Raw genomic sequence first — 72,089 nt, forward strand, 5'->3', positions numbered from 1 at the left:
CTACTACGGCGCTACAGCTAACTGTTAGTAGTAGCGCGGTCCGCACCCGCGCTACTACTGTTGACTATATCAACAACGCTTTTCTAGAATGCGCTACTATTAGTTAGCTGTAGCAATTTCCTAGCCCCTCGCTACTGCTATATCTTTCATCATTTTCCCCCGCTTCCTACCCCGTTTCGGTTTCAATAAACTGCAATTTCCAGATACTAGGTACTACTAGATATCAATTTCATAAAGCATATTATTGGTACACGACGAGTAATTTGGAACGAAGGGAGTACTAGATAACAATTTCATGTATAGTCAACATGCATCCTCAAGCAGTACAAGGTCATATCGACGACGATCATCATATGTAGTTCTAGATGATATCGACGACGATCATCATATGTAGTTCTAGATGATATCGACGGCGATCATCATATGTAGTTCTAGATGATATAGCCACACACACATATGTAGTTCTAGATGATATCGAAGACGATCATCATCCTCAAGCCTGGGCGGTGGGTGTTCCTGATAGTAATTAGGATGGCCTGTCCAACACGAAGATTCTTGCCATCGAGGAATCTCTTCCACCCAACCGAGTTTAAGTGTGTGCGACCGTCCGTGTCCACGCGGTAAGTACAGGTTGTGACGGAGCCCCTTGCGGTAAGGCGTAGTCCAGCTGAGCCTTCTTCATCAGGCTCGATACCATAACTCACAGATAGGCTCTTTGCCAATTTCTGAATAAGAAAAACATATCAATTAATAAATAGCCTCGCACATACTCTTGCAAATAGGTATATATGGATTATCTACACTATTAATAGTTCCTTAGATTCTACACTAATAAGCATGTGATCGAACTCTACACTAAAGCATATCATCGACTAGATTCCACACAACATATCATTGGACTCTACACTAAGCATATCGTTGGATAATTTGCATTTGTAAGTATAACATACCATATCATGTCGATCGACCATGGTACTTGTCAGGCAGGTCACGAATGGCACCCCGACAAAGTCAGCATGTGGCGGAATTATGTCCCTAGGTTGCACACCTCCTCCTCGCTCAGCCACATTCTTTGAGCTACGATGGCTTCATGAAGTGGGTCCTCATCATCTTCATCGAGTGGGTCCTCATTATCTTCATCATCTTCGTCATCTTCATCATCTTCCACCAGGTTGATATAAATGATAGCCAGCTTGGGTCTTTCTGCTCTGAAGGAGAAGCTGATCAACTCACCACCAGTAAGACGCATGCGGGCAAGGAAACGGGCCCATCCATCTCCTCCAATCTGCGAAATATTGCATCCTTTCTCGACCTCCATAGTGTACGGCCCCCCAGGAGCCTCAAATGTCACAGTGTCTCCTGTCAGCTTGTTGAATTTCAACCTCACATTGCATGGGACGATCTGTGTAAAAAAAGCAAAATGACACAATGCAGTAATGCCAACACTAAAAATAAAATAGTTGTTACATTTCATATAATTTCTTACCGCCGCATGATGAAAACTCGGCTGGAAGTAGATGCCGAACAGCTTGCCAGTTGCAAGGCTGCTGGCGCATCTTGACTTGCACAATCGACATGGTGGTGGTGGTGGTGGCGCCATTTTCCTAAAGCAATATGAGCAAATGATTAATGATCCACTTCACAGGAAAGAAAAATAGTTGTTAAATCAAAATGTTCTATAAATCAACTAGCCTATTAAATCAACTTGCCTACTAAATCAACTAAAAATGTTCTATAAATCAACTAAATCAACTAGCCTATTAAATCAACTTGCCTACTAAATCAACTAAATCAAAATGTTCTATAAATCAACTAAATCAACTAGCCTACTAAATCAACTTGCGTACTAAATCAACTAAATCAAAATGTTCTAAATCAACTAGCCTACTGAATCAACTAAATCATATGAACTAATTAAATCAAAATGTTGCATATGAACTAGCCTACTAAATCAAAATGTAGCAGGGAGGAGGGGTTGTGGATGGAGGAGGGAGGAGGGAGAAGGAGGGGCGACTGGAGGAGGGAGGAGAGAGTAGGACGGAGGAAGAAGGGCGGAGCGAGGAGGGGCCGGCCGGCGGCGAGTCGAGGGAGGACGGAGGAGGAGGGCGGTACCAAGTCCAACGAGGAGGAGGAGGTGACGGCGGCGCGGTGGGAAGAAGGGTAGGCGACGGCGGCTGGCGAGGGCGACGGCGGCCGGCGGGGGAGGACCGCGCGGGGGGGTTGAGGGGGAGATGGAGTGAGTGTGAGTGTGAGTGTGGATCGGATAGAGGAGAGCGTGGGTGGTGGGAGATAGCTAGTTTAGCAGTAGCGCGCTATAGGTAAAGGCGCTGCTGCTAAGCTATCTAGCACTAGCGCACTTCGACTTAACGTGCTGCTGCTATAACTAGCTTCACGTCAGGTTCGTGGGAATTATAGCAGTATCGCGGCTTAGAGGAGGCGCGCTACTGCTACTTTTATTTTAGCAGCGAGTTCTGCTGGAGCGCACTATTGATATATTGCAGCAGCGCCTTATTTTAGATCGCGCTGCTGGTAATATCATGTGTATAGGCTTTTTCCTAGTAGTGTAAAACTGGATAATTTCAAAAGGTTAATAGATTTATTTAAAAAATCATGTATATGAGATTAAAAATCACTAATTTAAAAACTTTCATATATAAAAACATTATATTCATGTGTTACCTTCTTTTGTAATTTTGGATGAATCAAAAGGAAAGAATATAAAACAAAATATAAAAGTGAATGGAGGAAATAGAAAAATAACTAAAAGGAAAAAAAATCATTTGAAATCCGAAAGAAACCAAAAAGACCGACAAGAAACCGGCGTTAGGCGCAGAATAGGATTTACCGAGGAGGGAAATGTTTAGTATTTGGGCCAGAAGTGGGCCTCCTTTTCTTTGAAAGATCCAGCAATTGCTGGCATTTTCATTGATCATAGCAGAAAGCAGTGGGAAAACAACAATGGTGGTGAAGATCCAAGGACCAGAGCATAGGGTTTGCCACACACGATAGAACCCTAGATCAAAAAGGGCTTATGTTTCATGGAGGTTCCCCGAAGGGGCTCTCAATGCACGTCGCTCCTGTTATCCTCCAGAGCTCGATGATGTCCCTGATGCGCCTGATGACGCTTCTCACGCACGGCATGTGCTGCCGGAAGGTGCAGTGGTTTCGCTCTTGCCAGATTTCCCAGCAAGCCAGCAGCAGGATTGTTCGCGCCCCCTTTTTCGCCATTGAGGGGCGGTTTGCTCCAATATGCTCTGGATGATTGTGGTGGTACTTTCTTGGTGCCAGCTATCCTTTGGGGAGAGCGCGGAGCAGCCGTGCCATCGCCCGATCTCGGCCCAAACCCTCGCAGACTCCGGGAAGCTCCAGAACAGGTGGCGCGAGGACTCCAGGTTCCTGATGCACAGGTGGCAGAAGTAGGCGTTTGACCAGCCTCATCGCTGCAGTGTGTCGTTGCACCAAAACCGATCTTGAAGTAGCAGCCAGGCAAAGATCTTGATCTTCCCGAGCGCCCAAGCTTTCCAGACCAGGTGGTCGAAGCCGGTCGCCGTCCTGCCCTGAAACTGTACCTGGTAGACAGACCTGGCCGAGTATGCTCCAGAGCTCGCTCCGTTCCAGGTGAGCGTGTCCGGCACGCCCGGCCGCAGGTGCGCGGTCGTCCCCTGCAGCTTTCGGTTGCAGGGCCAGGACGTCCGCGAGGAGGTGCTGGTGGCTTCCGTGGGCGAGGTCGCGCATCTAAGTATCTTCATTGAGAGACTCTTGAACTGATCTGTTCTTCCGACGTGAGTGTTTGGAGAGCACCGGGAATTGCTGCGAAAGGCTGCCATGTCCAAGCCAGGGAGATAGCTAGAAGGAGGCCCTGGGCCCGTCCCCGATCACTATGTTTGTAGAGGCTGTGAAGAGGGCTTTGTCAGTATCGTCACACGGCAGCTCGGTGCCCACCCATGGATACTCCGGGTGGTGCCAGGCAATCCAAAGCCAGCGCAGCAGGAGCGCCCTGCCGAAATGTTGGAGGTCGGGGATGCCCAGGCCCCCCTGCTCCGTCGGAGCGCATACCGCGGGCCAGTTGACCTTGCAGCTGGCTCCAGAAATTTCCTCATCTTGGCGCCATAGAAAACGCCATCTGCACTTATCGATTTCCTTGAGCAGCTTCTTTGGGATCCGGAGGACTGTGAGCGCGAAAGTGCGCTCAGCACGCAGCGGACGAGCACCCGGTGTCCCACCAGCGGCAACAACTTGCCCTTCCAGCCTGCCAGCCTCGCCTTGATTCTATCAATGATGAACTGGAGGTGGACTAGGCCAAGGCGGCCCGTAGAAATCGGCAGGCCTAGGTATCTAATGGGGAAGGGGGCGATAGAGCCGGCAAAACCCTGCAGCGCCTCTGAGATGTTGACATCTTCGCACCGGATCAGCGAGACCGAAGACTTGGCTGGGTTGATGCAAAGCCCTGTCGCTCTGCCAAAGTCGCCTAGGATGCTCATCAGGGAGTCGACCTCCTGTCGATCAGGGTTTATGAAGATGACGACGTCATTGGCGTAGAGGCTTACTCGGAGCGCCAGGTCATGCCCTGGGAGGTGCTGCAGTAGCTGCTACTCAACCGCTGCCGCGATGAGGTGATGCAGCGGGTCGATGGCTAGGATGAAGAGGAAAGGGGACAGTGGGTCGCCCTGCGGTAGCCCGCGATGGTGGAGGATACTAGGGCCCGCCGTGCCGTTGAGGCAGACCGATGAGGATGCTGTGGCCAGAAGGCGAGCCACCCAGTCGCGCCATCGTGCACTAAACCCTAGCTTCTGGAGCAGCTCGAGGAGGTATTCCCAAGAGACGGTGTCGAACGCTTTAGCTATATCAAGCTTCATTAGGAGGCACAACATCCTGCAATGATGAAGGGCACGGACGGAGTTCTGCACAAAGAGGAAGCTGTCGTGGATGCATTTTGTCTTCAGGAAGGCCGTTTGTGCTGGTAAGATGATGGAGCTGATGACGGATGCTAGCCTAATGGATAGGACCTTGGAGATGAGCTTTGCGATCAAGTGGATTAAACTAATGGGCCTGTAGTCTGTGATCTCTACCGCCCGCCCTTCTTTGGTAGAAGGATGATTGCCGCGTTGTTGGTCGCCGACATGTCTCTTCAAGCAAGGGGATAGAACTGGTGAAAAGCCTCCATGATGTCCGCTTTGATGATGGGCCAGCACGAGCGGAAGAAAGTGCCATTGAAGCCGTCCGGCCCTGGAGATTTCTCCTGTGGGGATTTGCAAATCGCCGCCCAAACCTCTTCCACGATGAACGGGTTGTCGAGGTTGGCCGCAGGCAGGGTCGGCAGGTGGATGGTGTCCCAGTCGATGGTGCAGCTACGAGACGCCCTCGTCCCCAGGGAGGAGCTGAAGTGCTCGTGGATGATCCGCTCCTTATCATCGTGGGAGGTGGCGACGGTGTCTCGGGTGTAGAGGACATGGATGAAGTTCTTTTGGGGCCTAGAGTTGATCTTTGCCTGGAAGAAAGCTGTCTTTGCGTCGCCCGCGCGGAGCCAGGTAACGCGTGATGCCTGCCGCTTCCGAGCTCTCTCGATCGCGGCGAGGGCGAGGACACGCAGCTTGAGTTGCTTCTGGAGCTGGAACTCACCGTGCGACAGCTGCCTGGCCTCCTGAGCGATGTCGAGTCGCAAGATAATATCGTTCGCAATGTGCATCTGGAGCCTAGTCTCGCTGAAGAAACCTTTTGCCAGATCTTCAGGTCTCTAGCTACCCTAGCTAACTTTATGTTGAGACACTGGAAAGCCTCCTTTTAATAGAGTACCAGACCAAAGCATTAACACATAGTGAATACATGATCTCCTCAAACTATGGTCATCACCGAGAAGTATCCCGATTATTGTCACTTCGGGGTTGTCGGATCATAACAAATAATAGGTGACTATAGACTTGCAAGATAGGATCAAGAACTCACATATATTCATGAAAACATAATAGGTTCAGATCTGAAATCATGGCACTCGGGCCCTAGTGACAAGCATTAAGCATAGCAAAGTCATAGCAACATCAATCTCAGAACATAGTGGATACTAGGGATCAAACCCTAACAAAACTAACTTGATTACATAGTAAATCTCATCCAACCCATCACCGTCCAGCAAGCCTACGATGGAATTACTCACGCACGGCGGTAAGCATCATGAAATTGGTGATGGAGGATGGTCGATGATGACGACGACGACGAATCCCCCTCTCCAGAGCCCCGAACGGACTCCAGATCAGCCCTCCCGAGAGAGATTAGGGCTTGGCGGCGGCTCCGTATCGTAAAACGCGATGAAACTTTCTCCCGGATTTTTTTCTCCACGAAAGCAAATATATGGAGTTGGAGTTGAGGTCGGTGGACGTCTAGGGGGCCCACGAGGCAGGGGGCGCGCCCCCACCCTCGTGGACAGGGTGTGGGCCCCCTGACGCTATTTCTTTCGCCAGTGTTTTTATTAATTCTGAAAAGTTGCTCCGTGGATTTTCAGGTCATTCCAGAACTTCTATTTCTGCACAAAAATAACACCATGGCAGTTCTGCTGAAAACAGCGTCAGTCCGGGTTAGTTCCATTCAAATCATGCAAGTTAGAGTCCAAAACAAGGGCAAAAGTGTTTGGAAAAGTAGATACGACGGAGACGTATCAGTGGGGCGCGGCTGCCTCCGACAGCAGCAGAGGGCAGTGGTCTGAGCACGACGTGGACACTGCATGGAGGAGGAAGGACGGGAACATGGAGTCCCAAGCAATAGTGCAAAAGAACTTGTCTATGCTAACTAGGGTTGGGGACGTGCGCTCATTGCTCCACGTGAATCTTCTATTCTTGCATTTGATCTCCTTGAGCCCCGCCATGTCGATCGTAGTTTGAAACTTGCCCATGATCCTACGGTTTATGTTGCTATTGTTCTTGTCTCGCGCTTCGTAGATCAGGTTGAAATCACCATTGATGAACCAAGGGTCACTTGGGGCCGGTGTTGCTCGCGCAATCTCAGCAAGGAACTCGTCCTTTCTCCCGTCGTCGACAGGCCCCTACACTGTTGTCATCGAGAATGATGTTGTTGTTGCTATGATGGTGATCTTGGCTGTGATGGAAAAGCGCCATATGGCGTGAGATTGCATGTCCACGCGGCTCCTGTCCCAGAAGATTGCCGCGCCTCCCCTAGTGCCCGTGGTCGGGAGGACAACGCAGTCAGCTAGCCTGGCTCCGCCTACTTCCCTGACTAGTGATCTGCTCCATTCGTCGATCTTTGTCTCTTGGAGGCAGAGGAGAGCGAGCTTATGTGTTTCCGCTGTTTCATTCACTACTGCTCGTCGGGTAGGCGAGTTGAGCCCTCGTATGTTCCAGCTCATAATTGGGCAGTTTGTGTCAATCATGAGGAAACAAGGGATTGCTCCGGCAAATTCTACTTGAAGGGAAACACAGGAACACCACCATCGGTGCGGGGGGTCACCGGCGGCCTCCAATAGGCGCCAAATTCCGCCGGCGATCATCTACGCCTCTACTGCAAGAAATGCCTAGACTGTTACAACACATTGACGATCCTAACTCTACCCAGCCGATCGCTGAGGGTCGCCGGAGACTACAGCTACTAGGGAGCCACTACTAGGGAAAAGGCTAGCAGTAGCACCGGTTTTAGGTACATCAGTAGTGCGGTGTGGCGCGCTACTGATACGGCGCTAGAGCTAAAGTTTATCAGTAGCGTGTGATTGCTTGCGCTACTGCTATACGTACTTAGCAGTAGCGCTTTTGGTGCACAGCGCTACTGGTAGTTACTAGTAGCGCGCCTCCCTACCCGCGCTACTACTATTGTTGGGTATTTCTTTTTTGTTTTATTTTGTATTCATACGTCATTATACAAGTTTTCATACAGTAGCAATTTAGAGATTGTTTTTACATCAAAATGAGTTACTACATCATTGGGTGAAAGAACCATGGATTAGTTTCAAGTGCATGGATCCAAAGTGACCATTGGTCACTTTGGATCCATGCACTTGAAACTAAACCGCAGTTCTTTCACCCAATGACATAATATCTCATCATGATATCATTAACAACTTAGCATCATAATACATCGTTGTCATATAACACCTCCTCATGATCATCATTTTTATGAATGAGACATCATATAGTAAGTTGGTCAGTAGTCATAATCACAACTCCTCATCATCATCAACTCTAACATGTTGTACCACATAATAACACATTGTACCTAGGACCTACTTCTCTCTCATAGGACCTACTAGGTTCTCTTAGGTAAAATAGCATAAAACAAGATTGGCCCTGACTCTCCATTATGGAGAATGGAGATTATCCTGTCTCCAATTCTTGTCCTTCGCCTAATGTTGCTTCCAAGTACCTCGCTACAAGTGATCATACATTTTTTCCAATCTTTGATTGTCATGTCTTCATTGGTTTTAGAAATCCGATATGAACAGGAGTGATTCGTAGGATGACCTGGTCGTATATTCAAAACATCAAGGCGCCTTTTTTGAAACATCAGATGAGGCACACACTCCTGCGGGATTATCTATTGAAAAACATAGTAATAACTTCATAGTTAGCAATGTAGTTCAGTTTTAGAAGAATTTATGCAAAAGATGCACAAATGTCGTAATACTAAAAATCTTACCATGACATCTCCACGGATGTTAGCATAGTTCAACCGTGCACTAGTGGCAAATATTGATCATAATGTGGAGGAATTTGATAATAGATATTGTAATTCTCAAGATCAGTACAAAATGCGACCAGATGATTTTTCTCCTGATAAGTTAACTCAGAGCCATCGGTGTAGTAGGTTCGGTCTACCATCTTCCGCACATTCTTTGAAGAATGAAAATAAGTTGTCGATGGAAATAAGTTGTCAACTATTTTGAAACAAACAATATAAATTACTTAATAACTATGTTTGAGAAACTCAAATAGGGGTAGAATTGGAAGCGTATCAACAAGGACCCAAATGTCCTAATTGTCTTTCTCGATGACAGGATCATCAAGATCCATGGTGACAAGCATACCCTCTTGAAATTCATACATCTTGCAAAGTGCTTCCCAATCCGGACAACCAAAATGAGATACGCTCTCATAATTGTATAGATTTACCTCAAAATCCATACCATGATGGGTCCTTCGGTGATTTTTTTTGTTTCCATACTCCCATGATCTTCAAAATCCATCCTCTCCAAGACATAGCATCTTGCATGGCATGGCATAAGCTAGTCGAATTGTAAAAGACGAAAATTACACGTTAAGGTGGTAGAACTCGAGCTTAATTACGAAAAAATTACTTTGCATCGTAGCATACCGTTTCAGCATCGAAGGACTCCTGGCGCTTGATGCTGAAGCGCCGACCTTCTACCAAGTGAGACCTGTCGCAGAAACCCCGGTTGTCACCGCACCAGGAGCACTCCGTGAGACTTTCGTCCGATGACATTTCCTATGTTCATAATTCAAAGATTAAACTTCTAAAATTCAATATATGTACTAAAAAAACTAAATTAGATCATTATTATTCAGCACGGGTTGATTATCGGCCCGTTGAGTCTTTTTTTTTTAAAACTCTCAGCTCACGAGGTGTATATATTCGACCGTTGGTGATGGTCGCTCCTCCCTTCGTCCCCGAGTGCATTAAATCAAAATGTCTAGCACACGGGGATGAAGGAGAAGCGACCCCCACGACAACAATCGGCATTCTTCTTCTCTCATATATGGTGGACACACTCCCTCACTGATTTTTCGACCGTCGGTGATGGTCGTTACTCCTCCTTCCCCTAGTGCCTAACAAAGGTCTAGCACAAGGAGAAGAAAGAGAAACGACCCCCACGACAACAGTTGGGTTTCTTCCTTTCCCATATATGGTGCAGACTTTCTCCCTCACTCATTTTTTGATTGTCATGTATGGAGCTTCGATAGACTTAAAGTCAACCCGAAATGTCGTTTAATTATCTTTCTAGAAAATCCAGGCCACTCGATATTTCCTACATATTCTAGCACAAGTCATGCCAAAATTCACGGAAAAATCCGGCATGACCTTTGCTAAAAAAGGACATATCGAGCGCCAGGAATTTGCCGAAACGGAAATTAATCAACACTCCGGCAAAACATAGGCCACTCGGAGGTGTTACCTGCAAACATAGCCACTTGGGCAAGCACATTTCCTATTTGCATCCAAACTTGATGGTCATTGTATTCAAACTTGATGGTCATTGCATTTCAATGGTTGAAAATATGAAAAAAAACATTTCAAAATATCTTATAGGACTCATATTGACATGAAGATTTGGCTAGTCTCACATCGAAGTCGGAGGGGGGCTGTAACGGGGATGACGGCAGCGATGACATGGAGATTTGGCTGCAAAAACAAAATAGTATTCAAAATAGTGCTCTCCAATTTGAGCATTCAAAATAGAAGTAGTTCTTCAATTTAAGCATTCAATAAGCAAAACTATTAGTACTACAGTGAAGCCGGCGGCACCACTGCAACAACTACGTGTCTTGCCCGCTACACACTCGCATGCATACCACGTCCTCCAGCTAGCACAGCACAGCTCCTCATTTTCCTCCCTCTCTCGCCGGAACTATCACCGCCGGTAGGCCATATATCTGCGACGGCTACCGTACGAGAAAATTTGCATGCGTACGGACGGATGCGGCGCTGATAAATACACTCAACTATGAAGCCGGCTAGGCTGTGAGGTGTGACGTGCGAGCATGTCTGTGAGTGTGAGTACGACGCCACGGCGTACAGTACGCACGACCCGCGACCTTCCTCCTATCCTAGCTTAAACATGATTATAATATGCACTAGTAGCGCCGAATTACTTGATCGGTTGGTGGAGTGACATGATCCGGGCAGTTCGTCCATGTTTTGTCTTTTGCAATTGAAAAACTTCTGCATCAAATTAACAATCTGTTTAGCAATTTTACATAGGACCAGATAAACTGGTGTGACCCTAAAAAAATAGATGTAACGAGTAAACAGCAGGTCCTGCTCCCGCTCTCCTATTCCCCCTCCCCTCCTCCCCCCTCCATCCCCTGTAGCGCTCCCATCACCCCCCGAGACGGCGGAACACCTCCCTCTGCCGCCTCGTCTCGTCCCGCTCTCCTCGTCCCTCCCCTTCGCCGCCGGCAGCAGAGGCCACCGACGTAGCCCGGGTGGCGCCGGCGGCGGCGGCCGTCCCTTTCCCGCTCGCTAGGAGGTGGAGTCGGGGCTCCCTCCTGCCTGGCGGCGGTGCAGCTCGGTGGGCATCGGTGTGGCTCGGTGGCGGATCCGGGGGCCTCGAGCGCCATTGATGCGGCCGCGTAGCCGTTGGCTGCGGAGCGGCGTGGAGTGCTGCTGGCCGGCGGCGCCCGCTTGGCCCAGATATGGGCCCTTTCGGGCCCATCTGGGCTGGGGCGTGTTGGGGATCGTAGCAGAATTTTAAAATTTCCTATGCATCATCAAGATCCATCTATGGAGTATACTAGCAACGAGGGGAAAGGAGTGCATCTACATACCCTTGTAGATCGCGAGCGGAAGCGTTCCAATGAACGGGGTTGATGGAGTCGTACTCGTCGTGATCCAAATCACCGATGACCGAGTGCCGAACGGACGGCACCTCCGCGTTCAACACACGTACGGAGCAGCGACGTCTCCTCCTTCTTGATCCAGCAAGGGGGGAGGAGAGGTTGATGGAGATCCAGCAGCACGACGGCGTGGTGGTGGATGTAGCGGGATCTCGGCAGGGCTTCGCCAAGCTTCTGCGAGAGGGAGAGGTGTTGCAGGGGAGGAGGGAGGCGCCAAGGGTTGTGTTCTTGCTGCCCTCCCTCCCCCCCTTTATATAGGCCCCCGGGAGGGGGGGCGCCGGCCAAGAACCCATCTATGGGGGGGGGCGGCGGCCATGGGGGGGAAACTCCCCCCCCCCACCCAAGTCAAGTGGGGCGCCCCCCAACCCTAGGGTTTCTAACCCTAGGCGCAGGGGGGAGGCCCATGGGGGGCGCCCCAGCCCACTAAAGGCTGGTTCCCTTCCCACTTCAGCCCATGGGGCCCTTCGGGATAGGTGGCCCCACCCGGTGGACCCCCGGGACCCTTCCGGTGGTCCCGGTACAATACCGATAACCCCCGAAACTTTCCCGGTGGCTGAAACTGGACTTCCTATATATAATTCTTCACCTCCGGACCATTCCGGAACTCCTCGTGACGTCCGGGATCTCATCCGGGACTCCGAAAAACTTTCGGGTTTCCGCATACTAATATCTCTACAACCCTAGCGTCACCAAACCTTAAGTATGTAGACCCTACGGGTTCGGGAGACATGCAGACATGACCGAGACGCCTCTCCGGTCAATAACCAACAGCGGGATCTGGATACCCATGTTGGCTCCCACATGTTCCACGATGATCTCATCGGATGAACCACGATGTCGAGGATTCAATCAATCCCGTACACAATTCCCTTTGTCAATCGGTATGTTACTTGCCCGAGATTCGATCGTCGGTATCCCAATACCTTGTTCAATCTCGTTACCGGCAAGTCTCTTTACTCGTACCGTAATGCATGATCCCGTGGCTAACTCCTTAGTCACATTGAGCTCATTATGATGATGCATTACCGAGTGGGCCCAGAGATACCTCTCCGTCATACGGAGTGAAAAATCCCAGTCTCGATCCGTGCCAACTCAACAGACACTTTCGGAGATACCCGTAGCGTACCTTTATAGTCACCCAGTTACGTTGTGACGTTTGGCACACCCAAAGTACTCCTACGGTATCCGGGAGTTGCACGATCTCATGGTCTAAGGAAAAGATACTTGACATTGGAAAAGCTCTAGCAAACGAACTACACGATCTTTGAGCTATGCTTAGGATTGGGTCTTGTCCATCACATCATTCTTCTAATGATGTGATCCCGTTATCAATGACATCCAATGTCCATAGTCAGGAAACCATGACTATCTGTTGATCAACGAGCTAGTCAACTAGAGGCTTACTAGGGACACGTTGTGGTCTATGTATTCACACATGTATTACGATTTCCGGATAACACAATTATAGCATGAACAATAGACAATTATCATGAACAAAGAAATATAATAATAACCATTTATTATTGCCTCTAGGGCATATTTCCAACAGTCTCCCACTTGCACTAGAGTCAATAATCTAGTTACATTGTGATGAATCGAACACCCATAGCGTCCTTGTGATGATCATGTTTTGCTCTAGGGAGAGGTTTAGTCAACGGATCTGCTACATTCAGGTCCGTATGTACTTTACAAATATCTATGTCTCCATTTTGAACACTTTCACGAATGGAGTTGAAGCGATGCTTGATATGCCTGGTCTTCCTGTGAAACCTGGGCTCCTTGGCAAGGGCAATAGCTCCAGTGTTGTCACAGAAGAGAGTCATCGGGCCCGACGCATTGGGAATCACCCCTAGGTCGGTAATGAACTCCTTTATCCATACTGCTTCATGTGCTACCTCTGAGGCCGCCATGTACTCCGCTTCACATGTAGATCCCGCCACGACGCTTTGCTTGCAACTGCACCAGCTTACTGCTCCTCCATTCAAAATATACACGTATCCCGTTTATGACTTCGAGTCATCCAGATCTGTGTCGAAGCTAGCGTCGACGTAACCCTTTACGACGAGCTCTTCGTCACCTCCATAAACGAGAAACATATCCTTAGTCCTCTTCAGGTACTTCAGGATATTCTTGACCGTTGTCCAGTGTTCCATGCCGGGATTACTTTGGTACCTTCCTACCAAAGTTACGGCAAGGTTTACATCAGGTCTGGTACATAGCATGGCATACATAATAGACCCTATGGCCGAGGCATAGGGGATGACACTCATCTTTTCTGTATCTTCTGCCGTGGTCGGGCATTGAGCCGTGCTCAATTGCACACCTTGCAATACAGGCAAGAACCCCTTCTTGGACTGATCCATATTGAACTTCTTCAATATCTTGTCAAGGTACGTACTCTGTGAAAGACCAATGAGGCGTCTTGATCTATCTCTATTGATCTTGATGCCTAATATATAAGCAGCTTCTCCAAGGTCCTTCATTGAAAAACACTTATTCAAATAGGTCTTTATACTTTCCAAGCATTCTATATCATTTCCCATCAATAGTATGTCATCCACATATAATAAGAGAAATGCTACAGAGCTCCCACTCACTTTCTTGTAAACACAAGCTTCTCCATAAGTCTGTGTAAACCCAAACGCTTTGATCATCTCATCAAAACGAATGTTCCAACTCCGAGATGCTTGCACCAGTCCATAGATGGAGCGCTGGAGCTTGCATACCTTGTTAGCATTCTTAGGATCGATAAAACCTTCCGGCTGCATCATATACAATTCTTCCTTAAGGAAGCCGTTAAGGAATGCCGTTTTGACGTCCATCTGCCATATCTCATAATCATAGTATGCGGCAATTGCTAACATGATTCGGACGAACTTCAGCTTCGCTACGGGTGAGAAAGTCTCATCGTAGTCAACCCCTTGAACTTGTCGATAACCCTTAGCGACAAGTCGAGCCTTATAGATGGTCACATTACCATCCGCGTCTGTCTTCTTCTTAAAGATCCATTTATTTTCTATGGCTCGCCGATCATCGGGCAAGTCACTCAAAGTCCATACTTTGTTTTCATACATGGATCCTATCTCGGATTTCATGGCTTCTAGCCATTTGTCGGAATCCGGGCCCGCCATCGCTTCTTCATAGTTCGAAGGTTCACCGTTGTCTAACAACATGATTTCCAGGACAGGGTTGCCGTACCACTCTGGTGCGGAACGTGTCCTTGTGGACCTACGAAGTTCAGCAGTAACTTGATCCGAAGCTTCATGATCATCATCATTAACTTCCTCCCCAGTCGGTGTAGGCACCACAGGAACATCTTCCCGTGCTGCGCTACTTTCCGGTTCAGAAGGGGTGACTATCACCTCATCAAGTTCCACTTTCCTCCCACTTACTTCCTTCGAGAGAAACTCTTTCTCCAGAAAGGACCCGTTCTTGGCAACGAAGATCTTGCCTTTGGATCTGAGGTAGAAGGTATACCCAATAGTTTCCTTAGGGTATCCTATGAAGACGCATTTTTCCGACATGGGTTCGAGCTTTTCAGGTTGAAGTTTCTTGACATAAGCATCGCATCCCCAAACTTTTAGAAACGACAGCTTAGGTTTCTTCCCAAACCATAATTCATACGGTGTCGTCTCAACGGATTTCGACGAAGCCCTATTTAAAGTGAATGCGGCAGTCTCTAAAGCATAGCTCCAAAATGAGAGCGGTAAATCGGTAAGAGACATCATAGATCGCACCATATCCAATAGAGTGCGATTACGACGTTCGGACACACCGTTTCGCTGAGGTGTTCCAGGCGGCGTGAGTTGTGAAACGATTCCACATTTCCTTAAGTACGCACCAAATTCGTGACTTAAATATTCTCCACCACGATCTGATCGTAAGAATTTTATTTTTCTGTCACGTTGATTCTCAACCTCACTCTGAAATTCCTTGAACTTTTCAAAGGTTTCAGACTTGTGTTTCATTAGGTAGACATACCCATATCTACTTAAGTCATCAGTGAGAGTGAGAACATAACGATATCCTCCGCGAGCCTCAACACTCATTGGACCGCACACATCGGTATGTATGATTTCCAATAAGTTGGTTGCTCGCTCCATTGTTCCGGAGAACGGAGTCTTGGTCATCTTACCCATGAGGCATGGTTCGCACGTGTCAAATGATTCGTAATCAAGAGACTCCAAAAGTCCATCTGCATGGAGCTTCTTCATGCATTTGACACCAATGTGACCAAGGCGGCAGTGCCACAAGTATGTGGGACTATCATTATCAACTTTACATCTTTTGGTATTCACACTATGAATATGTGTAACATCACGTTCGAGATTCATCAAGAATAAACCATTGACCAGCGGGGCATGACCATAAAACATATCTCTCATATAAATAGAACAACCATTATTCTCGGATTTAAATGAGTAGCCATCTCGAATTAAACGAGATCCAGATACAATGTTCATGCTTAAAGCTGGCACTAAATAACAATTATTGAGGTTTAAAACTAATCCCGTAGGTAGATGCAGAGGTAGCGTGCCGACGGGGATCACATCGACCTTGGAACCATTCCCGACGCGCATCGTCACCTCGTCCTTCGCCAGTCTCCGCTTATTCCGCAGTTCTTGTTTTGAGTTACAAATATGAGCAACCGCACCGGTATCAAATACCCAGGAGCTACTACGAGTACTGGTAAGGTACACATCAATTACATGTATATCACATATACCTTTGGTGTTGCCGGCCTTCTTGTCCGCTAAGTATTTGGGGCAGTTCCGCTTCCAGTGACCACTTCCCTTGCAATAAAAGCACTCAGTCTCAGGCTTGGGTCCATTCCTTGACTTCTTCCCAGTAACTGGCTTACCGGGCGCGGCAACTCCCTTGCCGTCCTTCTTGAAGTTCTTCTTGCCCTTGCCTTTCTTGAACTTAGTGGTTTTATTCACCATCAACACTTGATGTTCCTTTTTGATCTCCACCTCTGCTGATTTCAGCATTGAATATACCTCAGGAATGGTCTTTTCCATCCCCTGCATATTGAAGTTCATCACAAAGCTCTTGTAGCTCGGTGGAAGCGACTGAAGGATTCTGTCAATGACCGCGTCATCCGGGAGATTAACTCCCAGCTGAGACAAGCGGTCGTGTAACCCAGACATTCTGAGTATGTGCTCACTAACAGAACTATTCTCCTCCATTTTACAGCTGAAGAACTTGTCGGAGACTTCATATCTCTCGACTCGGGCATGAGCTTGGAAAACCATTTTCAGCTCTTCGAACATCTCATATGCTCCATGTTTCTCAAAACGCTTTTGGAGACCCGGTTCTAGGCTGTAAAGCATGCCGCACTGAACGAGGGAGTAATCATCAGCACGTGATTGCCAAGCGTTCATAACGTCTTGGTTCTCTGGGATGGGTGCTTCACCTAGCGGTGCTTCTAGGACATAATCTTTCTTGGCAGCTATGAGGATGATCCTCAGGTTCCGGACCCAGTCCGTATAGTTGTTGCCATCATCTTTCAGCTTGGTTTTCTCTAGGAACGCGTTGAAGTTGAGGACAACGTGGGCCATTTGATCTACAAGACATATTGTAAAGATTTTAGACTAAGTTCATGATAATTAAGTTCATCTAATCAAATTACTCAATGAACTCCCACTCAGATAGACATCCCTCTAGTCATCTAAGTGAAACATGATCCGAGTTACCTAGGCCGTGTCCGATCATCACGTGAGACGGACTAGTCAAGATCGGTGAACATCTCCATGTTGATCGTATCTTCTATACGACTCATGCTCGACCTTTCGGTCCTCTGTGTTCCGAGGCCATGTCTGTACATGCTAGGCTCGTCAAGTCAACCTAAGTGTATTGCGTGTGTTCCGAGGCCATGTCTGTACATGCTAGGCTCGTCAACACCCGTTGTATGCGAACGTTAGAATCTATCACACCCAATCATCACGTGGTGCTTCGAAACAACGAACCTTCGCAACAGTGCACAGTTAGGGGGAACACTTTCTTGAAATTATCATAAGGGATCATCTTACTTACTACCGTCGTTCTAAGCAAATAAGATGCAAAACATGATAAACATCACATGCAATCAAATAGTGACATGATATGGCCAATATCATTTTGCTCCTTTGATCTCCATCTTCGGGGCACCATGATCATCTTCGTCACCGGCATGACACCATGATCTCCATCATCATGATCTCCATCATTGTGTCTTCATGAAGTTGTCACGCCAACGATTACTTCTACTTTTATGGCTAACGCGCTTAGCAATAAAGTAAAGTAATTTACATGGCGTTATTCAATGACACACATGTCATACAAAAATAAAGACAACTCCTATGGCTCCTGCCGGTTGTCATACTCATCGACATGCAAGTCGTGATTCCTATTACAAGAATATGATCAATCTCATACATCACATATATCATTCATCACATCTTCTGGCCATATCACATCACATAGCACATGCTGCAAAAACAAGTTAGACGTCCTCTAATTGTTGTTCCAAGTTTTTACGTGGCTTGTATAGGTTTCTAGCAAGAACGTTTCTTACCTACGTAAAACCACAACGTGATATGCCAATTTCTATTTACCCTTCATAAGGACCCTTTTCATCGAATCCGTTCCGACTAAAGTGGGAGACAGACACCCGGTAGCCACCTTATGCAACTAGTGCATGTCAGTCGGTGGAACCTGTCTCCCGTAAGCGTACGTGTAAGGTCGGTCCGGGCCGCTTCATCCCACAATGCCGCCGAAACAAGATAAGACTAGTAGCGGCAAGAAGAATTGGCAACATCTACGCCCACAACTGCTTTGTGTTCTACTTGTGCATAGTAACTACGCATAGGCCTGGCTCATGATGCCACTGTTGGGGATCGTAGCAGAATTTTAAAATTTCCTACGCATCACCAAGATCCATCTATGGAGTATACTAGCAACGAGGGGAAAGGAGTGCATCTACATACCCTTGTAGATCGCGAGCGGAAGCATTCCAATGAACGGGGTTGATGGAGTCGTACTCGCCGTGATCCAAATCACCGATGACCGAGTGCCGAATGGACGGCACCTCCGCGTTCAACACACGTACGGAGCAGCGACGTCTCCTCCTTCTTGATCCAGCAAGGGGGAAGGAGAGGTTGATGGAGATCCAGCAGCACGACGGCGTGGTGGTGGATGTAGCGGGATCTCGGCAGGGCTTCGCCAAGCTTCTGCGAGAGGGAGAGGTGTTGCAGGGGAGGAGGGAGGCGCCAAGGGCTGTGTTCTTGCTGCCCTCCCTCGCCCCCCTTTATATAGGCCCCCTGGGAGGGGGGGCGCCGGCCAAGAACCCATCTATGGGGGGGGGCGGCCAAGGGGGGAAACTTCCCCCCCAAGTCAAGTGGGGCGCCCCCCACCCTAGTGTTTCTAACCCTAGGCGCAGGGGGAGGCCCATGGGGGGCGCCCCAGCCCACTAAGGGCTGGTTCCCTTCCCACTTCAGCCCATGGGGCCCTCCGGGATAGGTGGCCCCACCCGGTGGACCCCCGGGACCCTTCCGGTGGTCCCGGTACAATACCGATAACCCCCGAAACTTTCCCGGTGGCCGAAACTGGACTTCCTATATATAATTCTTCACCTCCGGACCATTCCGGAACTCCTCGTGACGTCCGGGATCTCATCCGGGACTCCGAACAACTTTCGGGTTTCCGGATGCTCATATCTCTACAACCCTAGCGTCACCGAACCTTAAGTGTGTTGACCCTACGGGTTCGGGAGACATGCAGACATGACCGAGACGCCTCTCCGGTCAATAACCAACAGCGGGATCTGGATACCCATGTTGGCTCCCACATGTTCCACGATGATCTCATCGGATGAACCACGATGTCGAGGATTCAATCAATCCCGTACACAATTCCCTTTGTCAATCGGTATGTTACTTGCCTGAGATTCGATCGTCGGTATCCCAATACCTTGTTCAATCTCGTTACCAGCAAGTCTCTTTACTCGTACCGTAATGCATGATCCCGTGGCTAACTCCTTAGTCACATTGAGCTCATTATGATGATGCATTACCGAGTGGGCCCAGAGATACCTCTCCGTCATACGGAGTGACAAATCCCAGTCTCGATCCGTGCCAACTCAACAGACACTTTCGGAGATACCCGTAGCGTACCTTTATAGTCACCCAGTTACGTTGTGATGTTTGGCACACCCAAAGTACTCCTACGGTATCCGGGAGTTGCACGATCTCATGGTCTAAGGAAAAGATACTTGACATTGGAAAAGCTCTAGCAAACGAACTACACGATCTTTGAGCTATGCTTAGGATTGGGTCTTGTCCATCACATCATTCTTCTAATGATGTGATCCCGTTATCAATGACATCCAATGTCCATAGTCAGGAAACCATGACTATCTGTTGATCAACGAGCTAGTCAACTAGAGGCTTACTAGGGACACGTTGTGGTCTATGTATTCACACATGCATGAACAATAGACAATTATCATGAACAAAGAAATATAATAATAACCATTTATTATTGCCTCTAGGGCATATTTCCAACAGGGCGGGCCGGCGGTTCGGGGCACGGTGGCGCGGCTCCCTGTTGGTGGCGGCGAGATGGCGGTGGCTGCAGGTGGTGATGGCTCCGGCGGCCGGCGTGCTGCAGCGTGGCAACAGGGATTGTCCGGATCCGTTGGGGTCCGGCCGGGCCTGTGGAGGCCTGGTAAGTCCCTGTTGCTACGTCTGGTCGGCTCCGCGGTGCGGTGGAGGTTGTCCCCTCCTGTCGGCTGCGTTGCGATTGCCCCCGAGCCCAGTGTCCCCTCGTCCTCCCTCCAGGCATCGTGTTGGTGGCCTCAGTGAGATGGTGAAGTTGGTGTGGTATCCGTGGTGGCACAGGCTGGTGGGCGGCATGTTGGGCGGTGCACTCTCGAGTGTCTGTGATGGTGTTGGTTTCGGGGCGGGAGAAATCCCTGGCAGCTCGTCCGCCACCGGCGTGCTACACCCGTGGGCGTTGCCGGACCTTCTTGAGGGGCGTCGGTGATATCCCTTCCCATCTACCATCCGCGTGCAGGGGGAAACCCTAGGACGTGTCCGGGCAGCAGTGGCGTCGGTGTTGTATTTCTTCCTGTAGGTGTTGCTTGGTACGCGAGGCTTCGGAGTGCTAGGTGTGCGGTGGTACTCCTCCGGAGGGTGCGGCGGATATCGACCATCTTCGCTTAGTTGAGCTGTCGGCGTCGGCATTTGTTTCTCTTTCTTTCTCTCGTTTTTTCTTTTGGGCTTGTTTGTGATGCGTCCCCAGCGAGCTGGTTGTATCGGTTGGTTGTTGCTTTATAATATAAAGCGGGGGAAACCCTTTTTCGTAACCCTAAAAAAATAGATAAACTTGTGTGAAAACGAACAACAAATACCTGTGATCGATACCCAGCCGTGTGACGCTACCCATATAGCCTCTCCTCGGCGCCGGCGCTGGTCCACCTGTGGCCTTAGGGACATGGAGACGTGGTAGATCCCGGCTCTTCCCAGCGGAAGGGTTTCGTTTTTAGATATATATTCTTTTGAGTATTTTTAGGTTTGTGTCCTGCTCAGAGACACGAGAGGCGGCGGCTCTCTGAAGATGAAATAAGCTTCTTCCCGCCTAGTCCCTGTCTCGGTGATGCTTCTAGCGTCATCGGAGGGTGTGTGGAGATTTGTTTCCGGCAGATCTCGTGATATTCGGTCGGCGTATGTCTTTGGTGGATTTGGTCTTTGTTCGTGTGTCTACAGATTGGATGCTTTCCACCTAAGCTTCCCTTCAATGGCGGTGGTTATTGTTCTGGCGCGCTGGTCCTTTAGGGCCTTGGCACGATGACTTTCTGACTATCTACTACAACGAGTTTTGCCCGAGAGGGGCGATGATGCCTACAGGCTTTTGGCTCGCTTCAGTGCTTGTCGTCGCTAGGTGGTCTGGAGATCTGGATGTAATTTTCATTATTTCTGGTATTCGTTGTACTATCATGATTGATGATGAATAGATTGAAGTTTTCCTGAAAAAAAAACAAATATCTCCATTGTCTTATAAATTAACCGAAGTCGGTGATGATGATGGTGAGTTCACTCCCCCGCTTCACACCGATTTCCCTCACCCATTTATCGGAGTGATTTTTTTCAGCCCCCCTGCTCTTTTACAAATTTACAACTATATGTCCTTATTTTTACAAAGTAACCATTGTAAGTTTTCTAAAAAAAGTAATCACGTCCATGTGATTTGGATTTTTTGAAACAACCAACGCTAGAGTTGGTAGTTATCATCGAAAGAAAATCTAATAAATTTTTATAACCCTAACCCGAATTATAGTAGTTTCATACTATTTACTCCATCTATCGCCTCTACATGATTGGCCTTAGCCAAGTTAACCTTCACCCATTGGTCCGAATAAGCTACAGTAAACTAAGCAGGGTTGATCAGCCATCGTCACAACGCTAATGAATGGGCACCCGATCGATCATTGTTGTAGTACCAGTGGTACTGATGCTAACTAATCTGCTTTATTGTGTGCTAACACATATACAGGGCGCGCGTGACATCGCTTTCGAAACCGGCTGCTTGCCCCTTAGTAGGGGAAAAAAGAGGGAACAATTAGCTATCGTGCATCGTCACATTTTAATCCACTGTTGATCACCGTTATTGCTCAGTTTTATCCGATGTGCATCACATCGATCGCGTCCCGTCGTCGTCGGGACGGGCCAGCCGTCGATGTCAAAGCAGATCAGAGTACCCCTGAACCAAGTTATTGGATCGACTACCACGTAGTTTTCATGCATCACAGCTAGCAACAGATTAATTAATCCGTTGATTAGTCATGTGGTACCACTTACTACTCTTGAATGGATGCTCGAGTTTTATTTGAATTTGTGGTTTTTTTTCTAAAACATAGTATTGACGTAGACGCTCGCAATATGCGTGCACAAGTACCTCTACAAGCATACACCCTATCCTTATGAATTTTTTAAAGACTGAGTTGGCAGATTGATTCTCCATAATTATTTCCAGCCTTTTTTCTTCATAATTTATACGCGGGGTTTCCGTAATGTAGGTAAGATCAGAGACCTTTGTCGAGTATTCTTTACACATATCATGACTTATATTCAGAAAAGATATATTCGAATCCATTATCATGTTTGGTTTGCAGCCAAAACATGGCTAGACAATGTTTTAGCAAGAAAACTTTTGATAATGCCAAACATTGACAACTTCCGTATAGACTGGAAAAGCAGTTTGGTAGGCAACAAATTGACTGCCCATGTTTTGGCTTAGCCCACACCTTGACCAGCCAATTTTTGGCATCAAACCAAGCATACTCTATATGTTTCTAAAAGGCAGTCGGAACCCGAGCTGAACTTCTCATCATCATTTTGTTTGCACTATCATCCTTTTCCTCTTCATTAGGAAATACACATAGCTTGCATATCTTATACTCCCTTCGTAAAGAAATATAAGAGCGTTACAGAGGGAGTATTAAAGAGGAAAGGGTAAGAAATCCAACATACATCGTCACAAAAGCCGTCACATCATCCACCAATTTACAACTCATGCTATTATTCGACTACCTCCCTCCTAGCTAACGTCGTTGGAGAATATCTGGTGCTCCAGCAGCTACGGTGATACGGACTGAGATCTACTGGCTCCCAGGAAGTCTGCAACTTTTTGCAAAAAATTCTTCTAGGAGTTTGAAAATTGCGCATAGGTCCAGCAGATCCTGGATGCCCTCCCATCTGAGACCCGACGTCCTAGGAGCCCGTATCACGGTAGCACCTGAGCCTCGGTAGCACCAGATATTTTCCCCTAACGTCGCATAGAAAGCTCGATGATACGAGCACACCAAACCCAGATGACACCAGTGCACACACACCCGTGCAACACGTCTTAGGGTAGTGGCAGTCGATGGGGACGCCAAGACAATGACATTCATGTTTACAGATCTCCCAATGAATGGCATGTACTCCCTTCGTTCGTTAGAAAGGGCAATCCCTCCCCCCCTTCGATTTTTCAATGAAAACCCGGGCCGAACTTCTAAAAAGCACCTATCTTTCTTTGCATGCATGAGTGCATCCTTCTTGGTCTCAGGGTTTGCGAATCAACCAGAAAAGAAGGCTGAGGAAGTATAAGGTGTATCGATTTTCATGCAAAACAAACTTGTGTATGTTTGACCAAGAGTATAGATTAAAATATTGCCTCGAACACATCCCAATGGCACCATCGACACTCGAGACCAGATTCAGGTGGTCTAGTTCAACCCATTGGCCCGGTGGAGCACATGTGATTTCTTACCACTAGGGTAACCGATGAGCCGATAGGGACCCATCGAGACAAAACCATTTGACCCTAGGGTCATAACAGGCCGCGTTCGTAGCACACAACCACCACCGCCGCATGATAGTGCAAGATGCAGGCTCATCATTGGTCGCCACCATAGTATGTCGCACTCTACTGGTTTCTCCACCGACCGCATCTCATCTCTGCATGGTCTTCAAATCTTCCCCACCGTTGGAGCAGGGCAAGCCGCCGGTCGTCGGAACATGCCGAAGGCACTCGCAGCCGGGGAGCAGACCCACAACGTCCCCTTCCTTATTCCCCCTTGTCTCTCCTCTCCCCGTCGATCCCCAACTCGTCCCTGCCACTAGATGCAGCCTTCATGAAGTTGGTATTGGTACCTGGTACTGGTAGCACTACCGACCAAGGACGAACCGACGAAGCCAAAGGTGGCCCGTTACACTCCAGCAGAAAGTGAGGGCGAAGCCTTGAAACTAAAAAATTGTAACATGTTCGATGATCCAGTAACAAGGCTAATCCGGACAAGACCACTTGAATCTTGCACTCAAACTTCCCTAAGAGTGAGGAGTGACGACACCCCTGTGTTGCCATGCGGTGCAGCGAGCCTCTGGCAATTACGACCGCCGTCGACTCCCGTCGAAAGCACGCCTCATAAAAAAGTCCTTAAGGCGACGGTTAGGGTCTCCACCCTAGATCCATTCTTCCTTTCCCTAAAAAAAAAAAGATCCATTCTTCCTCCACCCCCTCCCCCAGTGGACCCCATGATGGCCAACCGTTCGCTCTCTAAGACCAAGGAGAGAACATTCACCATGGAGAATTCTCCAATCAACTAATTAACCAACCAATAAAAACGCCCCCGTGACCTTCCCACTCTCGCAATAACAAACAAGACTCCCAAAGATATTAATCCTCCACCCAACCGAAGCTCCGATTAATGGCGGCATGTGGAGCGGCTTACCCGGGAGGGGAAAGGGGACGAAAATATCTTGCCCGGGGTGGCACGTAGGCGGGCGGCATGGCTCCCGCGCGGCAGCCATTGATGGCCGCACGCGCAGGGCAGGTGGCAGGCAGGCGGGCAGCAGCCATGACCACGGTGGGGTGGGTCGATGGCGTTCACGTCAGCAGAGCCTCGCCTTCGCGAGGAAGAAAAGAAAGGAGGGCGCCGGAGGCAAGCCGAACCTACCGCCTCCGCACGCGAATTCAATGCGCCGGTCACGAGTTGGTTGGCGCCATAAAGTCTCCCCCTTTCCCATCCCCCTCTCCTCTTCTTTGCTGCCGTCCCTCCCTCTCTCTCTCTTCCTGCTTCGTCCTCATCGGTTGGCTCCCTTCCTCGGATCCCTCGCCAGACCCCCGATCCAGCTCCGCCGACCGACTGCTGTTGTTCTCTCTGTCTTCTCCGTGTGTGTGGGCTGGTGATCCAAGGGGGTGGAGTGGGGAGTGGGGAGTGAGGCGGGCGTGTGGTGGATGGATCCGTCGGGCGCGTTCGCGCGGAGCTCCAGCAATGTCTCGCTGGCGTCGCTTGTGAGGAGCGGGAGCGGCGGCAGCAGCGGGAGTAGTGGGAGCAGCCGCGGGAGGGGCGGGAGCCGGAGGATGGTGCGCCGGGTGCTCCGCGGCGTCATCACCTTCATCTTCGCCATCGGTACGGACGCTCTCCCCCTCCCCTCCTCTGTTTCGCTTACACCGGCTCCAAGCCAGTCTTGATTTCTTCAGATATGAGATTTTGTTGTCAAGTGCACCCTAGCTTCAAGCTCCAGTTCATCCTGGCGAACTTCTAAGGAAAACAAAGGGGATATTTTGATTGTTTAGTCATGGGGATCCTGCTCTGGTCATGTGTGTAGGGGGAGCAGGATCCGAGCGGCGCTCTCCCAATCTTGGCTCACAGTTTCTATTTCTTCTTCATTTCTCAATCTTTGCTCGCAATCTTTTTTAGGGAGCAACAGATTCTTGATTTGCACAACTAGAGTTTGGTTTCCACTGCTGAAAATAAAAGCAAAATTGTGCTTCCAGCGATTCATTCAGGCCCTGTGCAGAGTGTTCTCCCCTAAATTAAGCGTGTGGTCTTTGTGCAATTTGGGCTGATCTGCTTCACAGACCGTGCAATCTTATTCCTATGCACACACTCTGCTTTTGACAAATTCTGTACAGACTACAGACTCATGTTCGGAAGATTTGACATATGTGTAACCTTTGCTCTTGTGCAGCCGGGCTGTTCCTGGGAGCCGTCACCGGCGGGCTGATCGGCCTGGCCACGGAGAGCGGCCTCTTCCGCGGCACCGGAATCGGCGCCATCACCGGCGCGCTCGTGTCCATCGAGGTCGTCGACTCCTCCATCCGCCTCTGGCGCTCCCGCCGGTCCGGGATCTGGAGCATCTTGTACGTGGTAAGCAGCAGCACGCCAGCACCAGATATGAGACGCTTGATTCAGTCCTTGGTTGGCAGCAAGTAGCTAGGAGCAGGACAGCAACTTTGCAACTGACACGCTTGCTTGCTTGCCTGCACTTCCTTTGTTTGTCAATGTATCCTGACTATCCGTGCGTGTTGCTTAATTTACATAGACTAATTGTCGCCCACACCATTAAAAAAATGTTTCCGTTGAATGTTCATCCCATAGTCAAAACATCTCTTTCTTCCTTTTCTTTCTGAAATAATGTTAGATTATTATAATTTACAAGCGACTTGAGGTGCATTCTTGCTCATCGATCCTTGTCGTCCTCATCATCATGTTGTAGTTGTAGTTGCACACAATTCCTCTGAGATTGCAACCTGAATAATGAACATATATTCTGATGCTTCATAACTTTGGTTAGCTTAGCTGAAACTTTGTGGTCTGATTGAGCCTAACACAAAGCTTTCAACTACTCGGCTATGCAGCTTAATGTGATCTACAGCCTCCTGACGGGCCGGCTCGTCCGTGAGAAGGTTGATCCGGCAGTGCAGCGAGTGGTCCGCAGCCAGGTCAGTTGATCATTTGCAATTCTGCATCAGGCATGCATGGTTTGATCCAAAGCTGCTGTCTGAAACCAGTTGCTGAATATTGTTGACAATGTCATGCTTGTTTTTCTGGGCATACAGATGAATGCAGTGGACTCATCGCAGTTCAGGGAGGCCCCTGACCTCTTCGAGATCGAGGGAACCAACGGCATGCCGAGGGCGTCCATCGACAAACTGCCCGAGGGCACTATCACCGAGGAGTATAACCGGAATGCCGTCGGTGACCTCTCCGGGTGCTCAGTATGCCTGCAGGTATGAAAGCCACACATCATCTCTGAAACCCACTATCTCCTAATAGCACGAACTCTACTTAATTGGTCACCATATCATTGCACTATGTGAAGTGAACATTCTGAATATCTGCTCATTCATCTATGGTCATTTATTTGATTTTATCTCGTTCTTTTATAGTCTGAATTTCTTTTGTTCTTTTGGCAAGTTTGTCTGTAAACATTCTGAATTTCTGCCGTGTTGCTCATTCTGCTGTCATATAATTATCTTTTGATCTTTTTGGTCTGCCTGAATTCAGAAATCCTCACATACCTCGAAACATAAACCGCTCAGCTCTTTCTGTAACATGAACATTCTGTTCATACTCTTTACACTCTCGAGCTCATTGTTTCTTTAGCTTGTCGGTTGTTATTTCTCAGTGATGGAAATTTGTTTATCTGAACATTCCGTTCATGTTGGTGGTGGTTTTCAGGATTTCCAGATTGGGGAGAAGGTGCGGAGCTTGCCCGATTGCCTGCACGTGTTCCACGTGCCGTGCATCGACGGCTGGCTGATCAAGCACGGATCATGCCCACTCTGCAGGAGGAAGCTCTAGATCATCATCATCATCATCATCATCCACGACCGACGACGACGACCGACGAGGAACTTCTGAACTTGTGTCTGCTGCTATTAGGAAGGAGGTCTTGCTCTGCTTGCTGCTTTGCATGCTGTGTGTGCGCGCGCTATGCCTGTGTTGCTGTTGCTGCTGTTAGGAGGCTGACATATCTATAGAACGAACCCTAAATTTATAGAGCTCTTTTTTTTGCCTTCTTTTCTTTTTGCGTTTTGATTTTTGATCTCTCTCTTCTCCCGGTGGATGTAATATAGTAGTATGTACTACCACTGGAACAAAAAAAGCACTGGACCGGCTTGCGCTTCGTTGTTGTTCTCCGGACTGATGAACTCCTCAGATCATCATGTAATGTTATATATATCACACCGCTATTGTACAATATCATGCGTGCATGGGCTTCGCGCAATGTTGATCTACTCGAAGGCCGATTTGTAGGGCAAAGTCGGTGAAGAGCTTCATATATCTTGAAAATTTGGAAGCCCAGCTCTCTAGTCAGTACTAACATTTTGAAGTGGTTAGCGACCGTGCTATGGATACCAAAGTTCTTGATGTCAACTCACAACAATAGCTTACCTTGAGAAACAATGTCCATAGTATGAGGGTGAAATCAACAGCTTTGAAATGCATATGATGGCCATTAAACGACGGCGCATGTAATGAATTCGGACGAGCATATCTTGAGAAGCTGAAGCTTCACATCTCCTGCTCATATTGTAGTGAAAAATTCCGCAATGTATACCAAAGTTCAACCTGAGAGAACAGTATCTATAGTGCATAGTACGAGGGGAAGTCAACATCTTTATAAAGAATAACAATGTACATGCACTATGTAAAGTCGTCCTATCAATTTCAGAAAACTTGCCTTCTGACTTGGTCAGGCAACGTCGACGTACGCGCGTCATTACCCTGTTGGAGGTGCTGGTTCAAATGTCAGCGTGGTTGGACTATACAACGTCGGAGACTTGAGCGCCGGTTCCTTCTTCAAGGTGTTTTCGTGGAGTGTTGCGTCGTTTGTTTGCTAATATATCATCGTCGTTTTTTTGTTTGAAGTTATGTCATCATAGGTTTGGTGGTACGATTTGGGGATGCTGTCGCGAGGCATGTCATGTGTGGATGGCCTCAAGTTTTTCTTCTTTTTTTTAAGTTGATTTGTTTGACGTTATCAATTGGTAATAATATATGGTTGTGTGCATCACTAGATGCAGAGGGCCGAAGATGTTTTATTTTCAGAAATAAAGTTTGGTGCCATGAGCTCTTTTTCTAAGAAAAATATATATTTAGTCAGAAGCATAAGTATTGACCTTGCAAAAAAAAACATCAGTAGTGGTAAAATTGATGCAGAGCAGAGGTACTGGAAAATGACCTGCCACGATGGACCATAGGACGCACAGTAATGGCCGATCTGGACGTGGTTCGGGCGGGCCAGTCGATGGAAGGGAAGCTGACGGCACCGAATCCACCATGGCTGCTGCCTAGCGACCGCCTGCCGTGCCTGCTCATGCGGTCATCAATGGCTGCCGTGGCCTTCACCTACGTGTCTCCCAGATATTTTCATTTCCCCTCCCGGCCAAGCTACTGCACATGCAGCCATCAATTGCAGGTTCCGGCCGGTAGAAGAGAATTTAATGTATTCGGGGGTTTTGTGTTTGTTACGGCGAACGGCGACAAGAGCACGGCCGACTTTACTGGTCAGTTAGGGCATCTCCAATACCGATCCGCAAACCTCCCACAACCATGCGAACCACATAAGTCATCCAAACGCGGTTATGTATCGATCCGCAGAGTGGTCCGGACATGATTTCTCCCGTAAACCAGAGACAAATCTGGGGAAGGTTTACGGGAGTCCGGACACGCGAAATATCGTTCTCCGCCCCTTGGTCCGTCCAAAGGAAGGCCAAGTCCATGTTTTTGTAGCATCCCGCACTGTTTTGGCACCAAAATCCCTCACTCTTTTCTTCCACTCTCTGTTGCTCTCCGCCAATTCCCGCTCTTTTCTCCCACCCTCTCCTTCCCTCCGCCGCCGACGCATGGAACCGCCGGAGAACCTGTCAGAGATGGAGCCAACGGAGGTGCCGGAGAATCCGAGCAACACGCTCGCCCGGAAGATCAGCTCGGAGATGCGGCAAAATCGCCGCGTCAAAGCAATGGCCGCAAAGGAGGAGAAGCTGAAGAAGTGTCTGGCCGCCGGTGGCCCTGGTGGGCGTGGCGGACGGGGCGGTCGGCGAGGCCATGGCGGACGCCACCAGATGGGCGCGCCCACAGTACAGATGGCGCCGTGGTCGGGGCCTTACAAGCCTTCGTACTACTATGCCGCCAAGCAGCTCTCAAACCCCGTCGGTACAGTTCCTGACATCGCCGACGTCAACACGACGTTGCTCTTCTCCGAGTATCTTCACCGCCGCTCGTCCGGTCGAGGACGGCGAGTGGAGAGCAGATGGGTGCCCGCACGCTGTTAGCTGTAATGCCGGGAGCGGGGGAGCCAACGTACGACGCGGACAAGTATATGCTCGATATCATCCACGACGGAGGCGAGGGAGGAGGAGGGGGCTATGAGTATGGGTAGGTGGAAGACTCGGATCCTATCCAGTCCAACAACTACCAGCAACAGCAGTCCTACACCCAGATGGCGACGCAACAGTCCTACACTCAGACCGGCGATGGCACACAACAACAATAGCACTGGGCCGCCGGAGAGCAGCATCCGAAGGGGGGAGGAGGAGGAGGACGACGACGGCGACGACGATGATGATCGGAATGATACAGACGGCTATCCGAAGAATAAGGGTAGAGGAGCAAGCTTCAACATGCAGGGACGATGGGCCGTTGTGCGAATCATGGTTGGCTAGTAGCCTCCATATTGTCCATGCCACGGAGCAAAAGGGCACAATATTTTGGAGGAACATTCACATATGGTTCCATGAGCACAAACATTTCGTGGGCTAATCCGAACCGTTGATCCGTAACCGTGAGTGGAAGTCCCTCAACTATCGATGGTACACCATCCAAGAGGCTGTCGCCAAGTATTGCGGGCACTTGAAACATCTCATCGCAAGGTGGCCTAGCGCTGCACATATCACCGAGCAAGTATGTTGATCACTAGTCGGATATAATTTGGTTTTGTTGATCACTAGTCGGATATGCTTTAGTTTTGTTAATCACTAGCCGGATATGCTTTAGTTTTGTTGACCACTAGCCAAACAGGTATTGTTTTGTTGCTCACTAGACGGATATGCATTGTTTCACTTTGTGGCCTATTCGTGCTTGTGTGATGTACAAGAAGTTGGAGAAAAAGTCCTTCACCATCATGCATTGTTGGTTGAAGTTGAATGGGCAACCGAAGTGGAACATTTTCATTGCCAAGACCGCCGCCCAAGCTAACGAGGAAGAAACCGGTGACCCTACCGACCCAGCCCAAGAACCGCTGAAGAAGGTTAGAAGATATCTGCGGGGCAAGAAGTGGGAGGAGGAGAGGGCGAAGAAGGAAGGCGCATGCGTGAGGCGCTCGAGCATCAAGGAGGAAGAAAGGCGAAGAGGTTCAAGCAGTTGATGGAGGCGACGGAGAAGAAGATCAAGCTCGAAGAGAGGAGGACCATGATCAAAGAGAGGAACGCGGCGCTCGAGGAGAAGAAGGCCGCACCCAAGGAAAAGAGGGTGAAGATCGCTGCCAATGCGGAGGACGCCAAGATGTTGACCTTGAATATCGACTCTTTGGATGCCGACGCTAGAATTATCATGCAATCTGTCCGCTACCAGATATTGGAGTGGCAGAAAGATGAGTTGGCGGCAGAGGCGGACGCGGACGCGGAGGGTGCCTACGCGGCGACGACGACACCTCCTTCATCGGGAAGCATCTTGCTGGGATGGCCGGTCCGGCAGGGCAGCAATGCACGGACTGCCGGACTGATGTTTTTTTTTTTTTGGATTCGGGCATGTAAACACTAAGCATATTTGCCTCCTTTTGATTGCGATCGGGAATGCGATCGGTGTGATCCGGCGCGTTGTGTGGATCAACGTAGATTTGAATTTGAATTTGCTGACGGATATATATAGGCTACGGTTGGATGGCGTCCTTCCGCATCTGTGTCCGCGGACTGGTCCCTGTCTGCGGACGGATGTGGGAGAAATTTTACAAGTTGCCGTTGGAGATGCCCTTACTAGTTAGTTGACTGGAAAATTCTGAATTCTGAATGTTTGCTCGATGGTCTTAGAAGACCGAACAGTTGGCCACCGTGGGGTCCATCCGGTAGGACGACCAAGGAGGAGGAGGGAGACTTGGACATGCCACAAGGATTCTTTTATGAGGCCGTGCTTTTGACGGAAGCCGACGACGACCGTAATTACCCGAGGCTCACTGGCACCGGATGAGAAACACATGGCTACGGCCGGTCACACCTCACACATAGATGGAAGCTTGGGTGCCGATGGTGCCAATGGATGTGTTCAAGGTAAGAGGCAATTGAGGGGTGACGAGACATGGGTGCATAAATGAGAAAATGACAGAACATGATGGTGCTCGCCGGATGCGTTCATATGGCCCTGGGAGCGTGGCGGTCTATTCGGCACAATCGGCATACACAACCTTTTTCAAAGGCAGGAGGGACGTCTCACGGTTGCGATGACTTGGGGCTTTGGGTACTTCGATCGGCTTGGGATGTGATTAAAATGAAAATGATAAACAAGTTGTCGAGGGCTTAAGGTTTACCTGCAGTTGTGTAGATGTGATCCAAATGCAAACTATATAAATCAATATGGCACTCATAAACACCATTGAATAGACCTTGTGCACGAACAATGTCGAAATGCATCCAAATAACCCTACAACTGACTACGGCTGCATTGAGGTTCTATTCTCCAACAAAGACCCTATCCGACTCACGGAGTTACCTCGATTATTAAGGATGGGTCTTGGATGGAGACTTCGAAGATTGTCATAAGGATTCTTTTATTAAGCATGCTTTTGACGGAAGTCAGTGACGACGTAGGCAATGGCGGATCCACGACCCAGGCCATGTAGTGTAGTGTACTGTAGCAGGCCTGGGGCGTGGCCCAATCCTAGCTCCGCCCCTGACCGTAGGTGCCCAAGGCTGACTGGCCCCAGATGGAGAAAAGCCGGGGGAAGGGGGGTATTAGGTGCTACTGCACATAGGTGCTCCCATGAAACATTAAAAAAACATATTAGCATGTTCCAAAAATATTCAAAGAAAATTGTGATTGTTCACAAGGCATGTTTCTACAACCTGTAAAATGTTCAAATCAACATCTAAAATGCGCATTGGGAAACAAAAAAGACAAGTTCAACATGAATAGTTGCGTCATTTGTATGCTAATATGTCATCGTTTTGGTGGCATCTGAGGATAATGCCGCAAGGTATGTCCTATGTAGATGGCCTCTCTTTTTTCTTCTCATTTTTCTCTCTGTAAGTCGATTTGTTTGACGTTGTCAACAAGTAATTGTATGACTGTGCGCATCACTCGGTGCAGAGGTCGAGGGTCTCTTCCTCTAAAAAAAAACAGTTTGGGAAATAAAACTGGAGGCAATAAGCTCCTTTTTCTTAAATACTCTCTCCGTCTCAAAATTCTTGTCTTAGATTTGTCTAGATACGGATGTATTTAATACTAAAGTGTGACTTGATACATCCATATTTAGACAAATCTAAAACAAGAATTTTGGGACGGAGGGAGTAAAAAATATTCCCTCCGTCCCATAATGTAAGACGTCCAAGGGAGTAGATCAGTAGTGGTAAAACTTGATGCAGAGGTTTCTGCTACAACGGCCCATGTGGACTCTGGAAAATGACCTGGCACGATGCACCGTCGGAGGCACAGTAAGGGCCAGTTCTTTTGAGCTATGCTGTGGAAATAAGCTCCTGTGAAAATAAGCTCCGGATAAGCTCCTGTGGAAATAAGCTCCAGATAATAAGCTAGCCAGTTCTTTTCGGTGCCTATTTTTTTAGCTTATCTATGGTATGCCTAGTGAAAAGTCTGTAATGCCCTTGGACTATATTGTGTACATTGAAAAATATAAAGGAAAAACTAAGAATGTTGTTCATATACATTGAAACAACCTCACTGCCAATATAAAAGATACTACCACAATACTGTATGTATAGTTTCAGCCCCATTATTCAGAAATTAGGCACAAGTGTAGGAATGGCTCAAAGTCCAATGGCGTGTAAGATCATTGGTTCTAACAACCTTAGGCACATATGGGAGAAATCTTATACTACATCTAATCTGAAGAAAAAGAAAAAAAAGAATTTAGGTGACAGGCAGAGGACATCGGGCATTGCTGCTCGAACGAGCTCCTGCTCGGGCTGAAGGGAAGCGCCTGGGCCCCGGGGGAAGAGGAACGGGGAGTCCACACAGCTAGTTCCGGCGTAGTTCGCCGGTGTGGGGCAGCCACCGGACTGAGGTGCAGCGGCTAGAGATGGCCTAGCCGCCCTCCATGTCCGCAACACCGGGGGAAGAGGAGTCAGGCAAGGCGGCTGACGGGACGGTCGGCGGTGGCCGATGGGGGCCTACGGCAGCAGCGGCTTCTGATGGGGGGCGGAGGCGGCGGCTGCTGATGGGGGCCGGCGGCGGCATGCAGAGTGACGAGGAACCCTAGCTATCGCCCGTGCGTGTGGACGAACGCGAGGCAACAGAGGAGCGTGAAAGGTTTTTTTCCTTGGCCTCGGTCGGGTTGGGCAAGGGGACGTGGCGCGGTGGCATTCTCGCTGAAAATTGTGTAACAAACAGGGGCATTTCGATGTACCCCTTCGATTGTAAGTGGGCTTCTGCAGGAAGCTGCCCTCCCCCAGCTTTTTTCCATTGTGAAGAAAGTGGCGATGGAAATAAGCTAAGCCCGATCTCTCTAATCGAGTTTTTTTTGGGCTTCCAGCTTATTTTCGCCAAAAGCTGCCAAAAGCCACAAAAGAACGGGCCCTAATGGCCGATCTCGACGTGCTTCGGGCCACTGGATCGTAGAGGAAGCTGACGGCACCGAATCCACAATGCATGGCTGCTGCCTGGCGACCGCCTGCCGTGCCTGCGCGTGCGGTCATCAATGGCTACGTACGGCTGCCTCGCGGGAGCCATGCCGCTGGTAGACGTGCCTCTGTCTCCCAGATATTTTTCCTTTCCCCTCCTGGATAAGCTAGGGCACATGCAGCCATCAATTGCGGGTTCCAGTGGGAAGATCAGCTTAATTTATTCGGGGTCTTTGTGTTTGTTATTGTGAACGGCAACAGGATCACGGCTGGCCTTTACTGGTCGATTACTAGTTAGTTGATGGGAAAGTCTGTGTTGGAAACGAGAGTTTGGCAATGCTTCACGATGTATTGATCGGTGCAAAGCATACGTATATATGGAGTATAAGGTGGGTCACAACCTCAATTATACAATGACTAGGAGGTGGGCCAGGCTATACAATATACATGCACAAAACCATATATTCAACACCCCCTCCCCCGGCAGTCGAAGCGTCGCCGGAGACGTAAAGACTAGACCTGAACTCCTCGAAGATAGAAGTAGGCAGTCCTTTTGTCATGACGTCGGCGAACTGCTGCGCCGTCGGGACGTGGAGGACCCGGATGCGCCCAAGAGCCACCTGCTCACGAACGAAGTGTATATCGAGCTCAATATGCTTCGCTCGACGATGGTGGACCGGGTTGGCGGAGAGGTAGACGGCGGAGACGTTGTCGCAGTAGATGAGCGTGGCCTTGTGAACATCACAAAGCAACTCCTGGAGCAGCTGACGGAGCCAAGAGCATTCAGCAACGGCGTTAGCCATTGCTCGATACTCAGCCTCGGTACTCGAGCGGGAGACGGTGGGTTGTCGCTTGGAGGACCAAGAGATCAGCGACGGCCCAAGGTAGACACAGTACCCCGAGGTGGAGCGCCGTGTGTCCGGGCAACCGGCCCAGTCCGCATCAGAGTAGGGGACGAGGTCGGTGGAGGTGGAGGCCGTCAGCGTAAGTCCCAAGGACTGGGTGCCGCGTATGCATCGGAGGATACGCTTCACCAGAGTCCAGTGAGAGTCGCGCGGAGCATGCATGTGAAGACAGACCTGCTGAACAGCATACTGCAAGTCGGGGCGCGTCAGGGTCAGGTACTGCAAGGCGCCCACAATGGAGCGGTAGAATGCTGCATCAGGTCGAACCCTCCAAAGCGGAAACCTTGGCCTTGGTGTCGACGGGCGTGGGAGCGGGCTTGCAGTTAAGCATGCCAGCTCGGTCGAGAAGCTCATGGGCATAGCACTGCTGATGCAGGAAGAACCCATCTGGCCGCCGAACCACCTCAATGCCAAGGAAGTAATGTAGAGGACCTAAGTCCTTCAGGGCAAACTCATCGTGAAGACGAGCAGTGAGCCGCTGAAGAAGCGCGACAGTGGATGCCGTTAGAATGATGTCATCGACGTACAGCAGCAAGTAGGCCGTGTCAACTCCGTGATGATACACGAAGAGGGACGCATTGGAGCGAGTCGATGTAAATCCGAGCGTCTGCAGGAAGGCAGGGATGCGCTGGTACCAGGCCCGAGGTGCCTGCTTCAACCCGTAAAGAGAACGAGAGAGCAAGCACACATGATCTGGATACGTGGCGTTGACGAAGCCGGTGGGCTGCTCACAGAACACCTGCTCAGCCAGGTGGCCGTGCAAGAAGGCGTTGGACACGTCCAACTGATGCACAGGCCAAGCTCGGGACACGGCTAGCTGGAGCACGGCGCGGATCGTGCCCGGTTTAACAACGGGGGCAGATGTGTCGGTGAAGTCCACGCCCGCGCGTTGCCGAGAACCCCGAACCACCCAGCGAGCTTTATAGCGCTCGAGAGTGCAATCCGGACGAGTCTTGTGCCGAAAGACCCACTTGCCCGTGATGATGTTGGCACGGGGCGGCCGAGGAACGAGCTGCCAGGTACGGTTCCGCTGGAGCGCATCGAACTCTTCCTGCATCGCAGCGAGCCAATGAGGATCCCGAAGGGCGGCTCGAGCTGACGATGGGAGAGGAGACGGCTCATAGACGGAAGCAGCGAGAAGGTACTCATCGCTGGGGTACCGCGTGCTCGGTCGGAGGGTGCCAGCCCGAGAGCGAGTCATCGGGCGGGGCAGCGGGTCCGGAGTGGAGACGGGCGACGACGAAGAAGAGCCCGCCTCCTCCGAGACAGCCGCGGGCGAGGCCACAGGCAAGGTCGCCGGCGAGGCGGCGGGCGAGACTACCGCAGGCGAGGCGGCGGGCAAGGCCGCCGGTGTGGTCGAGGCCCGGGACGCCAGGGGCGTCGCGGGTGCCGAGGGAGGTGCGGCCCCTAGGGCAGCCAACCGGGGAGAAACTCGACCCGTGGCGCATGGGGCACCCTCAAAGCCGGGAGGCGGCCCAAGAGAGGCACGGGAGCGGCCGTCACCGGGAGCGGGCAAAGCCGCAACATCCGAAGGTACCTGCTGAAACGGAAAAACCATCTCATCAAAGTAAACGTGTCGTGAAGTGATCACCCGATGTGAGATAGGATCATAGCAGCGGCAGCCTTTGGTGTTGGGGGGATAGTCGAGAAAGATGCAGGCCACAGACCGAGGTGCGAGCTTATGAGGAGCAGTGGAAGCGATACTGGGGTAGCACAGGCAACCGAAAATGCGGAGCTCAGCATAGGAAGGCGGCGTGCCAAACAAGAGGTGATGAGGTGCAAAATTCCCGCGAGTGCGACAAGGACGAATGTTAATGAGTAGTGATGCGGTGGCGAGCGCGTCGGGCCAAAAATGTGGTGGCACGTTGGCGTGAAAGAGGAGGGTGCGAACGCAATCATTAAGAGTGCGAAGCACACGCTCAGCGCGGCCATTTTGTTGCGAAGTGTACGGGCAAGTGAGACGAAAGATTGTGCCGTGTGTGGCGAGAAGGTTGCGGATCACAAGGTTATCAAACTCCTTCCCGTTGTCTGTTTGCAACGCATGAATGGGACGTCCAAACTGCATGGAGACATAGGAGTAAAAAGCGGTGAGAGTGGCAACAGAGTCCGACTTTCGCCGCAACGGGAAGGTCCACACATAGTGCGAAAAATCATCAAGTATGACAAGGTAATAGGAGAGGTCCAAACATCACTATGAATTAACTCAAACGGGTATGATGCGACATGCGAGGAAGTGCTAAAAGGAAGACGAACATGTTTGCCGAGACGACAAGCATGACAAGTGTGATCGTCGATCTTATTACACGTGAATGAAAAACTTCGAAGAATATGACGAAGGGTGACGATGTTGGGATGACCGAGATGAGCGTGCCAAAGGTCCACTCCGGCGGAAAGCGCCATGGGTGCAGCGACGGAGGAGGTAGATGAGTGGACCGGGTAGAGCTCGTCGGGGCTGTCACATCGGTGGAGCACCATCCGGGTACGGGCATCCTTAACAAAAAAGCCAAACATGTCAAATTCAACGGTAACAAGATTTTCACGTGTAAGAGAACAGACGAAAACAAGATTTTTAATGATGTCAGGAGAGACAAGCACATTAAAAAGATATAATGGCATGGAGTTAGAAGGAAAAGCAGCATGGCCGACATGAGTAATAGGCATGGAAGAACCGTCACCCACGATAATGCGAGCAGCGTTGTGAACGGGGTGAGCGGCAAGAAGGTTACCGGGGTTGGCGGCCATGTGAGCCGTGGCTCCGGTGTCCATATACCAGTCGCCACCGCCAGTGTACTGCTGCGGCGTGGGGGTAGTGTGGAGGGCCGCTAGGAGCGCGGGGTCCCAAGGCGCCGGTGGGAGAGCCGGGGCGGACGGCGCCGGCTGAGGCGGGGGCGCCACAAACCCACCGGCCGAAGTGTGAAGCCCGGATAATTAAGCTACAGTAATCCCACGTTAACGATGCCACGTCACCTCGGTTATTGTTGCTAATCTCGCGTTAATTCGAAACCGATTCAAATTCAAAATTCAAAATCAAGCAAACAATAAAAGTTTTCAAATATTAAAACTAAAATGTTCAATAAATAGTAGATAAATCAGAGGCTATGATAAAATTGTAAACAACATTATTGAAATTTGATAGGTGACTTAAACAACCTCAAACAGTGGCTGAAAACATTATTTAATAACCTTTTTATTAATAAAAAATAAATATGAAATGATATTTACCCCAAACTAGTTTTTTGGTAGGATATATTGTGCTGTGATTTGTGGGCCAGCTCTTATATTTTACAAAACTCATTTGATGCCCAGACAATTAGCCAAAATAGAAAAAGGAAAATAAGAAAAGGTAAAACAAAACAAACAAAAAAAGAGAAAAAGAGACCCCCGAACTGGGCCTCGACCCAGCAGGCCATTGGGCCAACCAGCCCAACTGGGCAAAGGCCCAACCGGCCACCCCACTCCCCCATAACCCCCCACCCCTGGTCAAACCCTAACCCAACCACCCGCACTCCTTCCCCCCACGTCGTCCCCCCCGATCCAGATCGGATCGGGGCTCACACGCACGTCGCCGCCGCTGCCCGGGAACGCACCCCCGTCCAGGACGCCGCCCGGACCTCGCCGACCAGGACCACCTCGCCGGACTGCCTCCCTCGTCGACCTCGTCCCCGTCATCCTCCCTGCGCCCCGCTGCCATTTTCCCTGACCGTGAGCACCCCGTTCGCCTTCCCCTCCTCTCCCTGCTCCCGCACTGGCCTCCCCTCGCTCGTACGCTGTCCTGCTCCTCGTGCTCGTGCGCGCCTCGCTTCGCTTCGCTCCCCTGCCGACGCCCGCGTCCATGGCCGCTGCGTGCGCCCGCCCGCACGTCCCTGCCTGCGGAACCGCTGCGCCGCTGGCCCCGCCCCGCGCCCGCAGCCGAGTTCGCTCGCGCCCGCCTGGGCCGCGGCCACCCAGGGCCGCGCCCTACCTCATCACACCCGCCTCTTTCCCCCGCGCAGCTCGTTGCTCCCGTCTGTAGTGCCGCGGCGCTTGGAGCTCTGCTCCCATGCCCACGCGCGCCCGCTACACTCTGCCGGCCGCCGTCCGCGCCTAGCAGCGCCGCCCCGATGCCTCCTTGTCTTCACCTGCTGCTGAGCCGTACCGGCTCCGCCCCGCGCTTCCGCGGCTCGCCCCCCCTCTCTTGGGCCAGCCCCTGCTCCGCCGCCGACCCCCTGCGCCGTCACCGCTCGCCGGCGAGCGAGCGCCCCGGCTCGCCGTGCCTTCCCCCCCGTTGGCCGTGCGTGAGGCAGCGGACGGGCGCCTGTTGCGCCCGTTACGGCTACACCCGCATGCCCACAGCGCCCGTGCCCGTTAGGGCCCCTGGCCCAATGACAGCCGGGGCCCATCCCAGAATGTTTTAGAAAAAAAAGAAATAAAAAATATATGTATAATAAAAATAATTAATTAATTAATTATAGAATTAATTAACTTAATTAATTTTGATTAATTAAACTAATTAATCATGATTAGTTAGTCTAGTCAATGACGAACGGGACCCACACGTCAGTTTGACTAGTCAACACCTCTGTTGACTGCTGACGTCATGATGACGTCAGCATGCACTGTTCTGGATAATGTTGAATTAAATTAATTAATTAAATTCTAGAAAATGATTTAAAAACTTTAAAAACTAATATGAAATAAACCGTAGCTCGGATGGAAAAACTTTGTACATGAAAGTTGCTCAGAACGACGAGACGAATTCGGGTGCGCAGCCCATTCGTCCGCCACACATCCCTAGCTAGCAAACACACAACTTTCCCCCTCCGGTTCATCTGTCCGAAAACGCGAAACACCGGGGATACTTTCCCAGATGTTTCCCCCCTTCGTCGGTATCACCTCCTACCGCGTTAGGGCATACCTAGCACCGCGTATTGCTTCGTTATGTTTTGTGATGCTTTGTTTGCTCCGTATTTACTGTTTCTTCCCCCTCTTCTTCCCCGGTAGACCCCGAGGCCGGCGCTGATGCCACCGAGTACGACTACGTCACCGACGACCCCTCTTCTTGTGCAACAGAGCTTCCAGGCAAGCCCCCCCTTGATCACCAGATATCGCCTATTCCTTCTCTCTACTGCTTACATTAGAGTAGTGTAGCATGTTACTGCTTTCGGTTAATCCTATTCTGCTGCATAGCCTGTCATTGTTGCTACAGTTGTTACCTTTACCTGCTATCCTAATTGCTTAGTATAGGATGCTAGTGTTCCATCAGTGGCCCTACACTCTTGTCCGTCTGCCATGCTATACTACTGGGCCGTGATCACTTCAGGAGGTGATCACGGGCATATGCTATATACTTTATACTGTTACATTACTTATGATACTGTTCGGAGATGGGGGCTGAAGGGGCAGGTGGCTCCATCCTGGTAGAGGTGGGCCTGGGTTCCCGACGGCCCCCGACTGTTACTTTGTGGCGGAGCGACAGGGCAGGTTGAGACCACTTAGGAGAGAGGTGGGCCTGGTCCTGGTCGGCGTCCGCGGTTACATCAATTAACACGCTTAACGAGATCTTGGTATTTGATCTGAGTCTGGCCATTTGGTCTATACGCACTAACCAACTACGTGGGAAAGATATGGGAACTCGACGTCGTGGTATCAGCCGAAGCCTTCGTGACGTCAGCGACTGAGCGGCGCGCGCCAGATTGGACCGCGTAACGTGACTTCCTTTGTAATGGAGGTTGCTAGGTCTGCTTCCGGCCGCCCTCGCAACGTGCAGGTGTGCAATGGGCGATGGGCCCAGACCCCTGCGCCATAGGATTTAAACCGGCGTGCTGACCTCTCTGTTGTGCCTAGGTAGGGTTGCGACGTGTTGATCTTCCGAGGCCGGGCATGACCCAGGAAAGTGTGTCCGGCCAAATGGGATCGAGCGTGTTGGGTTATGTGGTGCACCCCTGCAGGGAAGTTTATCTATTCGAATAGCCATGATCTTCGGTAACAGGACTACCCGGAGTTGTACCTTGACCTTATGACAACTAGAACCGGATACTTAATAAAACACACCCTTCCAAGTGCCAGATACAACCCGGTGATCGCTCTCACACAGGGCGACGAGGAGAGGATCGCCGGGTAGGATTATGCTATGCGATGCTCCTTGGTGAACTTACCATCTACTCTCTTCTACATGCTGCAAGATGGAGGCTGTCAGAAGCGTAGTCTTCGATAGGATTAGCTATCCCCCTCTTATTTTGGCATTCTGCAGTTCAGTCCACTGATATGGCCCTTTACACATATACCCATGCATATGTAGTATAGCTCCTTGCTTGCGAGTACTTTGGATGAGTACTCACGGTTGCTTTTCTCCCTCTTTTCCCCTTCCCTTCTACCTAGTTGTCGCAACCAGATGATGTAGCCCAGGAGCCAGACGCCACCGTCGACGACGACTCCTACTACACCGAAGGTGCCTACTACTACGTGCAACTGACGATGACCAGGAGTAGTTTAGGAGGATCCCAGGCAGGAGGCCTGCGCCTCTTTCGATCTGTATCCCAATTTGTGCTAGCCTTCTTAAGGAAAACTTGTTTAACTTATGTCTGTCTTCAGATATTGTTCTTCCGCTGACTCGTCTATGATCGAGCACTTGTATTCGAGCCCTCGAGGCCCCTGGCTTGTATTATGATGCTTGTATGACTTTTTTTTACTTTTAGAGTTGTGTTGTGATATCTTCCCATGAGTCCCTGATCTTGATCGTACACATTTGCGTGCATGATTAGTGTACGATTGAATCGGGGGCGTCACACGGAGGCAGCCCATAGACCGCGGAGGAGCCATAGAGCGGCACGGGCTGGTACGCCTGAGGGGCCGCGTGAAGCGCCTGATGAGCGGCCGGGCGGGCACCGAAGAGGACCGGAGCGGGGGCACGCGGTATAGGCATGGAATACGCGTGCACAACCCCGGTCCAGGGGTTCTGACCGGCCTGCCAGGGCGCCGAGGGGAGCTGCGGCTGCTGCTGGCGCGGCGCCCCGCGGGCGCAGCCGGCTGCTGCTGGCGCGGCGCCCCGCGGGCGCAGCCGGCTGCTGCTGCTGCTGTTTGCGGCCGCCGTGGCCACGGCGGCCCCCGCGGCGCTGCTGCTGCTGCTCGGCAGAAGGCGGCGGAGGAGCCGGCTGCGGCTGCGGGTAGGGGAACCCGGGCGGCGGCGGCGCCTGGAAGGGGCCCGGGGCGGGCCTCGGCGGGGCGGTGGGCAGCGCACCGCCGCGAGTACCGGCGGTGAGGGCGGTGTGGGTGGCCCGGGTGCGTGACATCCGCATCCGCCTCTCCTCCAACTTCAGGTAGGCGACGATCTTGGGGAACGTCGGGTTGGTGATGAGGGGGATGTTCGAGGCGGCGTTCCCGAAATCGTCGCTCAGGCCGGCGATGAGGGTGCTGAGGAGGAGCTCGTCGGAGACCTTCTCACCAAGGTCACGGAGCTCGTCAACAAGCTTCTTGAGGCGCATGCAGTAATCGTCGATAGACGAGTCAAGCTGCTGGCACCCAAAAAACTCGCCGTGCAAGAAAACCTTGCGTTGGAGCGCGTTGTCGGTGAAGAGGCCGTTGAGCTTGGTCCAAACGGCGTGAGCATCATCGTCGGCGGAGACCACCGTGTGGAAGAGGTCCTTCGAGATGGTGGTGTAGAACCAACGAATGAGGGTGGCGTCGATGGACATGCACTCCTCATCGTACTCCATGAAGCGGGAATCCACGGAGCCATCGATGTGATCCTGGATGTTGTACTCCCGGAACACAAGGGAGAAGTACGTCTTCCATGCATAGTAGGTGGAGGTGAGGTGGTCGAGGACGACGGGAACCCGAGCGAGGATGTTGAGGTCGCAGATGATGACGGGATTGGAGCCTTCGAACGGATTGGTGTGGCGGCTGCGGGTGGTGCCGGAGGAGCCAGGGGAGGCCATGGGGAGACGAGGGCGGCGGCATCATGCGAGAAGCAGCGCGGCCGAAGAGCGGCGCGACGGGTTGGGGGGGGCGGAAGCGGGGCGGCGGTCGCGGCGGCGTGGGGTACGCGGCGGCGACGGCGGCGGGGGGTGGCGGCAGCACAGGGTTAGGGTTAGGATCTTAGGTATGATACCATGTTGGAAACGAGAGTTTGGCAATGCTTCACGATGTATTGATCGGTGCAAAGCGCACGTATATATGGAGTACAAGGTGGGCCACAACCTCAACTATACAATGACTAGGAGGTGGGCCAGGCTATACAATATACATGCACAAAACCATATATTCAACAGTCTGAATTGTGAATGCTTGCTCGTTGGTCATAGAGAGCGAAGGATTAGCCATCATCGGGTCCATCCACCGGAGGGAGGAGGAGGAAGAAGAACTGGGTCTTGGACGGTCACCACAAGGATTCTTTTATGAGGCGTGCTTTTGACGGGAGTCGACGATAACCGTAATTACCCGAGGCTCACTGGCATCGGATGAGAAACACATGGCTACGGTCACTCCTCACACATAGATGGAAGCTTGAGTGCCGATGGTGCCAATGGGAAGTGTTCAAGCCTTGAAGGTAAGAGGCAACTGAGGGGTGACGAGACATCGGTGCATAATAAATGAGAAAAGGACAGAACATGATGGTGCTCGCCGGATGCGTTCATATGGCCCTGGGAGCGTAGCGGTCTACTCGGCACAATCGGCATACACAAGTCACAACCTTTTTCGAAGGCAAGGAGGGACGCCCCACGGCTGAGTGCTTTGATCGGCCTCGGATGTGATTAAAAAGAAAAGAAACATTGTCCAGAGCTTAAAGTTTACCTGCAGTTGTGTATATGTGATACAAATACAAACTATATAAATCAATATGGCACTCGTAAACACCATTAAATAGACCTTGTGCACAAACTATGTGGGATGCATCCAAATAACCCTACAACCAACCGCCGCTGCATTGAGGTTTCCAAGACCCTATCTGACTCACGGGGTTACCTCGATCATTAAGGATGGGTCTAGGATGGAGACTTCGACGATTACCATAAGGATTCTTTTATGAGGCATGCTTTTGAAGGGAGTCAGTGACGATCGTAGGTGCCCGAGGCTGACTAGCACTAGATGGAGAAAACCCGGGGGGTGGGGGGGGGGGGGGGGGGGTTATCAGGTGCTACTGCACATTAGGTGCTCCCGTGATACAATTTTTGGGAAAAAAACATACTTACACGTTTCAAAAATATTCAAAGAAAATTGTGAGCACAAGACATGTTTCTACAATCTATACAATGTTTAGATCTACATCTGAAATGCGCATTGGGAAACAAAGAAGACCAAACATGATCATATATTTGAACCTCTCTTTTCTGAACCTAAATCTCAAAATCATGTTAAATTAGGAAAACACTTGTCTCGGATCTACCTACATAGATGAACTCATTATGGAGAGAAAATAAAGTGAGAGCAAGATGTTGCGTGCTCAGCCTCCAACGTGATGCAATCCATCACGAGCTGAGCACAAGATCAAATTTCTAACTTTACGGCTCAGTCTTTACAAAGATGTTCATAAGAGCATCTCCAACAGCGACCCATAAGTTTCCTCCCGCATTCGTCCGTGGATAGCTAGGGAGTGCTCAGTGCACGGACATGGGTGTGGGAGGCCTTCATCCAACGCTGCCCACATGCATTTCAAATATATTTTAAAAAAACCAGATGAAATTCATGAAAACACAACGAATTTCTTACAAAACGACAAAAACGTTTATATTTTGGACATATTTTTTAAACTAAAAACGATACCGGATTGAAGATAAAACTAGTCTACGGCCGGCGCGGTGGATATCCACCGACGTCATGGATACCCTTGACTAGTCTACTATCGGCCACGGCGGGTCTCCATTGTCGTCCCCATGTCCGGAAGTCTTGAGCCCAGATGTCGTGGTTTTGTCACGGTAGATGTCCTCGTGAAAGGACAAAGTCTACAGGCCATCGCAACTAGGTGGTTGCTTGGACGGGGTTGATTGGGAACAAAACACACAAGTTTACTCAGGTTCGGCCCCTCACGGTGGAGGTAAAAGTCTACTCCTATTGATTGATATCGACAATGATCTCAATTACAAGGATGCGGATTCGCTAACCTAGCTCTCGAGAGATCGCAACTTACTCTACTGGACCTAGGGGCTCCCCTTTATATAACAGGCTGAGTCCTCAGGTTTACAGACAATTCCGGGTCATACTGCTAGGCCGGATCCTACTCTAACTCTTATTTATCTTATCTTCCAATTTATGAAATATGTCACTCTTGGGCCTTCTCGTCAAGCCAGCCCATCAAGTCCATGAGAGCCGGCCTACAGCCGGGTCTTACGTTCGGGCTTCCAGCTTACCTGAGTTGGCTTTGTCACCACCCGGTAATTGTTGTGACTCACAGAGACTCGGGGCTCAAGGCTGGGTCACACGTTCTCCGAGTCTCATCTGTGGGGAACATCCCAACACCAGAGGTATATGCTTCAGTGAAAATGACGGCTCGCTTCCCCACAGCTCATCGGAGTGGAACCGCCGGCTGATGCTTCAGCCAGAGGGGAAGGGTCCCTACGTTGCACGGATCAAAGTTGGTTTTGGGGTAAGGGGAAGACGGTGGCTTGCCAGAGGTTAAGACACCGGCTGTGTACATCGGCGTCGCCTCAGCGGAGGCCTTCATGGGACCCAAGCGGTGGTGGCCTCCCGTGTTCTACTTCTTGATGGCAACGGGCGTGGACGCGTGGGCTACCACCTCGTCGATTTCCGTGCAACCGGTTTCTTTCTCTGCCGACAGGGCGCGGTTACGTGCGCGTTGACGACGGATGGCGTGGTCATAGGAAAGGGAGGCGTGGTACGACATGGCGTCATCCACGGAAGGAACAATGCCCGTGCCTCCATGCCCCCCTCCCCCCCCCCCTCCCCCGGCGCCTGTGCCGTCTTGGAGCAGGCAACTTGCTCCATCGGGCTAGGCGAGAGAGGTGGAGCAGCGAGCTGCGTCGCTCGTATCCAGCAGGCACAGCAGGCAACCAAGTCGGCTTTTATGCTGGAGAACTGCTTTTCCTGCTCGTCGAATGCCATCGAACGGGTGGAGAAAATGGTTGAAGAAGGAGATGGGGAGCGGCGGAGTGATGCTTCTCTTGCCCGGCGTCTGTCCTTCTTTCAATAGCGGGCGGGCAGCTTGCCCGGCGTTGTGTTTAATGTCAGCTCGCTCGTGAACGGATTGTGACCGAAGTAGGTTTCTCGGCTTCCACGTGAGTTTAATGGAGTCGTGTGAGTGCGGCGAGGATGAGTATTCAGCCGGGCGTGCAACAGGCAGCGCCCTCGGCCGGCGCGCCGCTTCAATGGCGGAGGCAGTGAGAGGTCGCGTCTGCACTGAGCCGTCTTCAATGTGGAGCGGCCGCTCTACAACGGCATGAATGCGGACAGCTGATGTCGGGCGAAAATGCGCGCGAGCGAGAGGGGAGGGGGCTTGGGTAGGCCGGGGCGGTCAGAGGCGGACGTCGGTGTTGTCCAGATGCCCGCATAGCCTCTCATGTTTGTCTCCGTTTTACGCCAGAAAATACGCCCGGACCATCCTGCTGACCGATACAGTCCCGCGTTGGATGTCACAACACGTCCGAACCGCGCGGTCCGTACGTATGTGTGCGGTTTAAGATTCGCCGTTGGAAATGCCCTAAGGGTGAGTATATATTTGGCTACATGTTCTGTGAAAAAAATGACAACTCCGAATAAAACTTACTTGACCATCCATCCAAGAGTTGGAAGTACTCCAATTTGCTAGCTGTGATGCATGAAAACTACTGTACGTGGTAGTCGATCCAGTGACTTGGTTCAGGGGTTCTCTGATCTGCTTTGACGTCGGCGGCCGGCCCGTCTTGACAACCATCACTCCACGACATCGACGTGTGATGCACATCGGATATAAATGAGTGATAATGGTGATCGATGGTTGACTACGATGGGACGATGCACGATAACTACTCCCTTTTTCTTCTTTTTTTTTCTAATTTTCCCTTTTAGCAGTGATCATGTTTCGAAAGCGAAAGAGCCCGGTTCGAAAAAAAAATGTTCCAAAAGCAACGTCACGCGTGCACTGTCTGTGTTAAAAAAAAGGACATGTTTCTATGACCTTTTTTTTTTGCCCACGGCTACAATCGTGTTAACAGTGATACTGTTTCAAAATTGGAGGGCTCTTGTGAATTCTAGATGTATAAGGAAACAGGGGTGGAATGAGGGAGTGAACTCATCATCACCATCACCGACTCTAGTTTATAAGTACTACTAGAGATTACTTAAGTTTAGGGAAATATTTACAATCGGCAGTTCGGCTGGTCCAGTGCGAGTCGCACGATTCCACCAGATCAAAGGACGCCTGTAGCCCACTCGCCACGTCGCTGCCGCAGCCTCCTGGCCCACCACCGCTCCCCATCTCTCTCGACCCCTCTCGACGCTCTTATCCCTTTCCCCGTTCACTCATCCCGCTGCTACCTCATCCCCTACCTCTAGCACCGCTCCTCATCCCCTACCAACAGCACGAGCACCCAAATCAGATCGCATGAGAAATCACCTCTGCTCCACGCCTCCCTTTCTTGCATCTAGATCTGGTCGAGACGGGGCACTACTCGTCCACTCCACCCCTTGCTGATGCGAGTAGTAATCAGGGGCTGATGCAACCCGGGGAAGACATGGTCGTCCATCTCCTTGTCCTCCCCCTCGACGAGGTTGGACATTTTGCACCAGGTGAGGCTGGAGGTGGTGGCCACCGGTGATGCGATTTTGCTGCAACCGGCATCGAAAAAGCTACCACCGGCGCCTGGATTTGCTGCAACCAGGATCCATAATTTTTGCTAGGATCCAGGTTTTCTGAGTGTTTTTTTGCTGCAACCAGTCCAAAATTTTGCTATCATTGTTTTGTTTTTTGCTACCACCGTTGGCAGTCTATCTTTTGATTTCTTTTTGCTTAACTAGATCCATCTTTTTTGCTGGAATCACTCAAACTTTTTGTTACCATGGTCTTTGATTTTTGCTACAGCCGTCTTAGTTTTTGCTACCAACCCGTTTTTGACTTTTTTGCTGGATCCTTTTTTTTAGATACTCGAGTATACAGAATACTCAAGTGGTGGGAGTACACTCATCCTGCATCATATTCATCAGCCTGTCCGGCACCCTAGCAACGAGCTGAAGATCGCCATGCATCCTTGCCTCCGCTGCAAGCTCATGGGCCAGTATATTGTGTTTCCTGCTCACATGCCTGACACTAAAGTCTGAAAAAGCCCCTAGGGCATTCAGGGTGTCCCGTAGCACTCCATAGCATGGTGATAAACTCCGTGCTTCTCTATTTAACTCGCTGACTATCACCATACAATCCATCTCAAGCACAATTGGTCCTCTGTACACTTCTACTAGAGCCTCCAAGCCAGCCAAAGCCGACCGAGCCTCTGTGTCTTCCACACTCCCTGCAAAACCAATCTGCTTCCACACTGACACCAACACCAGCCCTCTGTGATCCCTTGCGACCGCTCCCGCCCAGCATTGCCCACTGTCCGACAGGTATGAGGCGTCAGAATTGACTTTCACTGTCCCTTGTGCCGGGGCGGCCCACCTCATTGTTGCCTGCTCTGATCGACGCGGCCCAAGGTCGGTTAGTGGCCACACGTCTTTTCCTGACTCAGGCACTGCCGGTGTAGTTTGAGCAAGACGGAACTCCTCCTCATACTTTAGAAGAAAGAGTACAGATTGTCTGATAGTTTCATCGCCTTTCCCATGGACACAATTGTCGCGCAAGTGCCATCCTCTCCACAGCAGCATGAGCACCCTTGCACGCATGTCTTCCGGGATTTTATCTAGGAGCACCTGCAACCAATCTGGACCAGTTTTCTGGAAGGCGCATTCCGGGGGGAGATCCCACTCCTTTCTCATTTCATATCTTAGTGCTCTACTCTTAGTGCAAGCGACCACCGCATGGAACTCATCTTCCTCTTCACAGCCACATATACCGCATGTAGCATCCACCTCCAGAGTCCTCTTCCATTTATTCCTCTTAGTGGCCAGCGTATTTGTAGCAACACGCCACCCAAAGATTCTCACTTTTGGCGGGACCTTTGCTTTCCAGATCAGATCCCAAATGCTCCTGGAGTTTGGTTCACTGGAAGAGTTCGACGGGAATTGTTGGGTCTGTCCTTGGATGGAAGCAGCCAGTCTATACGCACTTCTGACAGTAAAGATTCCACTCCGCTCATAGTGCCAAGCAACTCGGTCTTCTGCATTACACTTCGGGATGGGGATTTTGCAAATTTCTTCCGCATCGAAGGGATGGAAAATTTGTTTCACGAGCTCAACATTCCATTTTTTGCTGGACGGTAGCATAAGCTGATTTACCCAGCGTAATCTAGACCTCCTAACCAAGGCAGCAGTTTTCAGTCCTTCCTTACGAGGGATCCATTGGTCTCTTTGTATTTGAATGCTCTTTCCATCCCCCACATGCCAAATGATCCCTTTCTTGAGAAGCTCCAATCCAGCCTCAATTCCCTTCCACACCGGTGAGGCGTCTGACGTGAACACCGTATCTAGCAGGTTACCATGTGGGAAATATTTAGATTTGAGGACCCTAGCACACAAACTATCAGGGTTCTGAAGGAGCCTCCACCTCTGTTTCGCGAGCAACGCGAGGTTGAAAAGATGCATGTCCCTAAAACCAATTCCACCCGCTCTATTTGGTCAGATCATGCGCTCCCACGACATCCAATGTTTTCCGACGGCCCTCTTCGTCCCCCCACCAGAAGTCTCGAATCAACTTCTCATATTTCTCACAAAACCATTCGACAGAAGGAAAACACCCATAGTGAAGCATGGCAGGGCTTGTACGACAGATTTGACATGTACTTCCTTTGCGGCATAGGCCATGAACCTCCCTGACCAGTCACTACATCTCTTTACAAATCTATCCAAGATCGGTTGGAAGTTTTCATCCTTCATTCTTCCTTCCGGCGTCGGCAGTCCCAAATACTTACTCTCAAACGAAGCAGATATCACTCCCAATACACTCTTAATTTCCTCTCTAGTCCCTTCCGGGCGTTGCTCACTAAAGAGTAAAGAGCATTTACTCTCGCTCAACAGTTGCCCTGTGCCATTCTGGAAGGTAACTAGCACCTCTTTCATAGTTCGTGCCTGCTCCACTGTGGCCTTGAAGAAAATCAAACTATCGTCAGCGAAAAGGAGATTTGATATTCCCGGGCTGTTCCTTGCAATTTTAACTGGTGTCAGCATGCCATCTCTTATCTTCTTGTTCATGAGGGCAACCAGACCATCAGCTACGAAAAGGAATAGATATGGACTGAGCGGATCACCCTGACGTATCCCTCTAGTTGGTATGAATTGTTCCAAAAGCTCTCCGTTACATCTGACTGAATATTTCACTGAGCGGACACACTCCATAACCCAGGCTGTCCACTTCTGATTGAAACCCAACTTTAACAGGACCCCTTCAAGAAAATTCCAGTCAACCCTGTCATACGCTTTTGCCAAGTCCAACTTGTACGCGGAATATGTGTCGTGTTTATTTCTGCTACGCTGAATCTTATGGAAGCACTCGAATGCAATAGTGGCATTGTCTGTGATCATGCGACCGGGGACGAAAGCACTTTGAGTTTCAGAAATAATCCCGTCCAAAAATGGTCATAAGCGGTTGACTAGGCACTTTGAAATCACCTTGTAAATTACGTTGCATAGGCTGATGGGTCGATAGTCCTTGAGTGACTTGGGGTCCTTGCCTTTAGGAATAAGCATGATCACAGTATCATTGATACCCTCAGGCATGACTCCATTCTCGAAGAAACTGAGAACGCCTCTGACCACATCCCCTCGCATGACTTCCCAATTTCTCTAATAGAACCTAGCTGGTAAACCATCCTGGCCTGGAGCTTTCAAAGGTCCTATCTGAAACAAGGAGTCACTCACTTCTTTCTCAGTGAAAGGCTTTGTTAGAGCTGAATTCATCTCCTCTGTAACCTTTGATTCTACCAAATTTAACACAGCCTGTGGCTTTACCCCTTGTTCCTTTTTATATAGGTTTTGAAAGAAACTTCGAGTGATTTTTTGTATCCCCTCTTTGTCCTCTATCCACACTCCACTACTGTCTAACAGCCTGCTTATCTCGTTTTTCTTCATCCTCCATGTTGCTTTCCTTTGAAACCATTTGGTATTGCGATCCCCTTCGCGCAAGTAAGTTGCCCGTGATCGCTGTCTCCACATCATTTCTTCCCTCAAAAGAATTTCGTCCAGTTCTGCCTCACACCTCTTGATCTTCAGTTGATTCTCAGCCGAACTAGGAGAGTTCCACAAGATGCTCAACTTCCTTCTGTATTCAGCAGTTTTCTTTAAAACTGAACCAAAGTCCCTCTCAGCCCACGTCCTCAGTACATGCTGCATATTACTGATTTTTGTGCCCACATCATGCAGGTTTATAACTTCGCCTGAGCCTCTCCACCCCTCCTCGATCGTTTTCTGCAGCGACTCCAGTCGTTCCCACATATGTTCGTAGCGGAAGGGGCGGGAAGGTATTGATCCTACAGGTCTCCACTCTTTCCTCTTCCCACATCTGGTAAGGACCGGCAGGTGATCAGAACGACTTGAACAAATGTGTTCGACTATAGCATTTCTAAAGTTGTCTGACCAACTTGCTGAAGCAACCCCTCTGTCCAATCTCGCACGCACGTTCTTCCTCCCCTCTTGCTTATTGTTATAAGTCCAAACTGGCCCTTTGAATCCAAGATCGAACAAACTGCAGTCAGAGAGAACTTTCCTAAAAAAATTCATATATCTTTCTGAGCGTTTAGTAGCTGAAAGGTGCTCGGACTGCCACATTGTTTCATTAAAATCCCCCATCATCAACCACGGGGCCTTTGAGTTATCTTTTATTCTTCGCATCGGTTCCCACATAAGGTATCTTTCATGAGCTTTCGGTTCTCCGTAGACAAAGGTACCCCTCCACTGCACACCATTTGGAGTCAAGCGAACTACCACATCAATATACCTCGGGCCAACGGCAAGCTTTATTATCTCAACACTATCATCATAGAAGAGCGCAATACCGACACTTTTACCTGTACCGGTTGTGCAATACAATGTTTGAGGCCCAACCTCCATCTTAGCTTATTGACGTACGCATTGCTCTGCCGCGTTTCAGAGAGGAACACAAGCTTAGGCTTGTACGTGTGCACAAGGCACACGAGCTCCTGAACTGTCCGGGGCCGCCCAAGACCCCGGCAGTTCCAACTTAACACCGTCTTGGCCCCTGACGGGCACCGTCTTTAGCGCCCGTCAGTGTACCGGCAGCCCCTTGGCCGGTTGCTTCCTGTCCAGCATACTCTCCGATGCCACCATCTCCTGCAGCACTTGATCCACCTCTTCCTTTCTTTTTCATCTCACCCCCCTCCTCCTCACCGTTGCTCTTGAGTATTTTCCCATCCCTTGTTTCACGATCAGTACGTTTGCCTAACACCGTACCCCTCTCTCCTGTTTCCTCCTCCAGAGCCTTGACCTGAACCACGTCCTCTCTTCTGTTCTGCATCTGAACTTCAGCTCCGTTGACAGGTATTCCTTCTGCAGGTGCCCCGTCAGTCCCCCCCATGGTCGAGGGGTCGGACAGCGCTGGACCGGTCTGGGATGCTGGCGGCGCCTGAGGTGGTGTAGGGGCAGCCACCAGCCCAGAGCGATATAGCGGGACAGGCCCAAAGCCCGGAGGGGCTTCTAAGCTCGAACCCCTGGATCCCTGACCATTGTTTGTTGCATGATCATCAGAGGGCGATGGTAGGGGGGAATTGTTGTTGAAGACCCCCACACCGATCGCAGCAGGGCTGTGGTCCGAGGCAGGGGTTTGGTTGGTGTTCGACCCTTCTTCCTCCAGACCAAGCTTTGATGGAGGCGCCTCCACCAACCCGTTTTTCCTAGGCCCAAGCTTGATTGCACTCACAGCTACAATTGCGTCCTGCACCATCGGGTCCATCAGCACCTCCTCAGGTATGTCCACCCTGGTCATTGCTGCACGCCTCTCTGGATCTGCTCTTGCCCCACACCCGGCCTCCGAGCCGAAGTGCAGGAGTCGTCGTACGTTGCTAGTGCCAGGTTTGCAAAGCTATCCCTACCATTACTGTGTTTAAAAGGAGAGGCGCGCAATGCTGCCGAGAACCTCATCTTTTGGAGGTCTACGGGCAGCTTACAATCGCGCTGGCTATGACCAAGGAAGCCACAGAAACTACAGAAACGGGGTACCCTCTCGTACTTGACATCTAGGAAGAACACCTCATTTTCAGCAAAATCATGAGACTCTAAGGTGCTACAGAGGGGTTCATCAACATCATGGTTAATGCGAATCCTTAGGAAGTCACCACAGATATTACCTTCCATGTCCGTATGCACTTCAAGCACTTCACCAAGCTTGCCACCGATCTCGCGAGCCACCGGTTCAGAGAGCATGATCGGGGGGGCATCATAGATGCGAACCCAAATCGGCATGTGCGCAATCTCCACATCGCTTGGCCTGACGCTCCCGTCCACCGCGGTCACCAGGAAGGCGTCGCCGCGGTGTGTCCACGGGCCATTCCGGAGGATGAACCTCAGATCGCCTTCGTGCTCGAACTCGAGGAGGAAACAGTTGTTCTTTAGAGGCGATGGATGAGTCGCCCCCTCAGACCCCACTTGCTCTTGAGCTCCTTGAACAGTCCCCCAATGCTGAACAGCTGCACCGAGAAGAACAGCCCGACAGCTATCCATCTCGTGCGCATGGCCGCCCTCTCCTTGGACAGGTTCAGTTGCACCACATTTGGAGCCTTCTTCTCCAGGGCGACCGGGAAGGCAGGTGTGACAGCGCCTCTGCCTGCCATCCCGGAACCTTGAGGTGCCGCTCCTCCTTGACCCGAGGGGGTGCGGTATGGATCACCGCTCCCCCTCGAAGACCACCACGTAACAGAGACCAGCTTGCTCTTGCCGATCACCTCCAGCTTGCTGGATTGCTCCATAGGCTCCTTGCCCTCGCGGTGGGATTTGTCCGCCATAGTTGCTGGGTGGTCTATGGTGGGGGATTGAATGGCCTCAGGTGGGTGCCTTAATCCCTCGATCCTCCTCTTAATAGCCCATGGGTTCCACTCGTTTGATGGCATCAGATCAACAGACTCGGACACGACGTGATCGTCTTCCGTTGCAAGCATATTTGGATCCTCCTTATACGGCAGCATACCTCCTCCTTTATCCGGCGGATCTGCTATATGGGAAACCTCGTGATCTCTTTCCTCTCTCTTATGATCTACTGCCATAAACTTGTACTGCAGATCAGACCTCATTTGCTGGACTTTGCCTCGAATCCTGTCAAATCCCTCGTTCGGGTTAACTGAATGATTTCCTCCGCTTTCCTGTCGATGATTCAAGGATGCCTTCCTCTTTTCAGCGTACCTGCGTACCGACTCCCTCGTCTTGGTCCACTTCTCCCGCAATCCCAGTGGATCTGAATCCTCCTGGGCACTCCATGGGCGAACAAATCTCTTCTCTTTCCTCTCAATTTCTCGTGGATCGTTAACCGGATCTGCCGATTCAAACTTCCATGGCGATCGCCTCGGGATCGCCTCGACACGGGCACCGCAAATCACGGGCGGCATCATATGACTCTCACCGCGGATCCATCTTATTTTTGCCGGAACCACTGCAAGTTTTGCTACAATGGTGTTTGATTTTTGCTACCGCCGTCTTTTATGTTTTGCTACTCCCCATTTTCTGATTTTTTGCTGGATCGATCTTTTTTGCTGGAACCATTCAAAGAGAGAGAAAAAGGAGGCTGTGAATGGCGTGGAGGGAGATGCAAACATTTTTTTTTGCTACAACCAGCGTCCTAGGAAGCTTCAATCGAAGGCAATGAATTTTGGGGACCGGCCACACCACGCAACCGCGAAAGCTGGAACCGTCGCCGAAAAAAGCTTCAACCGTTTTGTGAAAAAGATTCAATGGGCATACGGACGGCGAGTATGGCGACCGGTGGCGAGCTGGTGATGCTTCAAGACAGGCCTCAAAGCATCCATGGCGGTGTCCAGGGCAAAAAGTTGGATGCGATTTTTTAGCAAAAGAAAGCGATGCAAAATGGTTGATCTGACGGTTGGTAAAAGGATAAACCGACGTGTCAGATGTGACCGTCCGAACCGTTCTGCCGGTGCACCGGCGCCTATCAGTCGCCTTAAGTTTATCCGATCGGACGTAAATTTGCTAAACAGATCGTTTGATACACCAACTTTTTGAAGTGCAAAAGACATGCACGAACCGCCCGGATCGTGTCACTCCACCAACGGATCAAATAATTCGGCGCTACTAGTGCATATCATTATCGTGTTTAATTCGCTAGTTAATTATAATTAAGCTAGGATCGGAGGAAGGCCGCGGGTTGGTGGAGTGAAACCGACACAGTTTGATACACCAACACCAGAGGTATATGCTTCAGTGAAAATGACGGCTCGCTTTCCCACAGCTCATCGGAGTGGGACCGTCGGCTGATGCTTCAGCCAGAGGGGAAGGGTCCTTACGTTGCACGGATCAAAGTTGGTTTTGGGGTAAGGGAAAGACGGTGGCTTGCCAGAGGTCACGTCGCATCCGTCCGTACACACAGATTTCCTCGTGTGGTCGCCGTCCGAGACATATATACTGGTGATAATAGTTCCGGTGGGAAAGGATAATTGGAGAGAAAGGAGGTGAAAAGCAGCTGTGCTGTGATGGAGGACATGCATGCAGGTGCAGTGGTGCCCCCGGCTTCACTGTATCCGCCTAGTGCCTACATAGTTCCAGAAAGACCCAAGCCAGTTAGTGACATCCAAAGTCTGCTGCCCCGACGATCGACATGGCAGTTGGCCGGGCAATCATTGGGATCCGGGTGGCCGGATCTTGTCACAGGAGCGCCAGGTCAAATATCTCGTGTGTTCCGGATGTTTTTTTTTTTAACTTAGTGTTTCTTTTTTGGGGTGATGAGCGACGCCTAGTCGAAGGAAGAAAACGGCCAATATGAATTTCGATGTAATAATTTTATCTTTTCCATTTTGCGTCTTGCTGTATTTTCTTTGTACTAGGTACTGTTTTCCTGGATGATTGTTAGATATAAAATGCACTTTAGCAGTATAACGCAACACCGCCAGCACAGATGAAGATCGGCAATAACTCCGGCATATGATAGTAACAGATCGATCAATTGTCACCTTCAATTTAGCTATACGTACATGGTCCCCCATAAGAGATCACCATATCAAAATATTGCTTTCTGATTGATCATTTTATTTTCCAGTCGGCGTTGTATTCGACCTTCTATTAGTACTTTAAGTAGGAGGCCTGCATTGTCTGACCAGTGTGGCCCTCTAACAATAGGTGCCCATCAATTCTTGATGGTTTCCTAGGACAGAAGAATTAACCACACAAGCTAAAATATCTACATGCTTAACCAGTGCAGCCCTATAAGCTAAAATATCCCGATGGTTTTCCGATCTTGGACAGAAAACTAATCCTGCAAGCAAGCTAAAATATCTAGAACAGCATCTGGTCGACATCTCCATCACATACACTGTAGCTCGGCGTGATTTTCATAATGGATGAATATGGGAAACGCCTTGCGCTTTATGGGTGAATGCTTCTTTCAATTCAATCTGAACTATTATGAGCTGATCGATCGACCTACCCGGCCATCCACCCGTGAAATGAAATTAAAGACGAATGGTGCTCTGAATTTGACGTGTCCCACGTATGATAAAAGTCACATGTGATCTGCCTCTAGCTAGCTAGATCGATGGTAATGAGGAAGAGAAAAAAAAATAGATTGCTCATATGCATGAATGCACGGTCAACTTAATTAATTGGGTGGATTTGAAGGAAGCACATTATGTAGTCTAGTTGGGTAGGTCGAATGAGAGGACCCCATTTCGAGTTCATTTGGGTATAAGAGCATCTACAGCCGGGCGCCCCAAATCGGTCTCAAATGCTTGGGTTCCGCGCCCGGTCACGATTTTTTAACCCAGATCGGCGCCTCAAACAAGCCTCAAATGCCCAGGCTGTCCGGCACTTCTCATATCCAGTCCAAATATGGGGCGGATATGGACGCATCCGGACACACCCGCCATGTCGGTCCGGTCCACCTTGACCCCACGCCGTCCCCACATATATCCCCAATCCGGAAACCCTAGCTCACTCCGCTCTCGCTCTGTCTCTTCTTCTCCAATTCGATTCGATCCATCCGGCAGCTCCGGCGACTCCAGCGACCATGTCGAGCGCTGGCAGCCGCTCCGACTCCGACGTGGACATCGACGAGGAGCTCGCCCTCTGCATTGCCCTCGAGAGTTCCAAGGTGGACATGGGGGCAGTTCTAGATCGGCTCCCTCGCCTCTCCCCGGCCAGCGCAGCGAGCACGCCGGCGCTACCTCCTCCCGGCCTGCGCGTAGCTCCGCGAGGGCTGCGTAGTCCACCCCGACCCCACATCATCCCCTGTCCCCTGCCCCCGCCCCGGCTACTGCTCCCCCGCATGAGCAGCTCTGGGTGGTTGTGCCCGCCCCACAGGCCCGGATAGGCACGCCGGAGTCGGAGGCGCGCGCCGCCCGCCGCGAGAGGCAGCGGGCAAGGTAGAGGGATGCAACTGAGAGCTCTGTCCGCCACCGTCGCGGGTTACCGGCGAAGCCCAACGAGGACGAGCCGCTCCTCGCGTGGGTCTACCGCCAATCGCTTACGACAGCGGAGACGGACACTCGATGGTTCCGTCGAAAGAACGCGAAGGCTCTCCGGCTTGCCATCGAGCAGTCCGAGCGGGAGGCGAAGGAGAAGGCGACGGAGGCGGCTCGGTTGGCCAAGCTCAGGCGCCAACAAGACTGGGCCGTCCAGCGCCTGAAGGGCCTCGTCATCGTCTCCTCCTCCTCGTATGACGACCACGGCTCCTTGTACGACGAATCGGATGATCCTCCACCGGCCGCCGATGGCTACAGCTGCGCCGGCGACTAGAAGGGTAAAGGGCCGGCCCGGAAGTGGTGAAGTTTAATTTCAATTCAAGTTTTAGATGTAGTATAAAGTTTTCGGTCGTTTATGTGAACTTTGGTGGACCTTTGAACAACCGTTCATGATCTTTTGGTGATCCGTTGTGATATCCTATGTCTGATTCTATGTCCGGTAGCTAATCTACGTAGTTTGATCGACGTTGCATAATTTAGTATGGATATAGGTTTCGAATATGAGATACATGGATGTAGACGACGCGATTTGAGGGGGTGCCCGGTAAGTGCCCGTGGACGTGCCCGGGCTTATTCGCGGACGTTTGAGGGGCTGGATTTACCAAGTTTGACTATAGATGCTCTAAGGCATGCAACATTTAGTTTACTATTGTGCCTTTACATGCATCTTCTCATGCTTAATGATTCAGTCAGTTCCTATGCAATATGCATGCATGAGATGCTTGGGGTCTCGGTGAAAACTGTTAGGATTAATTAATTAAGGGATTAATCCTGCTTTCTCTAACCGCAGGCAGTTGCTTTGGCAACTGCCACTCTCTCTACCACGGCTCAAGAACGTAGGATTCACCTCCGGTTGGAGCCACACCATTAACAGAATAAATATGTTGCCTTACACTACATCATAAGGCATTATATATATATCGATCCAGATTTCTGCATCTGATTATTCTGTATTAGCAATCCCTGGGATGCAAAGGACCTCAAGGGAAAATGTTTGAATCCAACTTCAACGTTCAACCCGACATCACCAGCGGTGACGGACCCTGTGGGCACGGAGAACATGATGATTGAATATGCCTCAATCGACATGTTTGAAGACTTGGTCTAGTCTCTCAATCTCCTGAGTGATTAATAAAATTTATGTCGATTTCTGATGTTGTAATAACTACATAAGTATTGTTGTCATCATATATTGTATCCGCACTTTGGTACATATACATTTGTATGTGTTCTATATATTTAACAGTGATTTTCATATTGAGAATCTTCAAGTCTATATATAGATTTCTACAGGGTCAATCTGATGAAAGATGATATGTGCCTTGTGGACATATGCACCACGAACTGTATACTCAGGGAAGTGAAATGTTTCCACTCTTGCTGAGAGAAAATGAGATATTTAACTATCGCTAGACGCGATGTTGTAATGTTGGCTCAACTCGAGTCATATTTACTATCCCAATGGGTACTCGAGTAGAATTAAGGATGCTTTATCGTGTCTGGGACAACTCGTGCCCTACTAAACTATAGAGATATCCATCAAAATAATTTTCATAGTGAAACTTATGATGAAAACAAAGAAGAATATTCCCTTTACTATATGCAACGGATATGGCACATTCTCTATGTATCATCAGGATTGTACCACACATACTATAAAACCCGTAGCATATGTTGCACACAAGATAATTTTCCATAATGCCTGTTGCATGACAAACTTGGTATTCTCACCTTGGTCATCCAGACATTGGGTTGAAATCGAAACTATCAGCAATTCCATTGGTTTATGATTGATTATCATGATGCTAAATTCTAACAATATTTGGATTTTATGTGCACTACTTGTGACGCGGGGAAGCTAATTTTAAGGCTCGCACACCTTAATGTCTACGCTGAACCACTCGGACTCCTTGAATGCATCAAGTCGAGGTAAGTGGATCGTCCCATCCATTGCCTAGACTATTGGGGCACTCCATGGTTTTTAAAAGACACATCTACATGATGGTCTCAAGTGTGCTTTATCCACACAAAAACCATTGGCATATTATCCTGGCCATTGATTTCAAGAAAATTGAATAAACAACATTGTAGAATTCTCCTTGTGTGCCTTTACGATGGCCCTAGGATTGAAGTTTAGCACTTTGTCCAATATGTCTAGGCTCAAAATGGTTTCGTAGAATCCTTTATCCAAAGAATTAAGCTCATTGCATTAACACTGCTTTGGAATTGCAACTTACCAATTTTACGTTGGAGTCATGCAGTTTTACACACTCATGACCAAACTGCATAATATTATTCCCCTCTATCTTTGACACGTGGAGATCTACCAAGTATTTCCCATCTATGGTAATTCGGTTACACACTGATATCACCACCCCGACATACATCATTGGCCCCTTAGCATATAGTTGGGATCTATGTGAGGAATAACTATATTTTCGTCAATACCTCAAGGCCCTCATATGGGGAGTTATTCAAGGCCGGTATGCTGATTCAACAAGGAACATTTCCAGGCATTAGGGGGGAGTTAGAGTACCATATAGAATGCCCGGAAATTATGGGAATGTTCAACACATTTCTGCCTCAGGTCCACGTACTCAAAGATCTGAACCATGCATTCAGAAGATTTGCAACACATTGCAAATAATCTGCCAAATTCATTTACTGAATATAAATGTGTCACACAATCCTACAATCCTGCAAAAATATGCCTGAAAGAGTGGAGGTACCTGTTGGAAATATGCCCTAGAGGCAATAATAAAATGGTTATTATTATATTTCCTTGTTCATGATAATTGTCTATTGTTCATGCTATAATTGTGTTATCCGGAAATCGTAATACATGTGTGAGTACATAGACCACAACGTGTCCCTAGTAAGTCTCTAGTTGACTAGCTCGTTGATCAACAGATAGTCATGGTTTCCTGACTATGGACATTGGATGTCATTGATAATGGAATCACATCATTAGGAGAATGATGTGATGGACAAGACCCAATCCTAAGCATAGCACAAAAGATCGTGTAGTTCGTTTGCTAGAGCTTTTCCAATGTCAAGTATCATTTCCTTAGACCATGAGATCGTGCAACTCTTGGATGCCGTAGGAGTGCTTTGGGTGTACCAAACGTCACAACGTAACTGGGTGACTATAAAGGTGCACTACGGGTATCTCCAAAAGTGTCTGTTGGGTTGGCACGGATCGAGACTGAGATTTGTCACTCCGTATGACGGAGAGGTATCTCTGGGCCCACTCCGTAATGCATCATCATAATGAGCTCAATGTGACCAAGTGTCTGGTCACGGGATCATGCATTACGGTACGAGTAAAGTGACTTGCCGGTAACGAGATTGAACGAGGTATTGGGATACCGATGATCGAATCTCGGGCAAGTAACGTACCGATTGACAAAGGGAATTGTATACGGGATTGATTGAATCCTCGACATCGTGGTTCATTCGATGAGATCATCGTGGAACATGTGGGAGCCAACATGGGTATCCAGATCCCGCGGTTGGTTATTGACCGGAGAGTCGTCTCGGTCATGTCTGCATGTCTCCCGAACCCGTAGGGTCTACATACTTAAGGTTCGGTGACGCTAGGGTTGTAGAGATATTAGTATGCGGAAACCCGAAAGTTGTTCGGAGTCCCGGATGAGATCCCGGACGTCACGAGGAGTTCCGGAATGGTCCGGAGGTGAAGAATTATATATAGGAAGTCCAGTTTCGGCCACCGGGAAAGTTTCGGGGGTTATCGGTATTGTACCGGGACCACCGGAAGGGTCCCGGGGGTCCACCGGGTGGGGCCACCTGTCCCGGAGGGCCCCATGGGCTGAATTTGGGAGGGGAACCAGCCACTAGTGGGCTGGGACGCCCCCCTTGGGCCTCCCCCTGCGCCTAGGGTTGGAAACCCTAGGGGTGGGGGGCGCCCCACTTGGCTTGGGGGGCCAGCCACCCCCCTTGGCCGCCGCCCCCCCCCTCAGATAGGATCTCCAGGGGCCGGCGCCCCCCCCCCCCAGGACCCCTATAAATAGTGGGGGGAGGGAGGGCAGCAGTACCCTAGCCCCTGGCGCCTCCCTCTCCCTCCCGTGACACCTCTCTCTCCCGGTTGTGCTTGGCGAAGCCCTGCCGGGATCCCCGCTACTTCCACCACCACGCCGTCGTGCTGCTGGATCTCCATCAACCTCTCCTTCCCCCTTGCTGGATCAAGAAGGAGGAGACGTCGCTGCTCCGTACGTGTGTTGAACGCGGAGGTGCCGTCCGTTCGGCGCTCGGTCATCGGTGATTTGGATCACGACGAGTACGACTCCATCAACCCCGTTCACTTGAATGCTTCCGCTCGCGATCTACAAGGGTATGTAGATGCACTCCTTCCCTCTCGTTGCTAGTAAACTCAATAGATTGATCTTGGTGATGCATAGAAAATTTTAAATTTCTGCTACGATCCCCAACAGTGGCATCATGAGCCAGGCCTATGCGTAGTTACTATGCACGAGTAGAACACATAGCAGTTGTGGGCGTAGATATTGTCAATTTTTCTTGCCACTACTAGTCTTATCTTGTTTCGGCGGTATTGTGGGATGAAGCGGCCCGGACCGACCTTACACGTACGCTTACGTGAGACAGGTTCCACCGACTGACATGCACTAGTTGCATAAGGTGGCTAGCGGGTGTCTGTCTCTCCCACTTTAGTCGGAACGTATTCGATGAAAAGGGTCCTTATGAAGGGTAAATAGAAATTGGCATATCACGTTGTGGTTTTACGTAGGTAAGAAACGTTCTTGCTAGAAACCTATAGAAGCCACGTAAAAACATGCAACAACAATTAGAGGACGTCTAACTTGTTTTTGCAGCATGTGCTTTGTGATGTGATATGGCCAGGAGATGTGATGAATGATATATGTGATGTATGAGATTGATCATGTTCTTGTAATAGGAATCACGACTTGCATGTCGATGAGTATGACAACCGGCAGGAGCCATAGGAGTTGTCTTTATTTTTTGTATGACCTGCGTGTCATTGAATAACGCCATGTAAATTACTTTACTTTATTGCTAAACACGTTAGCCATGTAAGTAGAAGTAATCGTTGGCGTGACAACTTCATGAAGACACAATGATGGAGATCATGATGATGGAGATCATGGTGTCATGCCGGTGACGAGGATGATCATGGCGCCCCGAAGATGGAGATCAAAGGAGCAAAATGATATTGGCCATATCATGTCACTATTTGATTGCATGTGATGTTTATCATGTTTTACATCTTATTTGCTTAGAACGACGGTAGTAAGTAAGATGATCCCTTATAATAATTTCAAGAAAGTGTTCCCCCTAACTGTGCACCGTTGCGAAGGTTTGTTGTTTCGAAGCACCACGTGATGATCGGGTGTGATAGATTCTAATGTTCGAATACAACGGGTGTTGACGAGCCTAGCATGTAGAGACATGGCCTCGGAACACACGCAATACACTTAGGTTGACTTGAAGAGCCTAGCATGTACATACATGGCCTCGGAACACGGAAGACCGAAAGGTCGAGCATGAGTCGTATAGAAGATACGATCAACATGAAGATGTTCACCGATCTTGACTAGTCCGTCTCACGTGATGATCGGACACGGCCTAGTTGACTCGGATCATGTTTCACTTAGATGACTAGAGGGATGTCTATCTGAGTGGGAGTTCATTGAATAATTTGATTAGATGAACTTAATTATCATGAACTTAGTCTAAAATCTTTACAATATTTCTTGTAGATCAAATGGCCCACGTTGCCCTCAACTTCAACGCGTTCCTAGAGAAAACCAAGCTGAAAGATTATGGCAGCAACTATACGGACTGGGTCCGGAACCTGAGGATCATCCTCATAGCTGCCAAGAAAGATTATGTCCTAGAAGCACCGCTAGGTGAAGCACCCATCCCAGAGAACCAAGACGTTATGAACGCTTGGCAATCACGTGCTAATTATTACTCCCTCGTTCAGTGCGGCATGCTTTACAGCTTAGAACCGGGGCTCCAAAAGCATTTTGAGAAACATGGAGCATATGAGATGTTCGAAGAGCTGAAAATGGTTTTCCAAGCTCATGCCCGGGTCGAGAGATATGAAGTCCCCGACAAGTTCTTCAGTTGTAAAATGGAGGAAAATAGTTCTGTCAGTGAGCACATACTCAAAATGTCTGGGTTACACAACCGCTTGTCTCAGCTGGGAGTTAATCTCCCGGATGACGCGGTCATTGAAAGAATCCTTCAGTCGCTTCCACCAAGCTACAAGAGCTTTGTGATGAACTTCAATATGCAGGGGATGGAAAAGACCATTCCTGAGGTATATTCAATGCTGAATCAGCGGAGGTGGAGATCAAAAAGGAACATCAAGTGTTGATGGTGAATAAAACCACTAAGTTCAAGAAAGGCAAGGGTAAGAAGAACTTCAAGAAGGACGGCAAGGGAGTTGCCGCGCCTGGTAAGCCAGTTGCCGGGAAGAAGTCAAAGAATGGACCCAAGCCTGAGACTGAGTGCTTTTATTGCAAGGGAAGTGGTCACTAGAAGCGGAACTGCCCCAAATACTTAGCGGACAAGAAGGCCGACAACACCAAAGGTATATGTGATATACATGTAATTGATGTGTACCTTACCAGTACTCGTAGTAGCTCCTGGGTATTTGATACCGGTGCGGTTGCTCATATTTGTAACTCAAAACAGGAGCTGCGGAATAAGCGGAGACTGGCGAAGGACGAGGTGACGATGCGCGTCGGGAATGGTTCCAAGGTCGATGTGATCGCCGTCGGCACGCTACCTCTACATTTACCTATGGGATTAGTTTTAAACCTCAATAATTGTTATTTAGTGCCAGCTTTGAGCATGAACATTGTATCAGGATCTCGTTTAATTCGAGATGGCTACTCATTTAAATCCGAGAATAATGGTTGTTCTATTTATATGAGAGATATGTTTTATGGTCATGCCCTGCTGGTTAATGGTTTATTCTTAATGAATCTCGAACGTGATGTTACACATATTCATAGTGTGAATACCAAAAGATGTAAAGTTGATAACGATAGTCCCAGATACTTGTGGCACTGCCGCCTTGGTCACATTGATGTCAAGCGCATGAAGAAGCTCCATGCTGATGGACTTTTAGAGTCTCTCGATTATGAATCATTTGACACATGCGAACCATGCCTCATGGGCAAAATGACCAAGACTCCGTTCTCCGGAACAATGGAGCGAGCAACCAACTTATTAGAAATCATACATACTGATGTGTGCGGTCCAATGAGTGTTGAGGCTCGCGGAGGCTATCGTTATGTTCTCACTCTCACTGATGACTTGAGTAGATATGGGTATGTCTACCTAATGAAACACAAGTCTGAAACCTTTGAAAAGTTCAAGGAATTTTAGAGTGAGGTTGAGAATCAACGTGACAGGAAAATAAAGTTCCTACGATCAGATCGTGGAGGGGAATATTTAAGTCACAAATTTGGCACACACTTAAGGAAATGTGGAATAGTTTCACAACTCACGCCGCCTGGAACACCTCAGCGAAATGGTGTGTCCGAACGTCGTAATCGCATTCTATTGGATATGGTGCGATCTATGATGTCTCTTACCGATCTACCGCTCTCATTTTGGGGCTATGCTTTAGAGACTGCCGCATTCACTTTAAATAGGGCTCCGTCGAAATCCGTTGAGACGACACCGTATGAATTATGGTTTGGGAAGAAACCTAAGCTGTCGTTTCTAAAAGTTTGGGGATGCGATGCTTATGTCAAGAAACTTCAACCTGAAAAGCTCGAACCCAAGTCGGAAAAATGCGTCTTCATAGGATACCCTAAGGAAACCATTGGGTATACCTTCTACCTCAGATCCGAAGGCAAAATCTTTGTTGCAAAGAACGGGTCCTTTCTGGAGAAAGAGTTTCTCTCGAAAGAAATAAGTGGGAGGAAAGTGGAACTTGATGAGGTGATAGTCACCCCTTCCGAACCGGAGAGTAGCGCAGTGCGGGAAGATGTTCCTGTGGTGCCTACACCGACTGGGGAGGAAGTTAATGATGATGATCATGAAGCTTCGGATCAAGTTACTGCTGAACTTCGTGGGTCCACAAGGACACGTTCCGCACTAGAGTGGTACGGCAACCCTGTCATGGAAATCATGTTGTTAGACAACGGTGAACCTTCGAACTATGAAGAAGCGATAGCAGGCCCGGATTCCAACAAATGGCTTGAAGCCATGCAATCCGAGATAGGATCCATGTATGAAAACGAAGTATGGACTTTGACTGACTTGCCTGATGATCGGCGAGCCATAGAAAATAAATGGATCTTTAAGAAGAAGACAGACGCGGATGGTAACGTAACCATCTATAAGGCTCGACTTGTCGCTAAGGGTTATCGACAAGTTCAAGGGGTTGACTACGATGAGACTTTCTCACCCGTAGCGAAGCTGAAGTCCGTCCGAATCATGTTAGCAATTGCCGCATTCTATGATTATGAGATATGGCAAATGGACGTCAAAACGGCATTCCTTAATGGCTTTCTTAAGGAAGAATTGTATTTGATGCAGCCGGAAGGTTTTGTCGATCCTAAAAATGCTAACAAGGTATGCAAGCTCCAACGCTCCATCTATGGGCTGGTGCAAGCATCTCGGAGTTGGAACATTCGATTTGATGAGATGATCAAAGCGTTTGGGTTTACACAGACTTATGGAGAAGCCTGTGTTTACAAGAAAGTGAGTGGGAGCTCTGTAGCATTTCTCTTATTATATGTGGATGACATACTATTGATGGGAAATGATATAGAATTCTTGGAAAGTATAAAGGCCTACTTGAATAAGTGTTTTTCAATGAAGGACCTTGGAGAAGCTGCTTATATATTAGGCATCAAGATCTATAGAGATAGATCAAGACGCCTCATTGGTCTTTCACAGAGTACGTACCTTGACAAGATATTGAAGAAGTTCAATATGGATCAGTCCAAGAAGGTGTTCTTGCCTGTATTGCAAGGTGTGCAATTGAGCACGGCTCAATGCCCGACCACGGCAGAAGATAGAGAAAAGATGAGTGTCATCCCCTATGCCTCAGCCATAGGGTCTATTATGTATGCCATGCTGTGTACCAGACCTGATGTAAACCTTGCCGTAAGTTTGGTAGGAAGGTACCAAAGTAATCCCGGCATGGAACACTGGACAGCGGTCAAGAATATCCTGAAGTACCTGAAAAGGACTAAGGATATGTTTCTCGTATATGGAGGTGACGAAGAGGCGTCGTAAAGGGTTACGTCGACGCTAGCTTCGACACAGATCTAGATGACTCTAAGTCACAAACCGGATACGTGTATATTTTGAATGGAGGGGCAGTAAGCTGGTGCAGTTGCAAGCAAAGCGTCATGGCGGGATCTACATGTGAAGCGGAGTACATGGCGGCCTCGGAGGCAGCACAAGAAGCAATCTGGATGAAGGAGATCATTACTGACCTAGGGGTGATTCCCAATGCGTCGGGCCCGATGACTCTCTTCTGTGACAACACTGGAGCTATTGCCCTTGCCAAGGAGCCCAGGTTTCACACGAAGACCAGGCATATCAAGCGTCGCTTCAACTCCATTCGTGAAAGTGTTCAAAATGGAGACATAGATATTTGTAAAGTACATACGGACCTGAATGTAGCAGATCCGTTGACTAAACCTCTCCCTAGAGCAAAACATGATCAACACCAGAACTCTATGGGTGTTCGATTCATCACAATGTAACTAGATTATTAACTCTAGTGCAAGTGGGAGACTGTTGGAAATATGCCCTAGAGGCAATAATAAAATGGTTATTATTATATTTCCTTGTTCATGATAATTGTCTATTGTTCATGCTATAATTGTGTTATCCGGAAATCGTAATACATGTGTGAATACATAGACCACAACGTGTCCCTAGTAAGCCTCTAGTTGACTAGCTCGTTGATCAACAGATAGTCATGGTTTCCTGACTACGGACATTGGATGTCATTGATAACGGGATCACATCATTAGGAGAATGATGTGATGGACAAGACCCAATCCTAAGCATAGCACAAAAGATCGTGTAGTTCGTTTGCTAGAGCTTTTCCAATGTCAAGTATCATTTCCTTAGACCATGAGATCGTGCAACTCCCGGATGCCGTAGGAGTGCTTTGGGTGTACCAAACGTCACAACGTAACTGGATGACTATAAAGGTGCACTACGGGTATCTCCGAAAGTGTCCGTTGGGTTGGCACGGATCGAGACTGGGATTTGTCACTCCGTATGACGGAGAGGTATCTCTGGGCCCACTCGGTAATGCATCAGCATAATGAGCTCAATGTGACCAAGTGTCTGGTCACGGGATCATGCATTACGGTACGAGTAAAGTGACTTGCCGGTAACGAGATTGAACGAGGTATTGGGATACCGACGATCGAATCTCGGGCAAGTAACGTACCGATTGACAAAGGGAATTGTATACGGGATTGATTGAATCCTAGACATCGTGGTTCATCCGATGAGATCATCGTGGAACATGTGGGAGCCAACATGGGTATCCAGATCCCGCTGTTGGTTATTGACCGGAGAGTCGTCTCGGTCATGTCTGCATGTCTCCCGAACCCGTAGGGTCTACACACTTAAGGTTCGGTGACGCTAGGGTTGTAGAGATATTAGTATGCGGAAACCCGAAAGTTGTTTTGAGTCCCGGATGAGATCCATGACATCACGAGGAGTTCCGGAATGGTCCGGAGGTGAAGAATTATATATAGGAAGTCCAGTTTCGGCCACCGGGAAAGTTTCGGGGGTTATCGGTATTGTACCGGGACCACCGGAAGGGTCCCGGGGGTCCACCGGGTGGGGCCACCTGTCCCGGAGGGCCCCATGGGCTGAAGTGGGGAGGGGAACCAGCCACTGGTGGGCTGGGGCGCCCCCCTTGGGCCTCCCCCTGCGCCTAGGGTTGGAAACCCTAGGGGTGGGGGGCGCCCCACTTGGCTTGGGGGGCAAGCCACCCCCCTTGGCCGCCGCCCCCCCCCCCCTCAGATGGGATCTCCAGGGGCCGGCGCCCCCCCCAGGACCCCTATAAATAGTGGGGGGAGGGAGGGCAGCAGTACCCTAGCCCCTGGCGCCTCCCTCTCCCTCCCATGACACCTCTCTTTCCCGCTTGTGCTTGGCGAAGCCCTGCCGGGATCCCCGCTACTTCCACCACCACGCCGTCGTGCTGCTGGATCTCCATCAACCTCTCCTTCCCCCTTGCTGGATCAAGAAGGTGGAGACGTCGCTGCTCCGTATGTGTGATGAACGCAGAGGTGCCGTCCGTTCGGCGCTCGGTCATCGGTGATTTGGATCACGACGAGTACGACTCCATCAACCCCGTTCACTTGAACGCTTCCGCTCGCGATCTACAAGGGTATGTAGATGCACTCCTTCCCTCTCGTTGCTAGTAAACTCCATAGATCGATCTTGGTGATGCATAGAAAATTTTAAATTTCTGCTACGATCCCCAACAGTACCAACAAAAATCACTCAACTCCGCGTTCAAAGCAACAGGGGTAGAAGTACGGCAAGAGTACATCAGGATTCTGCTTCTCGTGGACAAGGATATCAGGACCTCTGAATCAGTAAATGCAAGTCAACTTCACGTTGCCAGACATCTAATGGGTTGTATACACCCAGTGGATGGGAAACCTCCAGCAACCCAGGTCATAGTGCATACAATGGCTGGGACATTGGAATACTCGACTTAGTCGCATTGGAAAATCGCGAGCAGTCACCATGGGTAAGGATATTTCCATCAACTATATATTGATATATAGATTCTGGAGAAACATATAACCGGAAGACTACAATTGTTGACATACATTTCTCAACTAGATTGCAAAAACCTTTCAAATGATTCAGATCCAAAGACCATGGCCATGGCAAAGTGTGAACAACACTTGGACCGGATTCAAGCAAAGGGTACAATCTAGGTAGAAATAATCTTGCTCAACCAAGGGAAGGTATTCACATAAGAAGTACCTACACCAGTTTTCTTCTGAAAATAGAATGAGAACAACGAGGTGGTGAAACATTGAGCAAGCATTGTAGCACAAGGGTTCACGCAGATACCCAACTATTCTCCAAAGGTGGAATCTCTTTCCGATAACTTATATCATTGGCAGTACAAAATCATCTCTCTATGAAGTTGGTAGATGTAGTGATTACATATCCATGTGGATCACTAGGTTCAAACAAAGATGGTTCCCGATGGAATCTCACTTTGAATTGAAATGAAAAACGCAACATACATTGTGTAAAAATCAGTAAGCCACCATACGGCTTATTGTTGTCGGTACATCTCGGTACAACCGACGTAATATGTTCCTTGTATACAAGGATTACTCCTACAATGATGATTACCTATGCATGTTTGTCATACACAGGGTTAACTCCTGCAAGGATGAAGCACATGATCATCTTAATGATGGATTTTGAGATGAAGGATTGAGTAAAACCGTGAGTGCCTTCACTCATACACTATGGTACACTATATATGTTGTCCATATCCAAAATATATTGGATAAATTCATTGTGGACAAATCTTTTCCATCCATAACTCGCATGACTTCGTTCTCTAGACGTAGAGAAAGATCCATTAAAACCATGAGTTGATGGGAATGCAATATTGGAACATAAAGTTCCATATCCTAGTGTCATTGGACCCACCACACATAATTGGTTGGCGCTCAAGAATATCTTCCGATATCTCCAAGGCATCAAATATCTTTTCCTAGTTTTTCAGTTTTAGAGAAATCTGGGCTCCAATATCATTGGATAAATCGATTAGATCCCTACCATGTGAGATCGTAGACAAGCTTTGTGTTCCTACTAGGTGTGGTAGCCATCCCATGAAAGTCTTCAAAATAGACATGGCTACATCCATCAACCATTATCTCTAAGATAATGTTGCTTGTGTTGCCCGGATGCAAACATGTTACATAATAAACAATATCACTATATTGCCCATCTTGCAAGTCAAATCATGCGACAATCTTGCCGATTTATTCATGAAGTCTCTACCAACTACAACATTCCAAAACATGTCCATGGAATTGGTATTGGACAACATCGAGGTTTGCAAGTATCAGGGGGAGTATCTTCCTGAATTGTTCATGTTCAATGCATCATATTGTACTCTTTTTTTCCTTCACGAATTTACATTTACAGGTTCTCATCAAGGTTTTTAATGAGGTAATATCAACACAAGATCATATGTCATACTTCCCTTTTTCCCCACCGAGGTTTTTAGGAAAGTATATACGACATATTTATTGTCCTCTTGATTCTACGAGTTTTCTCATATTGAGTTGAAAGAGACAATAACCATTATATGTTGCATCACTTTCTCCTTATTTTTTCCACCAGGTTTGAAGGAGTTTTGGCAACATATCAAACACTATACTCCTCATATTTTTCCCATGGGGTTTTTCGAGGAGCTTTCCAAGATGATGTCTACTAACAAGATAAAGCGGTGATTAGGGGGATTGTTAGGATTAATTAATTAAGGGATTAATCCCTACTTTCTCGAACCACAGGCCCGTCGCGTCGGTTCACCGGACAGGCGTCTCTCTGTACAGACACCTCTCCAATGGCATCCCCTCAAACTGTATATATATTTAATCACATCGTCAATAAAGAAGACAACTATTTACTTTTACATCGCTATTGTTTTATCTCTCGCTGAGTTCAAACAAAAACAAAAGATGCTTAGATATTTTCAAGTGACGTGACTCGGCTTGAACGGGTTTGGAAGGGCATGCATTTACACTTCGACAGTTGTTCTCCACCAGCATGTTTGACGCATG

The 72,089-nt window shown here is 49.4% G+C and overlaps 1 protein-coding gene across 1 annotated transcript; it reads left to right on the plus strand.

Annotated features, from left to right (window-relative positions):
• Positions 1–24,739: 24,739 nt before the first annotated feature.
• LOC109754900 (NEP1-interacting protein 1) lies at positions 24,740–28,081 on the plus strand. The gene is made up of 5 exons (XM_020313790.4): positions 24,740–25,503; positions 26,066–26,244; positions 26,736–26,819; positions 26,937–27,107; positions 27,559–28,081. The coding sequence occupies exons 1-5, from the start codon at positions 25,329–25,331 to the stop codon at positions 27,679–27,681; spliced, it is 732 nt and encodes a 243-aa protein (XP_020169379.1). The 5' UTR covers positions 24,740–25,328; the 3' UTR covers positions 27,682–28,081.
• The last annotated feature ends 44,008 nt before the right edge of the window (positions 28,082–72,089 follow it).

Source organism: Aegilops tauschii, chromosome 7 (genome assembly GCF_002575655.3).
Source record: "Aegilops tauschii subsp. strangulata cultivar AL8/78 chromosome 7, Aet v6.0, whole genome shotgun sequence".
NCBI lineage: Eukaryota > Viridiplantae > Streptophyta > Magnoliopsida > Poales > Poaceae > Aegilops > Aegilops tauschii.

Coding starts and splice junctions, on each gene's coding strand:
- LOC109754900 (XM_020313790.4), top strand. CDS start 25,329: ATGGATCCGTCGGGCGCGTTCGCGCGGAGCTCCAGCAATGTCTCGCTG. Junction 25,504..26,065: donor CACCTTCATCTTCGCCATCG/GTACGGACGCTC, acceptor GCTCTTGTGCAG/CCGGGCTGTTCCTGGGAGCC. Junction 26,820..26,936: donor AGCGAGTGGTCCGCAGCCAG/GTCAGTTGATCA, acceptor CTGGGCATACAG/ATGAATGCAGTGGACTCATC.